The following is a 62520-nucleotide window of genomic DNA, read 5'->3' on the forward strand; positions in this document are numbered from 1 at the left end:
TGCTTGTAATTCCAGGAGCTGACACTAGGTGGTGCGTGATCCTTGATGTGAAGGGGGAGGGTGTCATTTGGGGCTGGGTTTTGCCCCCTTGGATTACGATACATTTACTGACATAATCATACCAGGAGAAGGGCTTGAATGCCCTTCTCACACTGTCACTGCACAATCAGGTGGTGGTCTTCAGTCTGCCCAGAGGTGTCTTCTTCATTTCCTCCTCTCCTGAAACTTCTGGCAGCTGCAACACTGGCCCTCATTCCAAGGCCCGGAGTTGGCTCTGCCTGCCCGCCCAGACTTCAGAGCTACATCAAAAAGCTTCGCTTGCTGGCAGCGTCCCAGGGAGAGGCCCTCTTGGCTCCTGTGCAGACTTAATTAGCTCTTGAGCTGCTCCCCTGTCAATCTGGCCTTCTCTGCTCCTCCCTCCCCGCTGGCATTCAAGGGGGGAGAATCTCATTTCTTCTCCCAGGGGCCCGTTCCTTGCAAGTCGCTTTAGCTTCCTTTCCTCTCTGTGATCAGGAAAGCAGGATGGAGGTAGCAAGGCGGTAACTGTAGAAGCTGACTGACACTTCTTCCTGAAGTTAAGGAACAGCAGCTTTGGAAATAAAGCTCCATCTCTCATTCTCCCTGCTGTCTTTGAGCCTGACCTCTGGGTACCAGTTACTTTGCATAAAATCACTCAGTCCTTTCAGACAGCCAACCCAGTGACTTCCATCCAGCTTTCTTATAGGAACCTAGGTTGTTTGGGCTCCCCTCCACTCTCTCTTTAACAGTTTGAAAACACATCTGAAATCCACACTTGTGGATGTCGCACATAGCTCGGCGTGGGTAAAAACACAAAAGTTTTGGAACAACACACTTAAGGCTTCCCTGGTGGCTCAGACAATAAAGAATTGGGAGACCTGGGTTCAATCCCTGGGTCAGGAAGATCCCCTGGAGAAAGGAATGGCTACCCACTCCAGTACTCTTGACTGGAGAATCCCGAGGAGCCTGGCTCCAGGAGCCAGAGGAGTCCATGGGGTCACAAAGAGCCGGACACAACTGAGCAACTAACACTTTCGCTTTTCCCTTTCACAGTGACTGCTTCTGGGGAGGGGACTATGTGTTTGAGCTAGTCTGTGTTCCCTCGTGAAATCTCCCATGACAGGGAGACTTGGGGGTTCTTCAGCTGATTCAGCACAGTCTTACTTCACTCCATCAGACCCTAAAAAAATAGAAACAGAAGGAAGAGGATGCCCCTTAATCCACAGTCTCACTCCCAGCCCAGGTCCCCTGCCACCCTTCTCTTAGGCTTATGGGAGCTTGGAGGCACAGAGTGTGGTTCTTCCAGATGAGAAACTCAGATAGGGACCGAGGTGAGAGGTCACTGGGAAACTGCTGGGTGCGGTCAAAGTAAATTCCTCACTGGCACCTGTGAGAGGAATAGCCTGGGTGGAGGCAGGGAGCCTGTGCAACCTCTGGACTCCTCGAAACCTTTCACAACAGTCTTTGCCAGGTTCTCTCCCTGCCCCCAGCTCTTCCCAAGTGCATGCAGCCTCTGTCTTGGTCAAATTCCCAGGGATCTTGCCCAGCTTCCTGCCAATCCCCTCTTTACATCTGCCTCTCTTCTCTTCTTCCTCAAACCTCCTTCAAAGTCTGTGAGGAATCCTTCCTGTCTCCAAAAAGGCAAGTCTTTTCACTGTAGACTGCAATGGCCCATCAGACTGGATCCTTAGTCAAGGAAAGATCCGATCTCTGGACCATAGGTCTTCTCAGAAGGCAGAGATAAGGAGCCAAAGCAAAAAAGCATTAAAGTTTCATCTTACAGTGATCTGGCCATTGATAAACTGGTGATTGAAACCTCTTCATGTTTAAATACAAAGTGCCATTGTTCAGTCGCTAAGTCGTGTCCAACTCTTGGAGACCCCATGGACTGCAGCACATCAGGCCTCCCTATCCCTCACTATCTCTCAGAGTTTGTCCAAGTTCATATCCCATTGAGTCAATGATGCCATCCAACCATCTCATCCTCTGCTGCCCTCTTCTCCTTTTGCCTTCAACCTTTCCCAGCATCAGGGTCTTTTCCCATGTACTTAACAGAAGTACTTAATGTATTTAAACAGAAGTATGTATGAATACAGAGAAGGCAATGGCAACCCACTCCAGTACTCTTGCCTGGAAAATCCCATGGACGGAGGAGCCTGGTAGGCTGCAGTCCATGGGGTCGCGAAGAGTTGGACATGACTGAGCGACTTCACTTTCACCTTTCACTTTCATGCACTGGAGAGGGAAATGGCAACCCACTCCAGTGTTCTTGCCTGGAGGACCCCAGGGACAGGGGAGCCTGGTGGGCTGCCGTCTATTGGGTCGCACAGAGTCAGACATGACTGAAGTGACTTAGCAGCAGCACATATGAATAAAATAGAAGACAGCCCAGTGTGCTGAAGTCCATGGGGGTCACCAAGAGTCGGACACAACTTAGTGATGGAACAACCAAAAAGTCAATGTTCACTATGCCTTTTGTTCCAGCCGCAGCGGGCATCTCTCTGCAGCAGGCTCTGCAGCTCCACCTCCAGGACTTGGCATGCACTTTCCCCTCTGCCTGAAGCACACTTCCCTTCACTGCCTCTTCACTTTTCTGACCCCTGTCTTTTTACAGGGATCCCTTTGGGCATCTTGGCATGTCTTCCTCCTGTAGAAGCATCATACTCCAACAGAGTTATTTCTTAGCCTGTGCCAAACTTTCATTCAACTCATGAATGAGGTGTGGTAAGTCATTCCAACAAGGTCTCCAGTTCATCCATGCCCCCCCATATCTGTACTTCCCACCCTGCCACATACCAGTGACACGATAGCAAAGGAAATACTAGCAGAGACTGGAAAGTATGTGCCTAGCAGTGCTTGCCCTCACTTGCTGCTTGTGGAATCCAGCAACTACTGTATGAAAAGCTGGGGTTACTCTGCTGGGTGATTGGAGACACAGTTACGGTTGTCCCTCTTGCTCCGGTCAGCAGCCGGCCAATCACCTGTCAGGGAAGCAAGGACGTTTTGGATCACTCAGGGGCCGGGTCCCACTCCCATAGTGTAGTGGTTATTACGTCTGCCTCATGCTCAGGGTAGGCCAACATTGTAGGGTGTTTTGCCAGATAACTGCAAGCCCGTAATCACGTCCAGTAGAGACCACTCATCTAACCCAGATCAGAAGAACCGCCCAGCCAATATGCAGAATGAGATAAATGGCTCTTGTTTGAAGCCATTCAGTTTGCAGTTTTGTTGAAGCTACCTGATACATGAGGGGATTAACAGAAAGAAAAATAGCTGGTTCACTGAAAGATATGAGAGATTGGGATTTATATAGTCAGTGGGAAAAAAAAAACTGCTGAAAGAAAAGTACCAATTCACTTTTTGCAATTCAGTGTAAAACTGGTTAATATTCAACCGGGCAATAAAAACATCACCCATTATCTTCCATCAGAGACTCAGAGATGATAGTGTTTAGGAAATGAAAGAAAAATTTACCATCAAAGATGTCAGGGAGAGAGACTTCAGAAGGGCTGACTTGCCAAATATAAAACATAATGAGCCCTTAAAGAAAAAAAAAAAAAAAACACCTCTGTAAAATCACCAAGGTTATCAAGTTTAAATTAGCCTTTTCATGATGAAAAACATCAGCTTTCTCTGATCATTATCATAATCCCAAAGGTCATGGCATATCTTCAGATATCAGGATAGCAAAAAAAAATAAAGGGTAAATGGAAATTGTTACGGAGGAGTTGCAGGTTTATGGGAAATAGACAAGGTTTTATGGTATAGGCAACCAGAGGCAGGCAAGGTGATCCTGTTTTTTTCATTTTAATTTTCTTCCTAGCTGTGGTATATAAACAGCTTGATCACACTGGAATTAGAAAGTATAAGTGATTTTTATTTCCACAGTTGTGACTTCCCTGGTGGCTCAGATGGTAAATACTCCGCCTGCAATGAGCGAGACCTTGGTTCAGTCCCTGGGTTGGGAAGATCCCTTGGAGGAGGAAATGGCGACCTTCTCCAGTATTCTTGCCTGGAGAATCCCTAATCCAGAGGAACCTGGCTACAGTCCATGGGGTTGCAAAGAGTTGGGCATGACTGAGTGACTAAGCACAGCACTTATTTACTGGTCAGAAAAAAAAAAAAATTGTGTATCTGTTTTATAAAAGGTAACTTCTAATTTTATGCACGAGTTCTAATCAAGAATTTGTCAAAAATACATTCTCTTAGAGGGTCAGATGACTCTCCAATGGACTTTCTGGAGAATGCTCCAATGCTAAACAATCTGCCTGCAATGCTGGAGATGTGGGTTCAATCTGTGGGTTGGGAAGATCCCCGGGAGAAGGAAATGGCAACCCACTCCAGTATTCTTGCCTGGGAAATCCCATGGACAGAGGAGCCTGGGGGGCGTAGAATCCATGGGGTCGCAAAGAGTCAGACACGACTGAGGGACTAACACATACCAGCATCACTTTACATTCCAAGTCATGGATAATTTCCCCAAACACGTGAGTCCCTGATGCCCAAGTCCAGGTCAGAGGCCCCTCCTTGTGTTGTCAGAGCACCTGGACCCACTTATCACAGTCCGCTGTCATACTGTAAGATGAACTTGGGAAGGCTCCTCTAGACTCTGGCCTTCTTGAGGGTGGGGACTTTCCCAAAGTCTAGCACAGGGCCTTGTTTAAAGCTTGTTGAATGAATGGGTCAGTAGATCATTTCCTCAGAGACCCAAGGACAGAGTTCCCCACACTTGGCGGCGCCAGAATTTCCAGGGGTGCTTTGCTCAGCAGCTCCCCAGATAATGCCCATCAAGTGATGGGCTGGAGCCACCTGGTCCTGCCTGGTGAGCGCTGACTCTTGTGGGCACATTTCCTCAGGACTCTGGTTCAGTGACATCACATTAGTGGTTTGAGACTGGGCATGGCCGGAGCATTTACACCATGGAATTGGCAAAGGCTGCCAGTGAGGGTCGGAGAAGGCAATGGCACCCCACTCCAGTACTCTTGCCTGGAAAATCCCATGGATGGGGGAGCCAGGTAGGCTGCAGTCCATGGGGTCGCTAAGAGTCGGACATGACTGAGCGACTTCACTTTCACCTTTCACTTTCATGCATTGGAGAAGGAAATGGCAACCCACTCCAGTGTTCTTGCCTGGAGAACCCCAGGGACGGGGGAGCCTGGTGGGCTGCTGTCTATGGGGTCTCACAGAGTCGGACATGACTGAAGTGACTTAGCAGCAGCAGCAGCAGCCAGTGAGGGTTTTGGTTCATGAGATCCAGCTTTCCAGCATGTCACTGACCTTCCTCCTCTCTCGTCCAAGGACTAATGTTTGAGAATCATTGACCTAGGATAGGGTCAGCCAACCACAGCAAGTGGGCTAAATCCAGCCAGCTGTCTGCTTTTGTGCTGCCCATGGCTGGGACAGTTTCTACACCTTTAGAGGGTTGTCAGAGGAGGAGGAGAATAAGAGAAATAGGAGGAGAGGAAGGGGAGGAAGGGGTGGGGGTGGGAAGGGGAAATGAGATTCCCTGCAAAGCCTAAAATGTTTCATATCTGGCCTTTTATGGAAAAAGCTTGCTGACCCCTGACCTAGAGAAGCTTCTTAGCCTTGACCGCACATTAAAATCACCTTGGAGACTTTTCATACGTTTTAGTACTTGGACTCCATAACGTCCAAGCTGGGATCTGGGCGTCTGTGTATTTTCACAGCTCCCCAGGGGACTCACATTTTTCTGTCTGGAGTCCCAGGTTTCCTGGCTATTTCCCCACCTTGCCTCTGTTGCCATTTCCAACCTTGTCCCAGCTACCCTGAGTGTTCCCTGTCCTGGAGGGAGGGTCTCTTTAGGGTTGCCTTGGATCTGAAAGGCATTTCTTTTGCCTGGAAACAAGTGATGGGGGTGGGGCTGGGAGTGGGCAAGGCTTCCAGGTGAGCACAGCTGAAGACTGGGGATGTGAGGAGGGTGCTGATAGCCGAGCTGTTCTTCACTCACCTTCTTACTCCCACTCCAAATCCTGGAGCTCGCCAAACACATTGGGCAGAAATATTATTCCTCGGTTGGGGTAAACTGGGTAGGGGAGAAGTTGTTAATCTTCTATATCTGAGTCAGGGATTTGACTTGCCCTCTCACGCTCACTGAGCATTCTTGAGAAGGAAGGGGATGCAGGATTCTGGAAGCTGCACCCCTCACCTGCCGCCCAGGTGTCTGCTTGCTTTGAGGTGTGACTTCAAAGGAGTGAGGTGGGTGATTGTTAATCAACAAACCGGCTCCAATAGTACATCTCTGGGGCCTCAGGTAGAACACATCATCCCAGAAGACTGCCGTTACCCAAGCAATTGGGTAACTTTCTTGGGAGTTACTTCCAGAGCCTGCAGAAAGTTCTTCTGAGTTTATTCTGTGTTGGTGATTTTCTTTGGAGGAGAGCTTACTTTTTAGGAATCACTAAAATCCAATTGGAATAAAATGGATTGATACAATTTGAGGTTAAAAAATAATCCAATAATTTGTACAAAAGAAAGAAATTGAAAGTACCAATAGATGGCCTAGCTTCATGGTTGAGAACATAGGTCTTTATCATTTGGGTTCAAAGCCAGCCTCTACCACAGCCACTGCTAGCCCTGCAAACTTGATCAGGTTGCTTAAACTTTGTGCCTTACTTTTTCTCATCTGTAAAATGGGATCCTACCTCACCGAGTTGTTGTGAGGATTAAATTATACGTTAATACATAGAAAGGGCTCAAATCTTCATTGTTAGTGTTGGAGTCCTTGTGCAGTCCATACTGGCTTTGGAGGCTATTAAAAAAATTCTAGAAATGGCTTTGGACTATGGCAGTGGCGTGATAGTATCAAGTCTACAGCCTCCCAACTTGGCCCTTTCAAACAATGTATTTGGGTGTATGTATGGGGCTTCCCTGGAGTCTCAGAGGGTAAAGAATCTGCCTGCAATGCAGGAGACCTGGGTTCAATTCCCTGAATCAGGAGGACCCCCGGAGGAGGAAATGGCAGCCCATTCCAGTATTGGAGCCTGAAGAACTCCATGGACAAAGGAGCCTGGTGGGCTATAGTCCATGGGGTTGAAAAGAGTCAGACGTGGTCGAACAACTAGCCCTTTCACTTTCACATTCATGGTTACTTTAAAGTGGGTTTCCAAACTTTCCCTTCTTCTGATCACCCAAGGAGGATGCTAGCCTAGCCCGTTTTCTCCCCACTGTCATTGCAGGTCCTCCCTTACTAGAAGGTTTCTTTTGAATTTTGTAACACCAGATGGGAAGCAAAGGGAGGGAAGGGAGGTCTGAGGGCAGTTGTTTAGTCACTAAGTCAAGTATGACTCTTGCAATCCTATGGACTTTAGCCCACCAGGTTCCTCTGTCCATGGGATTTCCCAGGCAAGAATATTGAATCGCGTTGTCATTTCCTCCTCCAGGGATCTTCCCAGTCCAGGGACTGAACCCACATCTCCTGCATTGGTAGGTGGATTCTTTACCACTGAACCACCAGAGGGTAGAAGACCCTGGGGGCAATAGCCTGCTCCATTATTTCCGTCTGGGAAGAGCTTAGGGGTGCCAGAATGATTGGAAATGAGGAAAATGAAACTATACTCGACATTGGACATGTCTACTGCCAATGTTAAAGACTGACGGGAAGCTCACTTCCCCTGATCCCCCTTGGCACCTGCAGGGGGAAGTTTGGAGTACAGTTCTATGACTTTTAACCCATGAATAGGTTTGTTAGCCACCACCACAATCAGGGGGGTTTCCAAGTGGCTCAGTGGTAAAGGGGCTTCCCTAGCAGCGGCGGCTGCGCAGGCGCAGGAGGGCCTAGAGGAGCTATCCCCCGTGGAAGGTGAGGAACAGCGGCGGTAAGGAGATACCCTTAGTCCAAGGTAAGGAGCAATGGCTGTGCTTTGCTGGAGCAGCCGTGAAGAATACCCCACGCCCAAGGTAAGAGAAACCCAAGTAAGATGGTAGGTGTTGTAAGAGGGCATCAGAGGGCAGACACACTGAAACCATACTCACAGAAAACTAGTCAATCTAATCACACTAGGACCACAGCCTTGTCTAACTCAATGAAACCAAGTCATGCCTGCGGGGCAACCCAAGACGGGCGGGTCATGGTGGAGAGGCCTGACAGAATGTGGTCCACTGGAGAAGGGAATGGCAAACCACTTCAGTATTCTTGCCTTGAGAACCCCATGAACAGTATGAAAAGGCAAAATGATAGGATACCAAAAGAGGAACTACCCAGGTCAGTAGGTGCCCAATATGCTACTGGAGATCAGTGGAGAAATAACTCCAGAAAGAATCAAGGGATGGAACCAAAGCAAGAACAATACCCAGTTGTGGATGTGACTGGTGATAGAAGCAAGGTTCGATGCTGTAAAGAGCAATATTGCATAGGAACCTGGAATGTCAGGTCCATGAATCAAGGCAAATTGGAAGTGGTCAAACAAGAGATGGCAAGGGTCAACGTCGACATTCTAGGAATCAGCAAACTAAAATGGACTGGAATGGGTGAATTTAACTCAGATGACCATTATATCTACTACTGTGGGCAGGAATCCCTCAGAAGAAATGGAGTAGCCATCATGGTCAACAAAAGAGTCCGAAATGCAGTACTTGGATGCAATCTCAAAAACGACAGAATGATCTCTGTTCGTCTCCAAGGCAAACCATTCAATATCACAGTAATCCAAGTCTATGCCCCCACCAGTAACGCTGAAGAAGCTGAAGTTGAATGGTTTTATGAAGACCTACAAGACCTTTTAGAACCAACACCCAAAAAATATGTCCTTTTCATTATAGGGGACTGGAATGCAAAAGCACGAAGTCAGAAACACCTGGAGTAACAGGAAAATTTGGCCTTGGAATGCAGAATGAAGCAGGGCAAAGACTAATAGAGTTTTGCCAAGAAAATTCACTGGTCATAGCAAACACCTTCTTCCAACAACACAAGAGAAGACTTTACACATGGACATCACCAGATGGTCAACACTGAAATCAGATTGATTATATTCTATGCAGCCAAAGATGGAGAAGCTCTATACAGTCAGCAAAAATAAGACCAGGAGCTGACTGTGGCTCAGATCATAAACTTCTTATTGCCAACTTCAGACTTAAATTGAAGAAAGTAGGGAAAACCGCTAGACCATTCAGGTATGACCTAAATCAAATCCTTTATGATTATACAGTGGAAGTGAGAAATAGATTTAAGGGCCTAGATCTGATAGATAGAGTGCCTGATGAACTATGGAATGAGGTTCGTGACATTGTACAGGAGACAGGGATCAAGACCATCTCCATGGAAAAGAAATGCAAAAAAGCAAAATGGCTGTCTGGGGAGGCCTTACAAATAGCTGTGAGAAGAAGAGAAGCGAAAAGCAAAGGAGAAAAGAAAAGATATAAGCATCTGAATGCAGAGTTCCAAAGAATAGCAAGAAGAGATAAGAAAGCCTTCTTCAGTGATCAATGCAAAGAAATAGAGGAAAACAACAGAATGCGAAAGACTAGAGATCTCTTCAAGAAAATTAGAGATACCAAGGGAACATTTCATGCAAAGATGGGCTCGATAAAGGATGGAAATGGTATGGACCTAACAGAAGTAGAAGATATTAAGAAGAGGTGGCAAGAATACACAGAAGAACTGTACAAAAAAGATTTTCATGACCCAGATAATCATGATGATGTGATCACTAATCTAGAGCCAGACATCCTGGAATGTGAAGTCAAGTGGGCCTTAGAAGCATCACTATGAACAAAGCTAGTGGAGGTGATGGAATTCCAGTTGAGCTGTTTCAAACCCTGAAAGATGATGCTGTGAAAGTGCTGCACTCAATATGCCAGCACATTTGGAAAACTCAGCAGTGGCCACAGGACTGGGAAAGGTCAGTTTTCATTCCAATTCCAAAGAAAGGCAATGCAAAAGAATGCTCAAACTACCGCACAATTGCACTCATCTCACATGCTAGTAAGGTAATGCTCAAAATTCTCCAAGCCAGGCTTCAGCAATATGTGAACCGTGAACTCCCTGGTGTTCAAGCTGGTTTTCGAAAAGGCAGAGAAACCAGAGATCAAATTGCCAACATCTGCTGGATCATGGAAAAAGCAAGAGAGTTCCAGAAAAACATCTATTTCTGCTTTCTTGACTATGCCAAAGCCTTTGACTGTGTGAATCACAATAAACTGTGGAAAATTCTGAAAGAGATGGGAATACCAGACCACCTGACCTGCCTCTTGAGAAACCTGTATGCAGGTCAGGAAGCAACAGTTAGAACTGGACATGGAACAACAGACTGGTTCCAAATAGGAAAAGGAGTGCATCAAGGCTGTATATTGTCACCCTGCTTATTTAACTCCTATGCAGAGTACATCATGAGAAACGCTGGACTGGAAGAAACACAAGCTGGAATCAAGATTGCCGGGAGAAATATCAATAACCTCAGATGTGCAGATGACACCACCCTTATGGCAGAAAGTGAAGAGGAGCTAAAGAGCCTCTTGATGAAAGTGAAAGAGGAGAGTGAAAAAGTTGGCTTAAAGCTCAACATTCAGAAAACGAAGATCATGGCATCTGGGCCCATCGCTGCATGGGAAATAGATGGGGAAACAGTGGAAACAGTGTCAGACTTTATTTTGGGGGGCTCCAGAATCACTGCAGATGGTGACTGCAGCCATGAAATTAAAAGACGCTTACTCCTTGGAAGGCTAGTTATGACCAACCTAGATAGTATAATCAAAAGCAGAGACATTACTTTGCCGACTAAGGTCCATCTAGTCAAGGCTATGGTTTTTCCTGTGGTCATGTATGGATGTGAGAGTTGGACTGTGAAGAAGGCTGAGTGCCGAAGAATCGATGCTTTTGAACTGTGGTGTTGGAGAAGACTCTTGAGAGTCCCTTGGACTGCAAGGAGATCCAACCAGTCCATTCTGAAGGAGATTAACCCTGGGATTTCTTTGGAAGGAATGATGCTAAAGCTGAAACTCCAGTACTTTGGCCACCTCATGAGAAGAGTTGACTCATTGGAAAAGACTCTGATGCTGGGAGGGATTGGGGGCAGGAGGAGAAGGGTCGACCAAGGATGAGATGGCACCACGGACTCGATGGACGTGAGTCTGATTGAACTCCAGGAGATGGTGATGAACAGGGAGGCCTGGCGTGCTGCGATTCATGGGGTCACAAAGAGTTGGACACGACTGAGCGACTGAACTGAGTGGCTCAGATGGTAAAGAATCTGCCTGCAATGCAGGAGACTCAGGTTCAATCCCTGGTTTGGGAAGATCGCCTAGAGAAGGCAATGGCAACCCATTCCAGAATTCTTGCCTGGAAAATTTGGGGTTGCAAAGAATTGGACATGACTGAGCGACTAACACTTTGCCTTCCCTTCAATGGTAAAGAATCTGCCTGCCAAAGCAGTAGATGCAGGAGACATGGGTTCAGTCCCTGGGTTGAGAAGATCCCCTGGAGGAGGAAATGGCAAATCACTTCAGTATTCTTGCCTGGATAATCCCATGGACAGAGGAGCCTGGTAGTCTGTGGGGTCAAGAAGAATCCAACACAACTGAGCTCGCAAGCAGCAACAACAACAATCAGGATACAGAGCAGTTCTATCACCCGAAACCCTCCCTTGAAATTCCTTTGAAATCACACCCTCACCTCAGCCCTAACCCTGATAAGTACCTATCTCTTCTCCATCACATTGGGTTTGTCTTTTCATGCTTATCTACAATCACATAGCCTGTAACCTTTGAGAATGGCCTTTTTCACTCATCACAGTGCCTCTAAGATTTAGCCAGGTTGTATCTGAAACATGTTTCTTTTTTTACTGAGTAGTATTTCACTGTATAGCTGTACCATAGTTTGCTTATTGAATCACTCCTTAAAGGACATTTGAGTGGTTACCAGTTTGGGACGATTATGAGTAGAGCTGTTATAAATATTTGTGGTTTTGTGCGAACATAACTTTCCATTTTTTAGGGTAAATACTCAGGAGTAGGTTTCACGGGTCATCTGAAATGTGTGTGTTTAACTATATAAGAGGTTGTCAAATGTGGAAAACAACTTATGGTTACCAAAGGGGAAAGGGAGTGGGGAGGATAAATTAGGATTATGGGATTAACATATAGACATTACTATATATAAAATGGGTTCCCCCGGTGGCTTAACAGTAGAGAATCCGCCTGCAATGCAGGAGATGAGGGAGATTCAGGTTTGATCCCTGGGTCAAGAAGATCCCCTGAGAAGGAAATGGCAACCACTCCAGTTTTTTTTCTTTTTTGCCTGAAAAATCCCATGGACAGAGGAGCCTGGTGGGATACAGTCCAAATGGTTGCAAAGAGTCAGATGCAACTGAGTAAGCACATAGTAATAAGTGTGTAGTAATGTCTTGAAGTGGATTTAACTTACACTTTCCTCAGGCCTATTGATGTTGAACATATTTACTATCACATGGCGAACGATGGTGAAGTGTCTGCTAACTCCTTGCCCGTTTTCAAATTGGGTTTGTCAACTATGAGTGCCATCTGCCTCCACAAGGATTAAATCAGATGTTGCTGCAGCTCTGAATTTTCATCACCCCTGACAGGAGTTCAGGGTGAAGAGCAGAAATGTGCTGGGGGAAAACTGGCAGAACAGGTCTTCAGATAGATATATTCAGGAGCCTATTTTGTGAGCTCAATTCTTGTACCTCCTCATATCTCGAAAAGCATTAAAAATCCTTCATGGTGACAACTTCTCCTCATGATTCACAGCAACCTTGTGCAAAAAATACGTGCTTGATTGCATGTACTCTCCCTTCCCCCAAATCACCTGTATACTGACCTTTCCCCCTTGCCTCTTTGGAGCAGTTTCTCAGAGCTGTCTGAAATGCTGTCTCCTAGGCTGCAGCCCTCATTTTATCCCAAATAAAACTTAACTTGGGACTCTCAAGTTGTGAATTTTTTTCAAGTTGACAGGTTGTTTTTTTGTTACTGAATTTTGAGAATTCTTTATATATTCTGGATGCAAATATTTTGTTGGATATGTGATTTGAGAATCTTTTTTTCCCAGTCTATAGCTTCTCTTTTCATTTGTTTAATAGTGTCTTAGGCAGAAGAAAGGATTATAATTTGATGAGGTCCAATTTATCAGTTTTTAAGAATAGATCATTGTTTTGGTGCCATGTCTAAGGATTTTTTGTCTAACCGGTGTTTATTCCTGGGATAAACACCACTTAGCTGTGGTATATTGTTCTTCTGTATTGCTGAAATCAATTTGCTTACATTTTATTGGGGATATTTTCATCTATTCCCATGTCACCCAGGCCTCCCTGTGTGTAGTCTGGGCCTTCAGAGATATGTCAAAGCAGCTGGTTTTATTTTTTAAAAAACAACTCACCTGATGTTTGCCCTCAGAAGCTTTCCCTTCCTGGTAGTTCTCAAGGCTGGCTACACGTTAGAGTCGTCTGGATACCTTAGAATGTGTGTGAACATGCCGCCCTCTCCCCCGCCCCCCATCAGAGGTTGATTCAATTGGTCTAGGAGGTGATATATACGTAGATCAGTTCAGTTCAGTTCAGTCGCTCAGTCGTGTCCAACTCTTTGTGACCTCATGAATTGCAGCATGCCAGGCCTCCCTGTCCATCAATAGGTAGGTAGATAAAACCACCAAGAATTGTTCAAGTAAGAATTATTTTGGCGGCAGAGAATGCGAACATGCAAACGGAGATAAAAGCACCCAGTAACTGAAATGTCCGTACCCCCCATGTCTGCTTCAGAGTATTTTGTCCTCTCACGGCCATACAAAGAAATTCCCCACACAGCTTTCTATCAGCATCATTTTCAAACATACACAATATAGAGATAACCCAGTTCTGATGATTATCAGCATTTCATCCATCTTGTTTCATCTTTTCTGCCCCATCCAGTTTTTTGTGTTGAATAATTTTTTTAAAAAATCCCCAATATCATGTTATTTTTTGCTGACTTAAAAAAAAAATCCTTCCCAAGTGATTTTAATGTCAGCTGAGATTTGAAATGCATGCAGCAAAGCCTCTTAAAGTCATGGGCAAATGTTTAAGCCATTTAGGAGACCAAATCCTTGACAGTGCGTCGTAATCAAATAAAAGCCTCAGAATCCAGCTGACACGAGTGTAATGCATGTGCAGTTTCTCATGCGCCGAGTAATCCCGCATTAAGGGTAAGCAGCTCGTGTAAGAAGGTAATTAACACCATTCAGCTAAAATGAATTTTTGTAAAATTTTCTCCCTGCCTTTGTTCTCCAAAATCTGTAAACAATATTAATGCAGTTTAATTTTCATGACATACTCATAATCACAAAAACACACCACTCGACAGACCTTTCTCCCCAAAAGCCAGTGCACAGGGTCCCTGAACCTGCCTGGGACCCAGAGGTCTTGGTCCTTTCTGTTTAAACCCCTCCTGTCCTTTTCTGGTAAGCGGCCTGAGGTGACTCCTAAAAATGGTGCGCTATTCACTTGACCCAGAAAACCCCACAAAATCATGCAAATCAAGAGGTTCAAATCTTCGTGTACACTTTAAGAACACTCGTGAAACAGCCCAGGCCATAAAGGGTATGCATATCCGAAAAGCCACCAAGTATCTGAAGGACGTCACGTTAAAGAAGCAGTGTGTGCCGTTCCGCCGCTACAACGGTGGAGTTGGCAGGTGTGCACAGGCCAAACAGTGGGGCTGGACTCAGGGTCGATGGCCCAAAAAGAGTGCTGAATTTTTACTACACATGCTCAAAAATGCAGAGAGTAATGCTGAACTTAAGGGCTTAGATGTAGATTCTCTGGTCATTGAGCACATCCAAGTGAACAAAGCCCCCAAGATGCGACGCAGGACTTACAGAGCTCACGGTCGGATCAACCCCTACATGAGCTCTCCCTGCCACATTGAGATGATCCTTACTGAAAAAGAACAGATTGTTCCTAAACCAGAAGAGGAGGTTGCACAGAAGAAAAAGATATCCCAGAAGAAACTGAAGAAACAAAAACTTACGGCCCGGGAATAAATGCCGCAAAAAATAAATGCAAATGTAAAATTGAAAAAAAAAAAAAAATAAACCCCTCCTGTCTCCCGTAGACTCCATACTGCCATGACCTAATGTTGTAGGTAAGATACCTCCAGTGGCTTCCAATTTACCCAATTCGAAATCATTTGCAATACAACAGTCGGCTGTAAACACATGACCTTAGATTGACTCTGCTCTCAGTGGGAAAACAGCTAATAAACAATGGAAAAACAAATGGTCTTTTGATGGGAAAAAAGAGAAAGAAGAATTATTTAGAATGTTTATCATTCATTCCTTCTGTGAGTGCTTGCTGAGTATCTGTGCTGTGCTTAGTCGCTCAGTAGTGTCTGACTCTTTGTTAACCCATGGACTGTAGCCCTCCAGGCTCCTCTATCCATGAGGATTCTCCAGGCAAGAATACTGGAGTGGGTTGCCATGCCCTCCTCCAGGGGATCTTCCCGACCTAGGGATTGAACCTAGGTCTCCCACATTGCAGGCGGATTCTTCCGTTTGAGCCACCAGGGAAGCCCAAGATTGCTGGAGTGGGTACTACTGGGGTCTACTGAGTACCATATGCCAAATATTGTTCTAGGTGTTTGGAATATATCAAAGAGACAAAGATCCCTGCTATCAGGGTGCTTACCAAAGGAATTGTATTGCGCCTCCCCAGAAAGAGCCCCGACAGTCTGCCTTGCCCACCCATCAGCTTTGTTACTCCTGTAGTCAGTTGTTGCCAGCACATCCCTGTCGCAGCCTTCTTGTTTCAGGAGGCTGGCACCATAGCATCTATACCATCCCTACCATAGATACCATAGTATCTATAGCAAGGGGAGGTGGGCAAGATGGGGAAGTGGTATATTTCTCAGAACACCCCAAGCTGGACTTGGGATGGACTGACACTTTGGGCAGAGAGGATGAAGAAACTAGTATCAAAAGCACAGACAAACCCAAGTGATCAGTTATCTGATGGTGGGCCAAGAAGAAGGACTTGGGATGAAGTTGGTGGGTGTTGTACGTATCTGTAAATTGCAGGAGAGCATTGTGATCAATTGACAATATCTGCTGTGGACTCTGGAATGGGGAGTAAAGGAGGTAATTACTCTCTTAATTCCTGTGCTAAAAATTTGAAATCCCTCTCTCCTTAACTCCCTTCCCTCCTGCCCTGCCTCCAATGATCCGTTTTCTGTTCCTGTGGCTTAGTTTTCTTGCGTTTTGTACAGAGGAAATCATACAAAATGTGCTTTTTTATAAGTTCATCAGGTTTCTTTCATTCCGTGTTATAATCTGGAGATTCATCCTCATCGCTAGCTGTATCAATAATTCATTCTTCCTGAGTCGTACTATTCTGTTGTACGATATGCAACAATTTGTATCTCTGTTGACCTGCTGAAAGATTGATGACTATTCCAGTTTTGGCTATTATAAATAAAGCTGATAGTCATCTGCGCACAAGTCTTTGTACAGATGAAGATTTTCCTTTTCCTTGAGTAAATATCTAGGACTAGAATGACTGGATTACATGATAGGGGGTTGTTTTACTTAAGAAGCAGCCAACTGTTTTCCAAAGTGGTTGGACCATTTCACATTCCTGTCAGCAATGCGCGAGACTCGCAGTCCCTCTATATCCCGGCCAATGATTGGTGAGGTCGGTCTTTTAAATGCTAGTTATGTGCACAGGGATATTTAAATCAGTATTTTAAAAGCAAAGTTTAGGTTACTAACCTGAGACTTTCTTTTCTAATACAAGAATTTAAAACTATAAATTCCCTTTGAGCTCTGCTTGAGCTGTATCTCACAAATTTTAAGTTGTATGTGCTTTTTATTCAATTCAAAAATGTTCTGATTTTCCCTTTGAGTTATGGACTCTATAAGTGTGTTCCTTAGTTTCCAAATATTTGGAAGATTTTCTAGATATCTTTATGTAAATGGTTTCTAATTTAATCCTATCGTGGTGAGAAACATATGCTTTGTATAATTTCAGTCATTTAAAATTTATTGACACTTGTCTTATGGCCCAGAATGTGGTTTGTCTTGGTGAATGTACCATTGTTGTTGGTGGGTTGTTCTATAAATGCCAGTTGGTCAAGTTGGTTGGTAATGTTCCAGTAATGTATCTCCCTGCTGATTTTTTCTCTGTACATTTTTTTAATCAACTATTATGGGTGTTGAGATTTGCAACTATCACTGTGGAGTCATCTATTTCTCTTTGCAGTTCTATCAGTGTTTATCTACTACATGTTGAAACTTTATTATCAGGTACATATGTGTTTAGGATTGCTATGTTATGAATCCATCCATTTATCACTATGAAATGACCTTCTTTATCTTTGGCCATATTCTTTGCTCTAAAATCTATTCTGTCTGACATTCTGTGGCCACTCCAATCTTCTTTTGAATAGTGTTAACATGGAATATCTTTTCCAACCTTTTTGCTCTTAACAATTTGTTTCCTTATATTTAAAGTACATTTCTTTTAGGTGGCATATTTTGGTCTTTTTTTTTTAAAATAAAATCTGACAATCTCTGCCTTGGGGGTGATTCAACCACTTATGTTTAATTTAATTGTTGATATGGTAAAGTTTATCATCTTATGATTTGTTTTCTGTTTGACCCATCTGCTATTTGTTTTCTTCAGCTTTATTTTTTCTGTCTTCTTTTCAGAAAATTGAATAACTTTATTATCCACTTACCTTTTCTTTGCTGGTTCATTAGCTACAGTTAGTTCAGTCACTCAGTCATTTCTGAGTCTGCGACCCCATGGACTGCAGCATGCCAGCCTTCCCTGTCCATCACCAACTCCCAGAGCCTGATCAAACTCATGTCCATTGAGTCAGTGATGCCATCAAACCATCTCATCCTCTGCCATCCCTTTCTCCTCCTGCCCCCAATCCCTCCCAGCATCAGTGTCTTTTCCAGCTATTAGCTGTAAAGTCTGTTATAAAAATCTATTTTCAAGTAGTACCTACCACTTCATGTATAGTATGATTATACTTTAATTTGTCTCCTCCTGGCCTTTATACAATTTTTGTCATGTATTTTACAAGTAGGTAAAGTAAATAATTTTATCATATTGAGTTTTGCTTGTAGATTTGTTATGCAAGATCAGAGTAACATTTAATCTAGAACTAATGCTCTCCACTACTGAGGCAAAAGCCTTCTGAGTACTCTGCTTAATGCATGACTTATGTGAGTTTTCAAAGTGGTTTGTGGGTCCAGGCTCTGTCAGTTGCTGGCGGCATGGCCTTGGCTGAGTCACTTAGCATCCTGGACCTTAGCTTGCTCACCTCTGCCCTGAGATGCTTCAGTTGACCAGTGTCCCAGGCAATGAGGGGCAGGCCCATCCAGCCCAAGGCAGTAGGACAGCCTTAGTCATCAGAGGGGAAGAGAGATTCATCACCTGCCTTCATCTCCAGGCTCCCATGAATTCGTGTCCGAACAGGGGCTCTATAGGCAGAAACGGGAGAAGTTATTTCTTTACCACCTAGAAACGCAACTGGGCTCAGAGAGGACCTGACCAAGGGGATTAGGGGGTTATTCCACAACTCGGCCACAGCTGTCCCCTCAGCCTGGCGTCCTGTAGGGGCTCCAGTGTGTTTAACGGTGGAGACTGAAGATGACGCCAGTATTTGCAGGAGGAGGAGGGTCTGGGGTCTGCCACGGGGGGTGGGCAGGAGGGAGCAGAGACAGTAGCCACTGGCCAAAAGCCTCCCTGGATTAGGGCTGGCTTGTTCATGAATCTGTGAGATGCCCTTTGGAGAAACCCAGAAACAGGGGTGGGGTGGGGTGAAGTTCCTGCAGGGGGCAAAGTCCTGAGTGACTGAAGCAGGAGCCTGCAGACTGTTGCTGATTGCCTCTCTGTTTCCTCCTCCTGCCTCTGTTCACTCTCGCAGCCAAGGGCTGGGATCTCTCATTTCATCTCTTCTTCCCTAGGTCCCTAGGGGTTCACGGTGGTTGTAATGGATTGTTTTAAATGTTTCAAAAACTCTAATGGAAACCATAATACATCTGTTTTCTGCTTTTTGCAGACCCAGTTATGGATGCATTTGATTAATAAATAATGGGGAAATGAATTAATTATTCCTTAATGATTAGTCTCTTCAGCAGACAGCCTATATCAAGACAATATGGGATAAATGGGAGAAAAATAATAAAGCAGGGTCTCAGTATTGAATTGGTCAGAAAGTAACATAGGATCAGAGGCTCTTTAGGGTTCTTTCCAGGCCCAAAACCCTTCTAGAAAAAGACTGCACAGTCTAGAACTGCCCAAGGCTGGTGGTACCAGTGGTCTGGAGGAGTGACTGAGGATAAAGGCATGTTACAGCTATTTCTTCCCAACTCTGCAAAATCAGGAGGTTATTAGGCTAAAAGGTGGTATGTATGAGAAGCACATCAGGACTGAGTCACCATACCCCAGGCAGAAATTTTAAAAAAAACAAACACTGAAACTCAAGATCAAGGTGATGTCTGCCTGCTTAAGTACTAGGTTGGCCAGAAAGTTTGTTCGGATTTTACTCTGCTATCTTATGGAAAACCTGAACGAACTGTTCGACCAACCCAATAGAGCTATTCAGCCCAGTGGTTCTCAAGCTGTAATGTGCATCGCAGTTACTAGGAAGACTTTTTATTTTTCCTTCTCTTCCTTTTTTAAAAAAATTTTATATTGGAGTATAGCTGATTAGGGCTTTCCTGGTGGCTCAGTGATAAAGAATCTACCTGCAATGGAGGGAGACTCAGGAAACTCAGGTTTTATCTCTGGGTCGGGAAGAGGCCCTGGAGGAGGAAATGGCAACCCACTCCAGTGTTCTTGCCTGGAAAAATCTCATGGACAGAGGAGCCTGGCAGGCTACAGTCCATGGGGTGGCAAAGAGTCGGACATGACTGAACGCACATAGCCAGTTAACGATGCTGGGATAGTTTCAGGCGAACAGCAAAGGGTGGGAAGACTTTTAAAAACAGACAAGCGCGCCCAACTCCCAGAGTTCCTGGTTGCAAAGTTCTGGGGCGGGATCAAGAATTTCCATGTAGAACATGGTCCCAGGCCAGGCTGCTGCTGCCGGTCCAGGAAGCACACGTGAGAAGCACTCCTATTTCCCACTTGCTCACACTCCCTAAGTGCCTTCTACCCTTTCCCTCTGGACTTTTCTCCTGCCTCTTCCCTCCTTTTTTTGTCCATTTGCTCCAGCAGCTTCCCCCTCTTGACTTTCTTCTGAACAACAAGAAACTTAATTGTCTGAAAAACTGAAATGCAGAAGAAGCAAGAAGAAAGCAAAACCACCCCTGGCTGGCAAGGGACATGAGTGGCAGCTGACTCAGGACAGCATGGATGGCCAGGATGTGAGGTCCCTCAGAGCTGACAGAGCCACCCAGGGCTGGTCCAGCCTGGCCAGGACTCCATGCGACAGTGGACGAGGCAGCAGTGGAGGAGATGGGGTCAGCTAGGGGGCAGCCTCCAAGCACAAGCTGGGCTTCAGAGCTCCTTCCCTTTAGAGGATCCAGGACTTGAGTGTGCACTGGAATCCCCAGGGCTTGCAGAGTCTGGCTGCAGGGCCCTGTCCCCGAGGCCTCTCAGTTCAGGTCTGGGATGGAATCCCCAGTGCAGGAAAACCGGGATGAGCTGGTCACCCAACCAGGGCTGGAGCTCTCACCCTTCTTAGAAATTCCCAGTGAGGCTGACCTGCTGGTCCCAGGACCACACCTTGAGAGCCCCCCTTCTTTGCTCCAGGCAACAGCAGAGGCTAGAATGGCTGCAGTAGCCTGGAGTCTTCAGAAGGGCGAAAGGAGAAGGGGGTGACTGAGGATGAGATGGTTGGATAGCATCACCAACTCAACGGACATGAATCTGAGCAAACTCTGGGAGAAGGTGGAGGACAGGGAGGCTGGCATGCTGTAGTCCACGGAGTCACAAAGAGTCAGACACAACTGAACGACTGAACAATAAACAACATTAGCATCTCCGTGTGTCACTTTTCTGCCAATATCATTGTGTTTACCAGGAACCAACACAAACCAGGTCTGTGCTGGACTTGCCCGAGTGACAGTGTATGGGCCTTGGTATCTTATACAGGTCTTTACCCCAAGCTTTGTCTAATCCTTCTTACAGCCCTTCTTCCCCGAGAACAAGCAGGGGTGTGGGGAAATGCAGGACACTGGGCATGCCTGTGTGAAGTAGTTGTTGCTGAACCACACTTGTCTGCCTGACTCTCTTTTCCCTTACTTAGTGTTAGTGTTAATTGCTCAGTCTTGTCTCTTTGTGACCCCATGGACTGTAGCCCACCATCCCCTGTCCATGGGATTCTCCAGGCAAGAATACTGCAGTAGGGTGTCATTTCCTCCTTTAGGGGATCTTTCCAACCCAGTGATCAAACCTGGGTCTCCTGCCTTACAGGCAGATTCTTTACCATCTGAGCCATCAGGGCTTTACCCAGAAAGTTCTTTGGTCCTTCACCTAAATACATTTTGGAACCGGCCTCCACCTTGCGAGGCTCAGCTTCTGATCTACCTCCTCCACGACACTGTAATTTTACTGAGAGATGAGTTGACTCAGAGGGGCTTTGAGGCTACTGATTGGGGGTGGGCTGCCGAGCTGAGATGGACCAACCCTGCCCCTAGTCATTTGCCATCTGCCCTGGCTTTGTGGGTCCCTATGGGTCCTGTCTGCAGTAAAGTGTGGAAACAAGGTTATGTGAAGTGTAGACTTGATTATTAGTGGCAGTCTTGACTGTAAAAATCTTTACAGGTGACCAGTCCTACAGTCCTGGAGTCATTAGGCATCTGAGGAGGTGACCTAAACTTCATAGCTCTGTTTTGACTTCTACAAAAGGGGAAATGATACTCTGTGAGGTGTTTACATTCAAGAGGTTGTGAGTCTCAGAAAGCCAGCACTGAATGACACCTGGCCCTGTGACTGTGATGTCATTATTGTTATAATATTATCCCCTAACAAGCCGGGATCACCTGTAAGGTCACTCATTGTGTAAGTGGCAGAGTGGACTGAGTCAGGTCACTGAGAAAGACCAGTTGTCTCTCAAGGGAAGAGATAGGAAGAGGGGCCATGAGGGCAGTAGGAGGTGTCCCATGCCCAGCCGACTGGGAGGATGAGCCCCGATCAGACCTGGCCCAGCTCTGTGTGGCCCTGTCTGGTGGAAATGCAGCCCCTCCTGTCCTCCTTGCTCTCCCCCTGCTTGCCCTGGGTGGTGAGTGCTCACGGGCTCATGGCCCTGCCATCTGCAGTGACACAGAGCAGCGTGGAAGCCCAGTCAGGGTCACCTTCCTGGTGCGCAGCTCAGCCAGGGTGAAGCGGAGACATGCTGGTTCATGACTCACCTGCAGCGTGAGGTGCTCGCCTGCCCTGGCTGCTGCCCAGCTTGCTCCACCCGCCTGGTGCTCCGCAAGGCTCGGGAGAGTCTGTCAGCAGCTTAAGGTGGGGTGGGGAGGGTGGTCAGAGAGGGCTCGACAGGCAGCCTGCAGACCTGGGCCCCAGTCCTGGCTCTGCCGCTCTTCAGCTGCTTGAACTTGGGAAACTCAGGTCACCTGAAGGCTTCAGAGTCCCCTTCTCTAAATGGACAGAGTTATTCAAGGTCCTCACTCTTCAAAGTGTCTTAAGGACACTTTAAATGCAGCAGTGATACCGCCTGGTACCTATAAGAAATGGAAGCCCTCCCTGAGTTGGAGTCTTCTTTCAGTGAGACCCCCGGGGGATCTGCATCCCACTGGCAGGGTGCTGCTCCCATCATCTCTGGGATGGAGTGTGGTGCTTGTGGCCTCTACTTCTGTGCCATCAGGGATCCCTGAGATACTGTCCTGCCCTGGCAGATGCTCGGTTGCAGACCAAGCCTTGCCCCATGGGAACACCCCGACATTGCACACATATTGCCTAAGTGTGCCTTCTCAGTTCTGGCTCTTAACCCAGGTGCGTGCATGTGTGCTAAGTCGCTTCAGTCGTGTCCGACTCTTTGTGACTTTATGGACTGTAGCCCGCCAGGCTCCTCTGTCCATGGGATCTCCCAGGCAAGAATATTGGAGTGGATTGCTATGCCTTTCTCCAGGGTATCTTCCTGACCCAGGGATCGAACCTGGGTTCTCCTACCACTGCAGACAGATTGTTTACCTTCTGGGCCACCATCTGAGGGGAAGCCCTCAGGTTCCCAAGTCCAGCCTAATTCTGAGAAGCCAGGCTGGTGGCCAAGCACAGAGCTTCCAGAAGCTTCCATGGTGTTAGGATAACCCATGTACTGTCTCCACCCACCCCGTTCTGTGCGTTTCTTCCTAAGAGGTGCTGAGCTGAATATATGATTCCAGGATTTGCGCAGAGGCAGGTGAAACAAATAAGAAGAAGTTGCCCTAAAGCTGGGAGTTTGGGTATCGTTATGGAACCACATAGACTCAGAAGCAGGTTGTGTGTGTATGTGTGCATGCTAAGTTGCTTCAGTCATGTCTGACTCTTTGCGATCCTATGGATTGTAGCCATCCAGGCTCCTCTGTCCGTGGGCAAGAATTTTGGAGTGGGTTGCCACGGCCTCCTCCAGGGCATCTTCCCGACCCAGAGATCAAACCCATGTCTTTTATGTCTCCTGTATTGGCAGGCAGGTTCTTTACCACTAGTGCCTCCCAGAAAGCCCCAGAAAGAGTTAATGTCGAGTTGAAGCAAAAGGCCAGTTGAATCTTTTATTTAGGTAACTACCTCATACCACAAAAGATATGAGGCAGCATCTAAGAAACACATACACAGTTAGGGTGAGAAATAAATAAAAAGTACAAAATTAGACCATGGAAAATATAAATTAGTGATGATGAGCTTGTGAAGGTTGACCGTCCCCCCGTCCCGCCCCCCCCCCCGAATCCAGGTACTCCAGTTGGGTTGCACTGAATTAGATGCAGCTGAATCAAGATTAAAATAGAATACTGCTCTTAAAATCAAGAAATGAGTGACTCAAGGACAGTGCAGCGGAGCCCAGCTTGCTTGTCAGGAAAACCCCAGAGGGTTTCATTTGACCGAAAGCTTGATGCGAGCCCCCCCAACATGGTCCAGCTGTGCAAGTCGGGGGCAGCATTGGTGGTTCCCGGTGTCCAGAGCCAAGGAAGGGGGCCCCTGCCCTCAGCACTGGCTCTGCATTTGCCTTGTCAGCTGGCAAGTTGAAATATACACCCATGTGCTGACTGGACGAGCTGGACGACATGGAAGGATGAGTGAGGTAGACCATCCAGGGGCTCACACAGTCTGTCTGAAGAGCCGAAGGAGCAGCAATGCCAAATGATGTGTGCTCGAAGAACTCTCATTTGGACTTCTATACTTGGTTCCAATATATATATATGTATTTTTAAGGGACATTAATGAGAGGAGCCTTGGAGGACGGGACTTCTCATTGACTGCCCAAGCCCACAGTGGAGTTATTGCCATAAAACCCCACTATGCAAATGTTAGGGGCTCTCCAGACCCTCACAGACAGTTAGGGCACCAGCGGCAGTCAGCCAGTGGCCAGGGGCAGGGGTTTGGGTGTCTTGATGGAGCCTGGCCCTCATAGCCATCTCTGGACATCCTGGCAGGTGTTTTAAAAGCCCCTGGCTCCTGTGGGTCCTGTTACAGGAGGTGCTGCAGAGACAGGGCATCTGTTTGGTGCTTCTCCATCAGATGGCACCTGGGCTGAATAAATGTAGACGAAATAGGTCAGTCTGAGACTTGAACCTGTCAACTCAAGCCTGGAGAGGGTGAAACAAGCATGGTTCTCAGAGTCTGCTGGACTCGGGTGTGAATTCTAATGCTGGCTCTTGACAGTTTCAGAGCTAGTCCTGAAACTACCTTGAGACTTAGTTTCCTCACCTGTAAAATGGGGATCTGAACCCCAAACCCACAGAGTTGTAAGCATCAAATGAAGTCTTGAAAGTAAGTGACGAGCCCAGTGAACACTGACCCACCTTCCTTTCCTCCACCATCCCACCTGCTTCAGTCTCGTCCACAGTCCTGTCTTCAGCCCCTGCCTCCAACTCCATGTATGAGCCCCTTTCTGAGTGTAAATTCTGCACATTCTAGGCCTGTTGGGCAGTTCTGCTGATCAGTATCCCCTGCACCCCCAGCTCTGCTTTTGCAGAGGAAAAGGCCCGATTCTGAGCAAGCCTGCACCTTCCCCTGACCTCTCCTGATTCCACGGTGGGAGTGTTTTCTGAAGCCTGTGACACGACCACTCCCCCTGCCCCTTGAGGGAGACTGGGATGTCTCCTGGGCATCTGTTGTCCACCCACATGGTCTCTGTCCCTCTCCCCTCCTCCCTGCAGCCATCACTTTGGTTCAGTTTCTTGTTATTGCCCCTGCTTTCAAATGCCCCCGCCCCCGCCCCTGCAGTCTCCATGCCTCTCCTCCCCAGCCCCTGCTGCAAGTGACACCAGGTCTCTCTTCCTCAGTCAGAGCCTAGCCGAGTCACCCTCCAGACCACGGAGTCATCGAAAGTCCCTCCTTGCTTTCCAAGTGCCAGGTTCCTCATCTGGCTTTCAACGTCCTCCAAGCTCAGCAGTGAGGAGCCCGAGCCCTGGTCGCCGGCGTCTGTGTACGCTTTCTGGGCCATCTTTCCATTCTTCCCTTCCTTTCCCTCTGGGCCTCCCCAGGTGCCGGCTCTGCCCGGCAAGCTCTTATCTGTTGCTTGGGACCCAGAAGCTGAAGCTACACGTCACCCCCTTTCTCCCCCAGCCCTCTTCCTCATCTGGGCTTTCAGGCCCCTGTGAGACCGTGCTCCTTCCGCATACATTTTCGAGGCCCTGTGTACTTGCTTGCTTTCTCCTAGGCTAACAAACAGTTCCTCCAGGACTTGGAGAGAGTTTAGCTCTTCCTGCAGCCCCAGAGCACGCACCGCGCAGGTAGGCAGGCCTTTCCAGCCGGCTCTGCTCTGAACCAACCTCGCAGCCTCACTGGCCCCTCCAAGGCAGAGAGGAGAGCCTGTGAGCAGGAAGAAGTGCTCTTCCCAGGGCTCGGGGCTGGGCGCCTTTCCACACCTTTCAGCATTGGTTGCTGGGGGAGGAAGTGCCTGTTGCTGTGGGGGTGTCTTTCTGGCATGTGCATGGCAGGTGTGAGGGCCTGTTTGTGTGTGAACAGGGCAGATGGGATGCGGAAGCCTTGTGACTGTGAGGTTTTTATGTGTGTGTGTGAATGTGTGTGTGCAGCGGGTGAGGGACATGTGACATGCGTGCGTGCGTGGGATGTTGATGTGTATGGAAGGTGTAGGTAAGGAATGTGGGTGTGTGTGGGTGTGTGGGGAGAGTGTATCGGGGATAGACTGTGTGCGAGTTGGCTGCGTGTGATGGGAGAGGTTGGTGTGCACGTAGTGTGTGTGTGCCTGTGGGCATGTTTATGAGGGGACGCGGAGGGGGTGTACATTGGGAAAGTGTGCAGAGGGCTGGGATGTGAGTACATGTGTGTGGTGTGTGTATGTGCATTTTGGGGGGAGTGTAAACTCACCCCCTCTTGTGAAAGGACGCGTCCTCCCCTGCCTTTATCCACAAAAGATGCCCAACCAGGAGAGCGTGGAGCAAGCAAAGCTTTGGAAAATAGAGCGACTGAATTATTAAACCGCTTGGTACGTTGTTGAGGGATTAAAAATGAGCTGCTCATCCCAAAATTCCTGGAATGTCTTGGAGGTTTTAGAGGCCAGGTGGCCCTGCCCCATCCTGACTGCTGCTTGGGGGCGACCTGCTTGCTGGTCTCTGGGTGGGTGGGGTGGGGGTGTCCTAGCAACCACCCCACCAAGCCTCTGGGGCATGCAGTCTTCCCTTTGCTCCACTTGTAGGGCTGCGGAACTGGCTGAGCCAGTTATCAACTGACCATAAATCGTGAATATGGTCGGAGAGAGCTTCAGGGACACAGGTCACAGAAAGGAAGTGGGTGGGTCGAGGCGTTGCAGAAATATCTTTTAGCATCGAAACTTGGGTTCAAATTCATGAAGTCTTATGTGAAAGTCTGGTATGAACCTTCATACTGGAAACCCCGCGGCTCTGGTGTGTGTGTGGTGGGACAGTGGGCTGTGGGCATTCTGCCTGCCGCTGCTGCCCCAGCCCCCAGAAGCCTCTGCAGAAAACAATCCGAAACCTCTCCTGGGGACCAAACCTTCTACTCCAAGAGGGACTTAGGATGACTTGCCCGAGGTCAGTCAGGGGCTGCTCACCGTGGACGGTGGGTCCTGGCCGGCTGTAACCTGTCACTCTGGGCAGCCCCAGATACCATCAGGGATGTGGGTCCAAGCTGAGCTGGATGGAAGGGCCAACTGACTCTCGGGTCCTGTAGAACTCAGAGTTTGGGGACTGAACCGATGAAGGAGATATTTGCTTGATTGTGATCAGTAAGACCACAGCGGACCCACAACTTTTGACGTCCCTTTGAGCCCAGACAGAAGTCTGGAGTTCTGGGGTGACCCTCACTCATATCCACTTGGGAATCTTAACACCATATGCTGCTGCTTGAGGAACTGGTCAGGAAGGCTTCAGGGATGTCTGTCCCTGAGGAAGGTCCCACCCCGCTGTAATGGGCTGGCTACCCTCATCAGGACACTGGTTTATTTGAGGGCCCCTTGTTTCATCAGCTGTCACTTGTATGGTGCTCTACGCACATGAACTTAATCTCTGCAGCACCCTTATGAGGGTGGGGATATCATTAGCATCATCTCTGAAATAGAGGCTATTATTAGCACCCTCTCCATTTTCCAGATTTGGAAACTAGGTCACGGAGTCATAACTAGTTTATAATTAGTCTATAACTTGCCCCGGGTCTTGCAGCTAGTAAGAAACAAGACTGGATTCAAACTAGACAGTCTGAGTCTTGACCCGTGGTCTTCATCACTGGCGTATTGAACTACTTTCAATCCAATGAAGGGAGGATGTCCAGGACAAGGAGACTGAACCGGGGACCGCTTGTAGTTTAGGCAAGCGACTGAACTCCCCAGAAGGGCTTGCATGGGTCACCATCATTGTCATCCGTGCCTTTGGCCAAGGTGGCCTTTTGGAAACAGATCAAATTATGTCGAGTGCCTACCCCTTTCTACATCTCTTTAATGACTCCTTCTTGTTCTTAAAATCACGACCAAAAGGATTTTAGGCCCTGCCTGGTCTGGCCTCCCTCTGCCGCAGGGCCCTGAACCTCCCTTGCACTTGCCGCCTGTCCTTCAGTCACTCCGCTGTCTTCTCTTTCCTGCTCCCCCAGGATCTTTGCTCAAGCCCCCTCCTCCCTCTGTAAGACTCCACCTTCTGGGTCAGTTTCTCTGCTGAACATTCCCAAGGAGCAATATCCCTTTTCTTCCTAATCCTCACCAGACTATTATTGTATTGATGCCTTGTTGGTGAGGCTGACTCATGTCTATCTCTCACCTGATGGGAATTCCCTGAGGATAAAGAGCTAGTGTGTTTTACTCTTCACAGCATCCCCAGCTCCTTGCACATTGCCTGACGCATCCTTGTGTTGCAACAAGGGCAGGCCATTATCCCCAGTTTACAGATGGAATTGTAAATAGGGAATACTGAGGCGTGATGCCTCCTGAGCAAACAGGTGGTGCTGCTTCGAGCAGGGCCCAGGTGCTCTGACTTCTCATCTCTGTCCTTTCACCTGCCGAAAACAGTTCAGTCTCCCCTTCTGAAACCTCTCCAAACTACTGTTCCCTCTCCCCCTTCCAAGAGTCAGGTGGAATCCCCCAGAAAAGACACAGTTAATATTGCCTCCTTCCAACCCGAAGATGACCTTTGCTTTCCCATGCAGCTATCAAAAGAGAGTGCCCAGCTGTGCCTAGGGGCAGGGTCCAGCCCACCTGGAGGAGGGGATGATGACCAAACTGACCAGGACCCCAACTTCAGTCCTCTGGGGAGATCCGCCCGCTTCTAGTTCAGGGTTGTGGGGGCCGGACCAGCTCTGTCTTTTGCATTTCATGTTCATGCGAAACACCTTGCAATTATCTGCCTCCTGGTTACACACGGTCAACCCAGTGCTGGCCCAGCTGGGATGAAATGGTCAGTCACGGTCCCTCGGCTTCCCCGTCTCTCAGCCTGGCTGGGGGTGGACAGGTGGGGCGCGGGCTGCCTGGGAGCGGGGGGTGGGGGCACCACTGAGAGAGGAGGCAGGTGCGTTGAGAGGGGACATGAAGGGGGCAGGTCCTGACCCCTTCTGCATGTCCCATCTGGGCAGATGCAGGAGGAAGGAAATGAGAAGGGCCATTCTGGAAGGTTCTGCTCCGCTTCCTCCTGCAGCAGGTAGCCCACAAGGTGAAGGCATAAATGGCCATCAGGGAACTTTCCATCCTCTTGCAGCACTCAAAGTTCTCCCCAGCAGCATTCTCCTGAACAGAGAGCCCGGGTGGGCTCCTCGCTCCAAGTTCTAAGCTGAAGGGATAACTTCCTGTTCTGCACGGCAGGACCCCTGTGGTGGATCTGAAGCAATAGTGTCTGTGGAGACCCCCTTTCCAGTTTCCATGGGAAAAGGGGTCCCCAGGGAGGGAAGCACCTGCTGGTGGAACCTAGGTGGACAGAGTCCCTAGCCAGGGAGTAGTCCTCGGGCCACCTGCCCCTTTAGTCTCCCCCCCGCCCCCCTTTTCGGTCCAGCCTCCCACCAGCCCTGCATGCCGGTCAGGGGCACTCACCTGGTCCCTGGCTGGGCAGAATAGCCCTGTGCTCCTCCACCTGCCAGGAAGCCCATGTCCCTCCTCCTCTGCCCACGGCCAGACTACAAGTCCAGTTTCTCAAGAGGCACCTCCACATTGAGGGTGTACCAGGCAATCCAGAAGAGCAGGCTGAAAGCCAGGATCAGGGACCCCGTGTAGATCAAGAAGTCCCAGAAGTCAAGGGAGGCAAAGATGCCCACAAGCAGAAGGACCAGGCCTACGACGTCGAGCAGGAGGGCCAGGCCGAAGAAGAAAGCACAGCGTCCAAGGCGGCACGTTCCCCGCAGCTTCCCGAGGAGCATCGCCGGGAAGGCAGAGGCGGGAGGGGCCCAGCTGTGCTCCCCAGGCCGGCCTGCATGGGCAGGGGGTGGTGCTGCCAGCCGCTCCCTTTTCTCCCCGCCGGGCATGAGCAAGCAAGAGAGAGAGAGAGAGCTGCCCTTTCTGGAGCCACACGGAAGTACAGGTGGACGTCCCTTTATGAGCGCGCAGCCAGTGGGGCAAGATATTTCTTAACTGTTTCATAGCTCAGGTGTGACCCTGATGGAAGCAGCCTGACATCACCACTGGTACCGCCTGACATTGTCGTCCCCTGGGGGCCAAACAAATGGCGTGGCAGGGGAGGGGTCTGGAGGAGGGGCTGTGCTGGCCCCCGGCCTCTCCAGTCCTGGGCGGGTCCTCCCAGGCTCCTGAGATGTGCGGTCAGCTGGGGGCTTTCCCCCACCCCCATCCTGCCTTCTGCCCTACTCTTCTGGGCGGGGACGGGAGGCTTCATGTAAAATTTAGAGAAGAGGGTTTGTCCATGCAAATAGACCTTGAAATTGTGCTGTAAGAAGCAGTCCATGTCAGCAGCAGGAAAAGCCTGTGCGTCTTGCAGATTCTCCACTCTGAAGCCCCCAGGCCCGAGCTGCCTGGAGTTGGGCTGTGCCCGCTGGCCTGAAGGCAGATCTTGGGGAGGGGTGGCGATGGAAAGGACGGGGAGGACGGGGCAGGGACACCAAGGAGGGAGGGGACATGTGGCCTCAGTCTGGGTGGGCTGGGTGTGGACCAGAAGGCAACCAGGCCAAATGTTTACCTGGTTCTCTGGCAGTGTGACTTTCGAGACTGACTGACTCCCCGTCTGCTTTCTGTGTCAGGGACGCTGCACGTGATCCTGAGGGCTTATGTGTGAAACAGGGGTGTCTTATCACCCAGCCCCTCCCAGGGTGTGGTAGAGAAGTGAATGTCAGCTGAGAAACACGCTGTACTGAAATCGTTTCTACTTTTTCTTTGGCCTTCTCCTGTGGATGAAAATGGCTTCCTAGGTGGCTCTGGGAAGATAAAGAATCTGCCTGCAATGCGGGAGATTCAAGAGACACAGGTTCGATCTCTGGGCTGGGAAGATCCCCTTGAGGAGGGCATGGCGATCCCCTCCAATGTTCCTGCCTAGAGAATCCCACGGACAGAGGAACCTGGTGGGCTACAGTCCACGGGGTCACAAAGAGTCGGACACAATTGAAGTGACTGTGCACAGGCACGCATGTGAATGAAAATAAACATAGGGGGGTTCAAATGTAGTTTCCTACGAGTAAGCTAAGCAGGATGAGTGAGGAACTTTCAGGTAAAAAGCATCGCGGAGGGAGAGAGTGTTTTAAGCTATAGATTTTAGGATCTGAAACACAAGACTTGTCCAAAGCCAGGGAGCCAGTCCGGAGCATCAGCATCTTGAGAAATCGCTAAAGCCAAGCCCCCACCCCGTATCCACACTGTCTCCCCAGTCTGTCCGCAGAAGGGATTAGGTACCTACACAAGGACACTTCCCAGGGCAGGAGAAGCCTCGGCTCTTCCCATCTGTTGTCCTCAGCTTTGACTAGAGAGAGTCTCTTGGGAAGAACAGTTGAGGGACAACTCTGCCCTCTTTAGGGGCAGGGGGAGGGCCTCTAGGATGGGGGGTGGGCAGCACCAGGCTGGTGGGTCCCTGCTTGCCTCTCCACAGGTTCCCAGGCTCCTGGGCAGCATCCGGTGTACGTGTGTGTGAACAACAACCTTAGTGTAAAAATTTCTGGATGCCAGGAGGTCTCTGAGCCCTGGGCCACCCAAATGGTTGGGCACTATTCTTCTGTCTGACATGTGGGGTCAAAGGGAAGCTGGTGTGGGGAGGGTGGGGCTGGGGGTTGAGGAAGAGTAAATTAGGAGCTTGGGTTAACAGAATCACACTGGTGTTCAGTGTTAGTTGCTCAGCTGTGTCTGACTCTGTAACTCCAGGGACTGAAACCCACCAGGCTCCTTGGTCCAGTGAATATTCAGGCTTGATTTCCTTTAGGATTGACTGGTTTGATCTCCTTGCTGTCCAAGGAATTCTCAAGAGTCTTCTCCAGCAACCACTGTTCAAAAGCATCAATTCTTTGTTTGAGTGATAAAAGGTGATGGAAAAAATTACAAAAATGAGGAAATGCAAGACAGCAGGCATCTGTTACGCTTTCTGAACCATGAGCTTGGTTTGTAGGGTGCAGCTAGATGCCCGAACCCCAGCTAGTGACTTCGAGGCCTGGTCCCTTAGGGCCCTCTCCCACCCCTCCACTTCTGGGAATCCTTGGGGCTGCAGGCGCCCTGACAGCTCAGAGAGATCTCTGTTTCTGCTCTCACCACACAGCTCTGCCTCTTCTTGGCAATGGGGACCTAGCCACTCCCTTGGCAAAGTCACCACGGTCTGTCATGCCTGTGACGTCACACCTCTTCATGACCTGGATCCTACAGGTCAGGCAGAGACAGAGACAGGGACAGGCCAGCCAGGTGCTGAGCTGACCCAGAGCCACAGTTCCAGGCCTGACTCTGAATGACAAAGGCTCAGTCACTGCCCGAGTGGCAGGGCTCAGATGCTGAGCAGGTCTGGCCACACGAGCCTGTGCCACTCGTCAGCTGTGTAACCTTGGAAAAGTCACTTGCCTTCTCTGGGCCTCGATTTCCTCGTTGTAAGATAATCCCTTATTTCACAGGATTACTGTGAAGATTAAGTGAGTTCATAGGTGTAAAGTGCTTGGAACCTGCACGCTGGGACACAGACAAGTGTTACCGTATGGTTGTCCCTGGTGTCTTTCATTACATCCTTTCTGCCACAGTGCTTCTATAGGGAAAACCCCAGGTTGGGAAGGACCTGCCACTGGCTCTCTTGCACCATCATCCTCTCCCCTTTATCAGTCTTGGCTTCACCTGGGATAGCTCCCTGTCCCCCGTTCTCCTGCCCCCACACCCCACCCCGCTAGGTCCATGCTGAGCCCTCCCTCCAGCCTTTTCATGATTTCTTTACTCATGGTTGTTCTGGATCTGCGTTGCTGTCTAGCTGCAGTGAGCAGGGGCTACTTTCTAGCGGTGGTGCTATGGCTTCTCACTGCGGTGCCGTCTCTTGTTGCTGAGCGTGGCCTCTAGGGTTCTCGGCTCAGTAGTTGTGGTGCTTGGGCTGAGTTGCCCCGGGGAACATGGAATCTTCCTGGACCAGGGACTGAACATGTGTCCCCTGGGTGGGCAGGCAAATTTTTAGCCACTCGACCATCAGGGAAGAACCTGCCTCCATTTGTGATGGCTACAGATTCATCCCTGATGAAACCACTGGCCTCATGAAATGCCTTCCCAGTCCTGAGTCTCTCATCCCTACTGCAGCTGCTCTTTATCCTCATCAGTTTCAAATTTCTCCACTTGCCCTACTCTTCAGTTCAGTTCAGTTCAGTCGCTCAGTTGTGTCTGACTCTTTGCGACCTCATGGACTACAGCACGCCAGGCTTCCCTGTCCATCACCAATTTGCAGAGCCTATTCAAACTCATGTCCATCGAGTCAGTGATGCCATCCAACCATCTCATCCTCTGTCGTCCCCTTCTCCTCCCACCTTCACTCTTTCCCAGCATCAGGGTCTTTCCCAATGAGTCAGTTATTTGCATCAGGAGGCCAAAGGATTGGAATTTCAGCTTCAACATCAGTCCTTCCAATGAATATTCAGGACTGATTTCCTTTAGGATGGACTGGTTGGATCTCCTTGCAGTCCAAGGGACTCTCAAGAGTCTTCTCCAACACCACAGTTCAAAAGCATCAATTCTTTGGCACTCAGCTTTCTTTGTAGTCCAACTCTCACATCCGTACATGACTGCTGGAAAAACCATAGCTTTGACTAGACAGACCTTTGCTGGCAGAGTAGTGTCTCTGCTTTTCAATATGCTATCTAGGTTGGTCATAGCTTTTCTTCCAAGGAGCAAGTGTCTTTTAATTTCATGGCTGCAGTCACCATCTGCAGTGATTTTGGAGCCCCCTCAAAAGTATCTCACTGTCGCCATTGTTTCCCCATCTATTTGCCGTGAAGTGATGGGACCAGATGCCATGATCCTACTTTTCTGAATGTTGAAAAGTTTAAGCCAACTTTTTCACTCTCCTCTTTCACATTCATCAAGAGGCTCTTCAGTTCTGCCATAAAGGTGGTATAATCCGCATATCTAAGATTATTGATATTTCTTCCAGCAATCTTGATTCCAGCTTATGACTCATCCAGCCTGTCATTTTGCATGATGTACTCTGCATATAAGTTAAATACGCAGGGTGACAATATACAGCCTTGACACATTCCTTTCCCAATTTGGAACCAGTCTGTTGTTCCATGTCCAGTTCTAACTGTTGCTTCTTGACCTGCATACAGATTTCTCAGGAGACAAGTCAGGTGGTCTGGTATTCTCATCTCTTTCAGAATTTTCCACAGTTTGTTGTGATCCACACAGTCAAAGGCTTTGGCATAGTCAAGAAAGCAGAAATAGATGTTTTTCTGGAACTCTCCTGCTTTTTCGATGATCCAATGGATGTTGTCAATTTGATCTCTGGTTCCTCTGCCTTTTCTAAATCCAGCTTGCACATCTGGGAGTTCACATTTCACATACTGTTGAAGCCTGGATTGGAGAATTTTGAGCATGACTTTGCTAGTGTGTGAGATGAGTGCAATTGTGTGGTAGTTTGAACATTCTTTGACATTGCCTTTCTTTAGGATTGGAATGAAAACTGACCTTTTCCAGTCCTATGGCCACTGTTGAGTTTTCCAGATTTGCTGGCCTATTAAGTGCAGCAATTTCATAGCATCATCTTTTAGGATTTGAAATAGCTCAACTGGAATTCCATCACCTCCACTAGCTTTGTTCGTAGTGATGCTTCCTAAGGCCCACTTGACTTTGCATTCCAGGATGTCCGGCTCTAGGTGAGTGATCACACCAATGTGGTTATCTTGTCATGAAGATCTTTTTTGTATAGTTCTGTGTATTCTTGCCACCTCTTCTTAATATCTTCTACTTCTATTGGGTCCATACCATTTCTGTCCTTTATTGTGTTCATCTTTGCATGAAGTGTTCCCTTGGTATCTCTAATTTTCTTGAAGATATCTCTAGTCTTTCTAATGTTTTCCTCTGTTTCTTTGCATTGATCGCTGAGGAAGGTTTTCTTATCTCTCCTTGCTATTCTTTGGAACTCTGCATTCAAATGGGTATATCTTTCCCTTTCTCCTTTGCCTTTACCTCTCTTCTTTCCTCAGCTATTCGTAAGGCCTTGTCAGACAACCATTTTGCCTTTTTGCATTTCTTTTTCTTGGGGATGGTCTTGATCTCTGCCTCCTGTACAATGTCACAAACCTCTGTCCATAGTTCTTCAGGCACTCTGTCTATCAGATCTAGGCACTTAAATCTATTTCTCACTTCCACTGTATAATCATAAGGGATTTGATTTAGGTCATACCTGAATGGTCTAGTGGTTTTCCCTACTTTCTTTAATTTAAGTCTGAATTTGCTAATAAGGAGTTCATCATCTGAGCCACAGTCAGCTCCTGGTCTTATTTTTGCTGACTGTATAGAGCTTCTCCATCATTGGCTGCAAAAAATATAATCAATCTGATTTCAGTATTGACCATCTGGTGATGTTCCTGTGTAGAGTCTTCCCTTGTGTTGTTGGAAGAGAGTGTTTGCTATGACCAGTGTGTTCTCTTGGCAAAACTCTATTCACTTTTGCCCTGCTTCATTCTGTACTCGAAGGGCAAATTTGCCTGTTACTCCAGGTGGCTCTTGACTTCCTACTTTTGCATTCCAGTCTCCTATAATGAAGAGGACATCTTTTTGGGTGTTAGTTCTAGAAGGTCTTGTAGGTCTTCACAGAACCATTCAATTTCAGCTTCTTCAGCACTACTGGTCGGGGCATAGGCTTGGATTACTGTGATAGTGAATGGTTCAACAGTACGTGAACTGTGAACTTTCAGATGTTCAAGCTGGTTTTAGAAAAGGGAAAGGAACTAGAGATCAAATTGCCAACACCTTTTGGATTATTGAAAACAACAGAGTTCCAGAAAAACATCTATTTCTTCTTTATTGATTATGCCAAAGCCTTTGACTGTATGGATCACCACAAACTGTGGGAAATTCTGAAAAGGATGGGAATACCAGACCACCTGACTTGCCTCCTGCAAAATCTGTATGCAGGTCAAGAAGCAATAGTTAGAACTGGACATGGAACAACAGACTGGTTCCAAATTGGGAAAGGAATACATCAAGGCTGTATATTGTCACCTTGCTTATTTAACTTATATGCAGAGTACAGCATGAGGAATGCTGGGCTGGATGAAGCACAAGCTGGAATCAAGATTGCTGGGAGAAATATCAATAACCTTAGATATGCAGAAAGTGAAGAGGAACTGAAGAGCCTCTTGATGAAAGTGAAAGTGGAGAGTGAAAAAGTTGGCTTAAAGCTCAACATTCAGAAAACTAAGATAATGGCATCTGGTCCTGTCACTTAATGGGAAATAGATTGGGAAACAGTGGAAACAGTGTCAGACTTTATTTTTGGGGGCTCCAAAATCACTGCAGATGGTGACTGCAGTCATGAAATTAAAAGATGGTTACTCCTTGGAAGAAAAGTTATGACCAACCTAGAGAACATATTAAAAGCAGAGACATTACTTTGCCAACAAAGATCTGTCTAGTCAAAGCTATGTTTTTTCCAGTAGTCATGTATGGATGTGAGAGTTGGACTATAAAGAAAGCAGAGTGCCAAAGAATTAATGGTTTTGAACTGTGGTATTGGTGAAGACTCTTGAGAGTCCCTTGGACTGCAAGGAGATCCAACCAGTCCATCCTAAAGGAAATAAGTCCTGAATATTCATTAGAAGAACTGGTGCTGAAGCTGAAGCTCCAATACTTTGGCCACCTGATGCGAGGAACTGACTCCCTGGAAAAGATTCTGATGCTGGGAAAGATTGAAGGTGGGAAGAGAAGGGGATGACAGAGGATGAGATGGTTGGATGGCATCACCAATGTGATGACATGAATTTGAGCAAACTCCGGGAGTTGGTAATGGACAAAGGGAGGCCTGGTGTGCTGTAGTCCATGGATTCACAAACAGTTGGACACAACTGAGCGACTGAACTGAACTCAGTAGTTTGCCTTGGAAATGAACAGAGATCATTCTGTCGTTTTTGAGATTGCATCCAAGTACTGCATTTTGGATTCATTTGTTGACTATGAGGGCTACTCTATTTCTTTTAAGGGATCCTTGCCCACTCAAGTAGATATAATGGTTATCTGAGTTAAATTCACCCATCCCAGTCTCTTTTAGTTCACTGATTCCTAAAATGTTGATGTTCACTCTTGCCATCTCCTGTTTGACCACTTCCAATTTGCCTTGGTTCACGGACGTAATGTTCCAATTCCTCTGCAATATTACTCTTTACAGCATTGGACTTACTTCCATCACCCGTCACATCCACAACTGGGTATTGTTTTCGCTTTGGCTCTGTTTCTGCTCTCGTCCAATAGCATATTGGGCACCTACTCTTATGTTTGTGTGTGTGTGTGTGTGTGTGTGTGTGTGTGTGTGCTCAGTCATGTCTGACTCTTTGCAACCCCATGGACTGTAGCCCGCCAGGCTCCTCTGTCCATGAAATTCTCCAGGCAAGAATACTGGAGTGGGTTGACATTTCCTTCTCCAGGGGATCTTCCCGACCCAGGTATTGAACCTGAGTCTACTGCACTGAAGTCAGATTCTTCACCGTCTGGGCCACCAGGGAAGGCTAGTTCCTTTCTTAATCCCATTTAATTAAAAATTATTTTAAATGTGTAGTGTGATGTGGACCATTTTTTAAAAAGTCTTTATTGAACTTGATACAGTATTGCTTCTGTTTCATGTTCTGGTTTTTTGACCTCAAGGCATAAGGGATCTTTATCTCCCCAGCCAGCGGTAGAACCCATACCCCCTGCATGGGAAGGTGAAGGCTTAACCACTGGGCGACCAGGGAAGTCCCTAAAGAATTATTTTTTGAAGTTATTTAATGGTGGTGAAATATGCACGGCATGAAGTTATCATTTTAACTATTGGTACCTGCACAGTTCGGTGGCATTGTTGTGCAACCGTCACCGCCATCCCTCTCCAGAACCTTTTCTTCTTCTTCAAATCAAACTCTGTCCCCGTGAAACAATTACTCCTCATTCCACTCTCCCCAGACCCTGGCAGCTGCCGCTCTGCTTTCCCAGGCTGAGGGAGGTCCCTGATCCCCAGAGACAGGGGGACAGGAAGTCTGGCCCCGTTGTGGTCTTTCTGCTCTGGCTTTCCCCTCCTGTGTCTCTCTCCTTAGAGACGTAGTGAATCCTGGAAGGATTTGGAGGAAAGATACACTGCACTGATTTGGAGCTTACTTGTGAAAGTCTTTGTTCTAAATATATCAGTTCCAGGTCTCATGAAGTCCTGGAAGAAAAGAACGTAGAGGCTTAGAGGAAGAAAAGAACTCTATCACACAGGTTTGTCACCTGTGTGTAAACAGGAATTTTATTTGGCTGCAAGTAATGGACCCAAAATAGTGGCTTAAATGAGATATTATTTGTATTTCCTGTAAGACATGGTTCTAGGCAGTCCAGTCTCTTCCCCTGGACCACTGATTCATTCGGGAAGGTTCTTTTTCCATCTCTCAAGAGCAGGCTTGTGGGGAGGGAAGCAGGAGCTTCTGTTCTGTCTGCTCTGTCAGCATCTCAGAGTGGGGTCATCAGCTCCCATGGGGTCCCCGAGGAACCAGGCGTGAAACCCACACAGTCCCATTTCTCCCAGATAGCACATTGCTGGGAAGGGTGTGTGGTGATGGGGTGGGTGGGGGGTGCATTTTAGAGGATTGAATTAATGGATGAGTCTGCAATTCCTGATGGAACAGAATGAAAACACAGCGGACACTGGCAGACAGGATACAATTTAACATCCCATCAGTTTTTTTTAGCACTTAGATTAAATGGACTTCTCCCAAACAGAACAGAAATGGGTGGGATAATACAATCCAGTAACCAGACGCACAGACACATCCATGGCATGGAAGGAGGCATGGCGGGGATTTTTTTGCCAGAAACGTGGCATCTGACCAGGCACATGCATTCCTCAGACTTCTGTGTGGCAACGGTCTTTGGCAGAAGCCCCTCAGCCTGCCCCAGGTGTGCTTCTTGGTCCACAGTTATATGGAGAAGCCCAGCAGAGGAGGGAGGTGAACAATGAGAAACCAGCTTAAGGAGCAGGGAACGTGGGCGAGACTGTGGGAGCCTTCAAGGTCAGCCCAGACCTTGGATACCTTCTAGAGTCTTGTGGTCCTCAATCTGCCCTCCACCAAGGCAACATGTGGTAGCAGCATCACCTGGCCCCCGTTCCACGGCAATGCTCAGATGACAAGCTTGTGCGGGGAGGAAATGAGACTTGGGACATGTGGATGACCATCGAACCAGCCAGGGGTCCTCCCTGCTTGCTCCCAGGTGGGAAAGCACAGAGGACTCTGAGAGTGACAGGGTGGGGCTGTTACGGAACCTGCTTTCATGTCAGAAACCATCTGTAAGCCACATGGGGCACTGGAGCCACAGTGAGTGACATAGTGACTGACGACACCCCGTGATGGGCCCTGACTGCCTGTGTGCAGGGGCCAGGTGACCGTGCTGTTTGAATGAGAAACATGGTCATTCTGGCTGAAACTCCCCGAACTCTGGCTCCTTGGGTGGGCAGGGCAGGGCGTGTCCCCATGTCACAGGTACCTGCCTCCACAGAATTTCCCATGATGCAGAGCGAACAAGGTGGTATCCTGACTCTGCATATGGAACCACGGCAATAAGGATGGAGACACCTGGAGGCCTGTTAGAGAGCGAGGTTGCCATAGTGATGCAGTCCCGGGCAGGGGCGGAGGCGGGGGCAGAAGGCTGAGGAGACACTCCCCTGGTGATCAGATGCTGTCCACTGGGCCACAGGCCTCTGGAAGCCTGGCTTCCTCACAGGTGCCCTCCTGGTCTGGCCACCTGCGTATGCTGCAGAAAGCCTCTGTTTGGGAGAGCACTTACCTCATGGGTGATTTCTGTGTGGTTAGCCCTGGGGAACCCCCACCCAGTCTCTGCCACAGACCCAGGAGGGCTTCGAGGAGAAGCTTCAGTAAGGCACTTGGGGAAGCAGGTGGCGGGGCGAGGAGCAGGCCAAGGGAGGGGCTCAGGTGACCATTCCAGATCAGGGAACTTGCTCCACGGTTTCCTAATCATTCCTGCTCCCCTCCCCCAGCTCTGCACACACTGTTCCCGCCAAATGCTTTCCCTTCCTGCCTGTGCCAGTTCTCCTCTTTCCTCTGGTTCTGTTGGTTCTGTTGGCTGCACAGCCTCCAGCTAGACCAGACTGCTCCCCCGCCTCCTGCCGCCACGTTCCTGCCCCCACCCTCACAGCCCCAGAAAGGACTCAGCACCAGGTATCCGGCCGCCTGTTGGCCTGGCCGTGTCTTTCTCTCCATGTGGAAGATGAATGCAGGGACCGGCTGTCTAGCTTGCTCCTTCTCAGGGCCTGGCCCCAAGCTGAGCCCTCGCTGAATGTCTGTGGGTGGGTGGGTGGGTAGGGGCTGGGAGAGCGGAAGTCAGGACTTTCTGAAGTAAAAGCCGTCTCTGGAAACCTCCAGACACTCAGCTGTGGAGTCGAATCTCTGGGTTGTGATTCTTGATGGGGATGAAGCAGAGCAAACGCTTACAGAAGCCCTTTGCACTGGCTCTCCATCCAGCTGTTCCAGAATCTGGGGTCGGGGGAGAAGGAAGTTAGGGCAACATGCGCTTGTTCTTGGCTAAGTGTCCAGTTCAGATGGAAGAGTAGTCACGGAGAAGGAGTTAGAAGGTCAAGGGGAGACTGTGATACCCCCTAGCACATGCCACCACCTCTGGTGTAAATACTGTATAACTGAAGGCTAAATTGCTTCTGCGACTAACTCCCAGAGCCGTTTCCAGGGGAGAATGTGCCTTCTTGGAAAGTGTTTCTTCCAAGTCAACCTTCACTTCTCGCTCTTTGGAATGTTTGGTACTTGTAACTTATATGATCTCTTGAAATGCAAGCTAGCAAGTCGCCCACAGAGAGAGCTCGGGTGGGTAAGCCCAATGATCAGGACTTCCCTCCTCTCTGCAAAGGGCCTCTGCTGGTCAGTCTGGGTTCTGGAAGGAAGCAAATGCAGAATCCAATTCAGGCACTCAGAAGTGTAAGCAGGAGGTTCTTCTCGGGGGGCAGTCCATCTCAAGGAGTTTCCCAGCATGCATAGCGCTTGGCAGAGCACATTCATTAGATGAGCGGTGCCTGGACGCGCAGGCTGAGGCGGCAGCCATGGAAGGTGACTGCTGCGGCCCCGATCTGGGGGGAAGCGCAGGACACAGCAGAGACTAAATGAGGTCATCCGGTGGTGCCTCCCAGCCACACAGAGGGCGCAGCCCTGAGCTTGCTTTTTCCCATGGGGCCCAGAAGAGGGTTTGCCTGCATCAGTTTTATGGCAGACTCCACCACCCAAGGGACCAGAGATGTTGGACTCTGGCCATCACACCTTCTCCTGGACAAGGTGTCGGGGTGGTGGGGTGGACAGAGGGCAAGGTTGCCATCAGCGGTTCAGGAAGAAGGACTTGAGGTTCTGGAAGAACACTGACTTCTGTCTCTGCCTCTGTTTCTTCTTAATGATGGGCACCCAGACCAGCCCACACACCAGCATCATGAGTCCCAGAGACAGGAAGGCAGGCCCCACCATCTTCAGGACCTTGAGGCTCATATCGCCCAGTTTCAGGGTGTAGGCCAAGCAGGTGATGACCACACCGAAGAGGAGGATGGCACCGCCCACAGACATGATAACGATGGGTTTGCGGTAGATTTCCCAGTTACTCCGGGGGGTGGCGGTCCAGACGGACTCACTTCTGGAGCTGATGCACAGGGAGCTGGCTGTCTGGCTGGGCAGAAGGTCCTTGGACTCGGGAGACTTCTCTTCGACCTCCAGGCCCTTGGGGAGGGCCTCCATGGTCACTGCTTCTCGAGCCTGGGCTCCTGGGACCGGCAACGGTTAGAAGCAAGGGCAAGGACTCTTCACACACCCTTCTGTTCTCAGCATCCGTCTCCAGCCCGGCTCTCAGTGCTGAAGTCAAAAGGAAAAGCAGATGAGATCTACGAAAATAAGAAGCTTTTTTTTTTTTCCCCATGTGAGAGATAAATGGGCTTCCCTGGTGGCTCAGACAGTAAAGAATCTCTCTGCAATGCAGGAGACCTGGATTCAATCCCTGGGTCGGGAAGATCCTCTGGAGAAGGAAATGGCAACCCACTCCAGTATTCCTGCCTGGAGAGTTCCATGGACAGAGGAGCCTGGAGGGCTACAGTCCGTGGGGTCGCAAAGACTCAGACCCGATTGAGTGACTATCACTTTAACCAACTTCTTATTATTTAATCAGGGAACAATGATGTCCCTTAAAAGAACAAACAAAAGCTATAATTTACGAAATGTCATCTCATTTTCAGACTCAACCGCTTTCCAGCTGTGTGATCTGGAGTGTGTTATGGCATCCCTTCCAGTCCCCACTCCTGGGGCCTCACATTCTTCTTCTCCCTTTGTGTCTCCTGTTGGGGCACCGCAGGCCCCTCTCAAATAGCATTTACTAATATCCCTTTTTGTGAGCAGGATGGGAGAGATTTCAGTACACAACAGTAAATTTACTGGGAAGGTGAGCTGTGTTGGATGAGGACTGAAGGCCCTGAGGGGCTGGGCTGGGAGGATTCAGTGGAAGGAAGGCCTGGGGTGGGGGCCTCCTGGACTATCCATGGTTTTGCATGTTGGCTCAGCCCCAGGGGAGCAATTTGAGAAGGGAGATGGAGGTCCTTTCCCCTTGGAGGCCTCTTCTGGGTGTCAGGAGGCAGATGTAGTGCGTGGAGATGTATCAATGTCTGTTGCACAGAACTAGGGAAGGTCAGGCTTCAGGAGGAACACCGGCCTTGGGGCTCCAGAGCATGAGGAGGAGATAATAAACCCCACACCTGTCCATGCAGGACTCCAAACTTGAGCAAGAGAAGCTAGATGCTATCTTCCATTTACAGAAGACTCGAAAACGTGTAAGACGATCAGTGCCACATAGTGGTTACCTTCAGTTGGGGTGGTGACCGGAAGGGGGACTAGACGGAAACTTCTGGAGTGCCATCATGATCCAGCTCTCTCTCTGGCCATAGCCAGTTACATGGGCTGTTTACTGTGACATGACTACAATCATGTGCGTGTGATAAAGATCAGTAAAATGGCATGGACCTAGAGACGACCATACTAAGTGAGTAAGCCAGACAGAGAAAGAAAATGTCATGTTGTCTATATGCGGAATCTAAAAAAATGATAGAAATGAACTTAAATACAAAACAGACACTGACCCATAGACATAGAAAACAAACTTATGGTTACCAAAGGGAAAAGGGGGAGAGGGACAAATTTTTAAAAAGATCAGTAAAATATTTCAATAAGGAAAATAAAAAAATATAACTAAATACCGTATGTCCCTTTTTTGGATTCTGACTAGAAGAGACTAACCGGTACATTTTGGGATCATTTTAGGGAAATTTGGCTTTGGTTTAGATGTTAAATGCCACTGAGGATTTAAAATGTGTATTTGGGGGCTTCCCTGGCAGTCCAGTGGTTAGGACTTTCACTGCTGTGGGCCTGGGTTCGATCCCTGGTTGGGGAACTAAGATCCCACAAGTCCTGCGGTGTGTCTAAAAAAAATTTTTGTATTCAGTATAATGATGATACTGTGGACACAGAAGAAAGCGTCTTAATGAGTATAGAGTTATATCTTGAAACCACATACAGGGATGAACTGTCTCAATGGCATGATATACATGAAAACATGAACCTCCAGATCAGATATGACATAATGTTAAAGGTTATAGAGTCTTTTTATGGAAGATGGATGTATGGAAGTTGGCTATCTTACTATCTTACCTAAGTTGTTTATCCTACTATAAACATGTTTGCAAATGTCTGTAACAGATGAGACACTGAATATACAAATGGACAACAGCCAGACATGTCTAAAGGCAGAACTCTGACCCATAACTTGCAGCAACCAGCCTGAGAAACCAGCCTGAGAAACCACCAGCCCAGGAAGCCAACCCTCTCTCTGGAAGTCAGGCTTCAAGGAAGTCACACCACTATTCCTAGTAACTAGCCCCACAAGCCTAACAGACAACTACTTTTGACAAATACACCAAAACTATTCCATGGGGGAAAGGGAAGTCATTGCAACCAGCGGTGTTGGAATAACTGAATATTCATATGGAAAAAAGTGAAACTTGTCCCCCCTCAGAACATCAACAAAAAATGAATTTGCGATGGATCATGGGCAAAACCTGAACATAAAAGTGAAAACCGTAAAGCTCTTAGGAGAAAAAAGTAGGAGGATATCTTTGTGACCTGGTAGTTGGCAAATTTCTTAGGACAGAGATGGCAATAACCAAGGAAGAAAAAAAAACCCCAATAAATTAGATTTCATCATAATTTAAAACTCATGCTCATTGAAAGCTACCAGAAGAAAATGAATAGGCAAGCTATGGACTGGGAGAAAATTTTAGCAAAATATGTATTGTCAAAAGATTTGCATCTGGAATATGTAAAGAACTACCACATGGGATTAATCTCAACACTAACAGCACAATTTGAAAAATGGGCAAAAGATTTGAAGAGATCCATTACAGAGGAAGACAGATGAAGAATAAATCCATGGGAAAAAAAAACACCTTGAGATTGACATGCAAATTAAATGAAAGATGAAATGCAAATTAAAACTACAAGGAGATACATTCACTCACTAGAATGGCTAAACTTTAAACATCTCACAACACAAATGCTGGTGAGAGTAGAGAACAACCAGAGCTCTCGTGGACTGCTGGTGGGAGTGTAAAATTGGACAGCCACTTTGGAACCAGGTCAAATAGTTTCTTGCAAAGGGAAACATCCACCTTCCCTTTGAGCTAGCAATTCCACTCCAGGATAAATGGAAACCTATGTGCACCAAGACTTGTTTAAGAATATTCATCACAGCTTTGTTCATAGTTGCTCTAATCCAGAAAACAACCCCAATATCCACGAACAGGAGAGAAGAGGAACACACGTTGTATTTTCACAAATATACAAAATACTATTCAACAATAAAAAGGAACCAACTTTGGGTACACACACAACTTGAATGAGTCCCATAGATGTGGTGGTTGAAAGAAGTCAGATATGGATGAGCACATATAATATATGTTTCCACTTATACGATCTTCTAGAACTTTCTAAGGAAAAATCTAGGGTGACAGATCTCAAAACAGTGGTTGTAAGGGTGGGGAGGAAATAACTGGGACTTTCTGGGGCCAGTGGAAATGCTCCATCTCTTTATGTCAGTGTGGGTTACATAGAGGATCCATTTGTCAATGTGATACACTAAGATTTGTGCATTGCAATGTGTATAAATTATATCCGGTGAAAAAGAACCGTAAAAGTCATAGTAAGAATAATCGAGTGGGTCAGTCTGGGGAGCAGGTGAAAGTGTAGTTAAACCAAGAACAGCAGAGTGTTGATAATGGTTGAAGTCCTATGATGGAAATCGGGATCCAGGGTAGAGGTGTGGGCAGGAAGCACGTTACCCCAGAAAAGGAAAGTGGGAGTGTGGGCAGGGGCAAAGTAACCCCAGAATAGGAGAGAGAAGGAAATCTATGAGGTGAGAGTGTCACCTGGCTTTTACAGGAACCCTCTGTGCTGATTCTGAGAAAGAGAAGATCCCTGAGAGAAAGAGAAGGTACATCTTTGAGAGACTGGGATTTGGGGACAGAAGATGGATGTGGAGATGGGAGTGGAGATGGAGGTGGAGATGGAGATGGGAGTGGAGGTGGAGGTGGAGATGGAGGTGGAGGTGGAGATGGAGGTGGAGATGGAGGTGGAGATGGAGGTGGAGATGGAGATGGAGGTGGAGGTGGAGGTGGAGGTGGAGGTGGAGATGGTGGTGGAGATGGACATGGAGATGGGAGTGGAGATGAAGGTGGAGATGGAGATGGGAGTGGAGATGGAGGTGGAGATGGGTGTGGAGATGGAGATGGGGGTGGAGATGGAGATTGGAGTGGAGATGGAGGTGGAGATGGAGATGGGAGTGGAGATGGAGGTGGGAGTGGAGATGGAGGTGGAGATGATAACAGAGATGGAGACAGAGATGAGAGAGGACGATGGAGGCAGAGATGAGAGAGGACGATGGAGGCAGAGGTGGAGTTGAGAGATAGGGGGAGAGAAAGAACAAGCATTTTACTGTTTTCACCTCATCCCTGGAAAGATATGTTCAGACGGTAAAGCATCTGCCTATAGTGTGGGAGACCTGAGTTCGATCCCTGGGTCAGGAAGATCCTCTGGAAAAGGAAATGGCAACCCACTCCAGTATTCTTGCCTGGAAAATCCCATGGACGGAGGAGCCTGGCGAGCTACAGTCCATGGGGCCGCAAAGAGTCAGACACGACTGAGCGACTTCACTTTTACTTTCTTGAAGGCAAACTCTTTCACAGAGCCAGGAGGCCTTGGACAGAGCAAAGACAGGGTTTGGTTGGCAGAATTAGTGTCCAGAAGGGACTGTCTCTAATCTTGTTAGAGCACGTCTCCTTATCTGTGGCATATTTGTAATGGGCCAGGTATTTGGAGACCCTGCCTACGAATATCTCTTCAGTGTTTGCCCTTGACCGTGTGTTCCCCAGGTTGCTCCACAGTGCTCCAAACTCTAGACATGGAGCCACAGACACACGTCCCTCTCCGAAGAGGAGCTCTGGGCGTCCTCATTTCCTGGCTCAGCAGCATCTCTGATGAACAAGGTGAAGTGACATCTCAAAATGAGAGGAGAGAGAAGCAGGAGCTTTCTGGCTCTTTCTCACGCACTCATAGGTTCATTCACCAATGCGCGGTTGGGTGGGTTGCATGGATCTTGCAACCTGGTGAGCAACACCGAGTGTCCAGGATAGTAAGGACCATATAGTTTTCCTTCTGGTAGATTCTCGAGTGTCAGAAATGCACCACTTAACGGATGGCAGTTAAAAGTGAAATAAGCAGGTCACTGCCCTGGAGGTGACCAGAGGCGTGTCTGTTCTTACAGGGCTGGACATTCTCCAGTCGCTCCCTGAGTCCTTGCAGGGCCGGGCCTGGAGCTTCCTTGGCTTCCTGTGCCTTCCAGCAGGTAGCTCAGCACCTGGCTGGGGCTTGGGGATCACCAGTCACGTGGTAAATGACTCACTAAGCAGCGGAACTGCGATGGGAAGATTGAGCATCTTCAATCTTCTAGTTAGGGACTAGCTAACCTGGGGGCAGGAGAGGCAGCTGTGAGGAGCAGGGGGACCCCCCTGACTGCCCTCCTCCCTCCCTGGTCTCTGATGGACAGACCTCTCGTCAAGACTGGGTTCTTTCTGCTGGCTGGCCTTCCTGAAGTCTGCAGGGTGCCCCAGTGGCTTCTCCAAACAGAAGCAGCACCTGGTGCATCAGGGGAGTGTCGACACTTCATACAATAACAATAACTGTCATTTCTACGACTCTTACTAGGGGCTGAGGACCAGGCTCAGTGCTTTTTCGGCAGTGCGTCATTTCCCTCTCCTGACAAGTCACTGAGATTGGGACAATTATTATCCCATTTTGCAGGTGAGGAAACTGAGGATCAGAAAGGTTAGGTGATTTGCCCAAAGTTACTTAGCAGGTACATAAAGAACCAGACTAGAAATGGGAGTCGTGGAGCCTGTTTGGCTGCAGAGCCTGGGTTCGAGTCTATCCTGCTCCCCGTTGGGAAGGTTTTGAGCTTTTGCTTTTCTTTTTAAACTAGGGGAGTGGTGAGTGAAGAGCGCAATGGGGGCATGGGCCATGAACAGAATTGCAGGGTGGCTGCTTCGGGTGAGGCACTAGGCCGACACTGCTGGGTGAAACTGCTGAGGATGTGCGGGCTGGAGCCTGGGGCCTTGAGTTGCAAGTAGCAGAGCAAGAAGAGGCCTGTGGCAGTGGCCACAAGCACCCCCTCCCCGCCACTGCCATCATCCCAGTAGAGCACAAAATGCCTAGCACCTGCCACTTTCTTCACCTGCAGCATCTCTTATTAGCTCCATGAGGTTATTGTCGTTCAGTCGCTAAGTCATGCCCGACTCTTTTGTGACCCCATGGACTGCAGCATACCAGACTCCCCTGTCCATGGGATTTCACAAGCAAGAATACTGGAAAGTGAAAGTGAGCGTGTTAGTCACAGTCTTGTCCGACTCTTTTTGACCCCATGGACTGTAGCCCAACAAGCTCCTCTGTTCATGGAACTCTCCAGGCAAAAATATTGGAGTGGGTTGCCACTTCCTTCTCCAGAGGATCTTCCCGACCCAGGGATTGAACTCAAGTCTCCTGCATTGGCAGGTGGGTTCTTTACCACTGAGTCACCAGGGAAGCCCCAGCTCTATGAGGGTGGTACTGTTATTATCATTCCCATTTTACAGATGAGGAAACTGAGGCTCAGAGCTGCCTAAACCCAAGTCATGGTCTTTATATTCTACTGTGTTTGCTCAAGAAAGAAGCCTGCCCTTCCCCTTCATTTAACACTGTCAATATTAATAGATTGCCTGCTTTGGCCAATAAAATATCAAAATGCCCAGTTAAATTTGCATTTCAGATAAGCAACGGATGCTTTTACTTATAAAAATGTTCCAAAGGTGACCTGGGACATCCTTACACAGAAATGCATTTGTTGTTTGTGAGAAATTCAAAAGTAGCTGGCATCCTTGTTAGTATATCTGCAGCCCTGATATGATAGGAGGCCCCATTGTGCTTGGGGCTGGAGTTATCAGTCCTTTCTCAAGCTTCTCATCCCTGAGAGGAGCTGGACTATTCTGGGAATTGCAGGGACTGAGAGCAGGGGAGACAGGGCTCACGTCTCCCAGCCAGGAGGTGGCCCAGAGGGAAGGGTCCTTTTGTGGGACAAGAGGGGAGGGCAGGTTGTGAAACACAAGTGACAGAGATAAGAGGATTCCTGAGAAAGACCCAAGTGTGAGTTTCTGTATGGAACTCCCGAGACATGGAGGGTCTAGCCTCTCTCACCGGGGTCATCGCAGCACCCCCACCCAACGTCACTGCTGGCTGCTGGCCATCCCCCAACCAGACATTCTGTTGGTAACTCTGCCCCCCATGAGGTGAGTGCTGCCCCTAGTGCTTGAGCTGATAAGGTTTCTGAATCAGCTGCTGCCGTCCCCGGGGCAGGGCCACCCGTCTGTCACCTGCTCCCAGGGCTTCTAGGAAGGGAAGTTCTCCAGCTCCATCTAGACAGGGCCACTCACCTCACTCTTCACTCCATGCAGCCGGAGCCCGGGCCCTGCCCAATAACAAGGTGGAAAAACAGCTCAGGTGGTAACGTCTGCTTTTCCCTGGGTGTGTGGTCCCCAAGGCACACATCTCCCATGCACATTTTGTCCGTGTTTATATGGGCCAGCCTGCGTTCCCCTTCCCGACACGGAGTCTGCCCAGCCCTTGCCTGCACCTGCCCTGGGCACCTGCCACACCTTCAACTGGGAGGGATGGACTGGCAGACACTGAGGTCTGATGGGGGTGCCTAGGTCTAGTTCTGGGGTCCCTCTGTGGCCTCTGGGACCCGAGGACGCCTAGCACTTCGAGTTTGGCTCTTCTGTGTCAGCTCGGGAGGGTGGCCCCCACCCACAGCTGTGGAGGGTTAAGGCTGGCTGCCCTACTACAGGGAAGAGGCGGCCGCCTGCACCCAGCTTCTCCTTCTCCAGGTGCAGCACGGGGCAGGGCAGCCCACCCCATCACCTCTCCCCCCGGGTGCAGCCAGCCCGCCTCCCCTTAAGCCGGCTGTGCGCATCTGCCTCCCACCTCCGGCTCACAGACTCAAGGCGCTCTAAAGCAAAGTTAAAACTGGCTCCTTCCTCCAGGGAACTGGAAGGAGGGGCAGAGGGCCAGTGGCCTCCTTACTTACTGTGCTCAATGCCTCCTGGGGAAGATGGGGGAGTCCTGGGGATCACACACAACTGGCGCCAGGAGGAAGCGGGCAGTGAGTTCCTGCTCAAGTCCTGCACCTCAGCCCCGGGAAGAAGCCTCGCTGGCCCCTCCAGGAGCCGCGTGTAGCGAATCCCAGTGCAGAGCTGGCTTCAGCGGGGTGAGCTCACCAGGATGTGGGCTAATGGGTTAACCCTTGGTAGGCCGCCGGCAGAGGCTCTTGTGATAGGGCTTTGGCTCAGCTCTGCTCAGCTTCTAGTAGATGAATCTGCTGAAAAATTAATGAAGCTTCTTTGCAGTTGGTCTTCAGGTTTCGGGGAGATTTGGATGAGGCTGGTGTGTGGGCAGAGCCACTCCTCCCAACCCCAGGCTCGGAAATCTGGAGATGTGGATCCCTGGGTCAGTGGAGTGTGTGGCTCTGACGGTGGTGGCTGCCAAAAAGTGGATCACTCAGAGTCTGCACTAGCTCGGTCCAGGGCAGGTCTTGGCCATGGGACCTAGGAGGCCTGTTTGTTCTGGATGTGGGAGAAAGCAAGTGTAGACTTTTTTAACATCCTCGGTTCCAAGAGAGCAGGGGTACCTCTGGGAGCACCCCGAGGGCTATGTGTGGGCATCTTATGTGACCTGAGGCCAGGAACCCACAGCTGAAGGTCAGAGGGGCACAGAGGGCCCTTCTCCACCCCCGCCCACACCCCCTCCCCCGGGCCCAGACGTCTCTGAACTGGGGGAAAAACAGCACGCTCACCTTCGCTTCTCCCCCCTTTCCTGACTGCACCCCTGTGCTTTTCGTGTTACGTATGGTGATAAGAAGCCAGTGAGGAATGTCACTGCAGTGGAGGGGCAGGGTCTCCATCTCTCTTAGCAGTTACCACATTGTGCTGTCAGAAGCCAGGTGTGAGGTGATGAAGAATGAATGCGAGTCTGCACCCTGAAGCCAACAAGAAAACCAGGCTGACCCTCCGTCCTCACACCAGCTCCAGGAGGATAAGCCTCTCTTCTCACTGGTTGGGAGCCCCAGAGTGAGGCTGCAGAGGTCCCTGCTACGGGAACAGGGATGGGTGAGGACTCCCTGGGTGGCCTATAGAGGAGGCTCTCCTAGGAGGGACCTGGGACGCCGACCAGGCAGGGGTGGGAATCTGGTGAGATGCAGTTTCCAGCGGGGGAAGGCTCTGCAGAGGTGGATGTGGGATGAGGGCCTGAGAAGCAGAGGGCTGGAGGGCAGGCCGTCCACCGAGCCGCTGGATGGGCTTGAGCTGAGGGGGCTTTTCCTCTGGCCTCCTTTGGAAGCTGAGCATTCTCTGTCCAAGGGGACCTGGACTTGGAGGCTTTTGAGAATGTTGCTTGCTCTGCTCTAGCTGCCTCTGCAGTCCTACAGTTGGTTTGTCAAGCCCAGTGGCCGGGCTGGTGGAGAAACCCCGGGGTGACTTCCTTTGCAAGGCAAATAATCAGATCATTTATTTTCCCCTGGTTCAGATTTCTATGCTTTCCTCCACCCTCTGCAGGGTGTGGCAGGCTGTGGAGTAACAGCCTTCAGAAAGACAAACCCTTATTTAGCATTTCCTCTGTGTCAGGCACCAGTCTAAGTACTTTCTGTGTACAGCAATTCACTGATTCCCCCACAGAATCTGATCGGGATGTGAGGTGTATTGCTATCCTTATATTTGGCTTTGCACAAATTACTTAACTTCTCTGAGCCTTAATTTTTTCATTTGTTGAGTGGATGTGATCATTGCTACCTTAGATAGCTTTTGTAAGGCTTGTATAAGAAAATGCACACAGAAAGGGCTTGATGAATATATGTATAGCTTCCCTGTAGCTCAGATGGTAGAGAATCTGCCTGTAGTGCAGGAGACCTTGGTTTGATCCCTGGGTTGGGAAGATCCCCTGGAGAAGGAAATGGCAACCCACTCCAGTATTCTCGCCTGGAGGATCCTAAGCACAGAGGAGCGTGGTGGGCTACAGTCCACGGGGTTGCAAAGGGTTGGACAGACTGAGTGACTAACACTATTACATACTGTATATGAATACATAATTCACATATTGTGCTCGGCCACTTCTCTCTGCGACCCGGTGCACCACGGCCCGCCAGGCTCCTCTGTCCATGGAATTCTCCAGGCAAGAATGCTGGAGTGGGTTGCCATTTCCTTCTCCAGTGACGAAGTGTGAAGTAACTGAAGTGAAGTCGCTCAGTCGTGTCCGACTCTTTGCGACCCCATGGACTGTAGCCTACCGGGCTTCTCCATCCATGGAGTTTTCCAGGCAAGAGTACTGGAGTGGGGTGCCATTCCCTTCTCCAAATTCATATATTACATAATCATGATATGTAATACATGATATATGATTAATGTATCACATATTCGATATAATGTGTATATTATGTAGAGTGTCTATATGTATATAATATCAATGTATGTATGTACACATGTGTATGTGTTATATACACATATAACACACACACACATACATAAGCACATACACAAACTGGGGGGATCTGGGCCCAGGAACAAGTGTCCAGGTGCGAGCTGGGCTGTCTGCAGGCTCCTCCCTCACAGGACAGAGGAGGTATCACAGGCAGCTGTGGTATCGAGGGGGCAGAAAGCAGGCCCAGGCCCTGCCTGGAGGATATCTGTGTTCCCCCATTCCGCACCGTGTAGCTTACAGCTGCTCCAGCTCAGCTCTGCCCCCCTCAGCCAGCTAGCCCAGAAGTCCATGTGCCAGTGGCACAGGATGGCAGCCATCACCCACATGACAGGTGTGACAGGGTAGCCAGTGCTCATTCTTTTCCATCTGTCACCCTTCTGCAGGTTGTTTGTTTTGTTTTGTTTTTTGACTGCCCCATGAAGCTTGTGGGATCCCAGTTCCCCGACCAGGGACTGAACCTTGTCCACGGCCGTGGAAGCATCGAGTTCTAATCACTAGACCACCAGGGAACTACCCCTCTTTCTACATTTTCTTTTTAAGCGTTTTAAAAGAGCAAACCCAAGAGTTTTTTCCCTCTGTAAATCCTTGCAAGTGGAGATGTGTATGTCTAACGAGGACTTCTTCCTTGCTCTCTTCCTCTTTTTTAACCCAGTAACCACTGTGCCGTCATACGCTCACCTGAAATGCACGTGCTCTTTACTGTTAATAACCACCCCACACCCACAGATCCCCAGCTGCCTCAGAGGCGTCTGTTTATGGTCAGGTCTCCATGAAGAGGGTCCTCCCAAGGGCAGGCCTGACACCTAGTCGCTGTGTCTCCCAAGCTTCATCTCATCTGTAGCCGCCCTTGCCTCGGCTCACACCGTCTTGTTACTGAAGATTCCAGGGCGTGCGGCTTGGAGAACCTGCATTCCAGACCTGGCCGGCTGCTTCAGATGACTGGAGACTTCCTGTAAGAGATGTGGAAACTGGGAACCACGCTAACTTGCAGAGCTTAAATGGTGTCATCTCTCATTTCCCGCTTTTCTGCAAGGGCTGGGTCTGGACTTCTGCCTCTGCCCGGGATCCTAGGACAGGGCCTTGGCAAAGAGGTGCTGGTGGTCAGCGTGGAATAAACAGCCAAGAGAACATTCACAAGGCACCTTGCAATTTACAGAGGCCGTTTGCCATACTATATATATTGTATATGAAGACATAATTCACATAATTGCGTACGTGATACTGGGTCCTCAAAGCAGCCCCGTGACACAAGCAGGGCCACACTTTGTGTCTGCCTCTCAGTAGGTCACCTCGACGGGAGAAGCCTTGTCATCTTCCAGGGCGCTGAGAAATTATGCCAAGCAATTGCTTCGGTCAGGGAGTCCCAGGGAGAAGCCACCACCTTCCGCCTCCCCTCCTCAGCCCCCGCAGTGTTAATCTCTGTTTCCCTTCCTTTCCCATCAGAGGTGCCCTGGACAAGGAGCCGGAACTCTGGCCCTGAGTCTCTCCAGGTCTGACCCCTTGGTCCTCTTGACAAATTCAGTTAAGTCAAGTGTCTCCCTCACCAGTCTCTCTGGCTGATCAAGCCTCTTCCTCTCTAAGCCACATAGCGCCCAGAGCTAGGTTCTTATAGCTGTTTCCTCCGGCACTTCCATCTTTTGCTTTTCTCTACTTGTGTCTTGAGACCCTTTTTTTTCCCTTGTCTATCTGTTTGTCTTCCTCCTGGGCTGCTTCTGTTTCTCCCACATGACAGTTCTCAAGATGCCTGATTTCTCTGGGAGACACTCAGGAGACACTGCCCCTTTCTTTCCTAGTGCATATCAACTGAGCAGGTGGTTTGCAGCTGGGTTGGGTCCTGCATGAGGAATCGGATTGCCCTGTAGGCAACGGGAGTTTTACCAAGTGGTGGCTGGTGGGGTAGAGAAGCAGGGACGTGAAGGAGGAAGAGACTGGTGGCATTTTTGAGAACACGAGAGTGGAGCGGGGCAGGAAAGAACATCTTCTGGGGATGCGGTTCCCAGGGTCATCAATACCTGCCAAGACCTGCCCTCCTCATCCGGTGATCTGAGATCCCTGAAGGAGCAGACCAGAAGGTGGCCAGCCCCCGGCAGGGTGTGGTCAGCGGGCAGGAATCGCCTGCTCCTGGGGCGCCGCTGCCATCTAGTGGTGAGATTCGGGTAGTGTTGCTCTCTGAAGTTCAATCAGTCCATGCCCAGCAATAGGTCTCTGGCATGCTATTTAACACTGGACTTGATCTGGTCCCATTACTTCATGGCAAATAGATGGGGAAACAGTGGAAACAATGATAGACTTTATTTTCTTGGACTCCAAAGTCACTGCAGATGGTGACTGCAGCCATGAAATTGAAAGACGCTTGCTCCTGGGAAGAAAAGTTATGACAAACCTAGACAGCATATTAAAAAGCAGAGACGTTACTTTGCCAACAAAGGTCCATCTAGTCAAGGCTATGGTTTTTCCAATAGTCATGTATGGATGTGAGAGTTGGACAATAAAGAAAGCTGAGTGCCGAAGAATTGATGCTTTTGAACTGTGGTGTTGGAGAAGACTCTTGAGAGTCCCTTGGACTGCCAGAAGATCCAACCAGTCCTTCCTAAAGGAAATAAGTCCTGAATATTCATTGGAAGAACTGATGCTGAAGCTGAAACTCCAATACTTTGGCCACCTGATGAGAAGAGCTGACTCATTTGAAAAAACCCTGATGCTGGGAAAGATTGAAGGTAGGAGGAGAAGGGGACAGAGGATGACAGGGTTGGATGGCATCGACTCAATGGACATGAGTTTGAGTAAACTCTGGGAGTTGGCAATGGACAGGGAGGCCTGGCATGCTGCATTCCATGGGGTCACAAAGAGTCGGACATAACTGATCAACTGAACTAAACTGAACTGACTTTGGAAAAGTCACCCGGTCACAATGTTTGCCAATAAATACCCCAAATAGTCTCCGCAGTTTCAAAATCTGAAAGAATTATTATTTTCTAGCTTTTGAGTAATTTAGACGATTCATGTAGTCACCGTATCATCAATATTTACTGTCGGTCCATTTCATGCTAGCGCGTCCCTGGTGGCTCAGTTGGTAAAGAATCTGCCTGCAATGCAGGGGACCCCAGGTTTAATTCTGATGTCAAGAGGATCCCCTGGAGAAGGAAATGGCAACCCACTCCAATATTCTTGCCTGGGAGATCTCACGGACAGAGGAGCTTGGCAGGCCCCAGTTCCTGGGGTGACATTGAGTCTGACATGACTTAGCAACTAAACCACCATAACGAGCCAGGCATGTTTCAGGCTAGACAGTGGAAATAAAGAGGTGACCTCGATGAACTGTATGACTTATGTGGCAAATGAAAGCCAGCTACATCAACAATTACAATCTAGAAGGAAAAATGCTTCAATACAGATATGTCTGTGCTGTGCTTTGAGAATACAAAGGAGGGCTGACTAACAGATTGGCCTAGAGTGGTAGCTGCGAGGGAAAGGAGAGGATTCTTGAAGGAGATGATGGCTAAGGTGAGCCTTGAAGAGCATGTCGGAGCCAGAGAGGGTGATGGAGAAGTTGCAAGTGGTGAAGATGGAGGGAGTGGTGATGATCAGGAGACAGAGAAAACAGACCACGGGGACACGTTGTCAGTTTCTTCTTTAATGAATTCCTCAAACATTCAGTTGCGACTATATGGGCTAGTCTTGTGGCTCAGCTGGTAAATAATACGCCTGCAATGGGCAAGACCTGGGTTCGATCCCTGAGTTGGGAAGATCTCCTGGAGAAGGGAAAGGCAACCCACTCCAGTATTCTGGCCTGGATATTTCCATGGACTATACAGTCCATGGGGTCACAAAGAGTCGGACACGACCGAGCAGCCTTCACTTTCACTTCATAAGGGATTCAGTCTAGAGTGTGCGGAATGTGTTCTCACCAAGTATGGAGTTATTATTATTATTTTTAAGATTCAGAGTTTTTCTCTTTTTCATTATCTATCTGTTTATTTTTGGAGGCACTAGGGCTTTGTTGCTTTGCACAGGCTTTCTGTAGCTGCAGAGAGCGAGTGCGGCTCACTGCGGAGGCACACAGACTCGGTGGCTGTGGTCCGTGGCTCTGGAGTGCTGGCTCAGCAGTTGCCGCGCACGAGCTTTGTTGCTCCGAGGCACGTGGGATCTTCCAGCACCAGGGATCAAACCCATGTCCCCTGCATTGGCAGGTAGATTCCCATCCACTGTGCCACCAGGGAAACCCCTTGATTTATTATTATACGAATATTATAGAATTTTGGAGCTGGAAAGAATCCCAAAGAGTTTCTCTCTAATGTGTTTACCGGTTCTTCTGCTCGTGTTTACAAGGTGTCCGTTTTCTCCTGCTAAAACGGCAGCACCTTCCTGTGCTTCGGGCTGTTAGGCTGGGGCCTTGATGAGGTCCAGTGTGGACTATGTAATAGTCTGCCCAGGGGTCTCTCTGCCTGGGTTAGCTCCCTCGTCTGACTTCATTGCAGAAGGAAGGATCCGATGTATTTCTTCTTTCCATTCCTTTCCCTTCTCCCTTCCCTCCCTCTCTCCTTCCATTTATTCTTTTTTGTTTGTTTGTTTTGTTTTTAATCCAACAAATGGTGGTGACTACCTGCTATGTGCCAGGCTGGGCATTTTGCTATGGGAGGACAGAATCAATGGGACAGAGTACTTAGGACCTGGAGACACACAGGGACACCCTGGAGGCGGAGGTCAGCCGGCCATCCCATCCTCTGCGGTGATCTTTGTAATCACTTCCAGAGCACACCAGACTTTTTGTGGCATTAGTTACTGGAGGCTCTGGGTGCTTCATTTGGCTTGAGAACCCCTCTCCTGACAGTCAGAATAGCAACTAAGGAAAGTGCGGGGAGTGTATTAATCCATTTAAGTAATGGGGTCACTTGTTCTGCTGATAATCTCACCCGGGACTTCGAGGAGGACTGCAGCAATGGATTACAGCCCCCCAAGGATGGACATTTCCTCTTTAGCCCATAAAGTACCCATCAGGTCCTGCAAAGCCAGTAGCTGGTTTTAAGTGACCTTATCTTGTCCTTTCCACTAATTTCTCTGTGAACCTGTTTGACTCAAGCCAGCCTCCCTGGTGGCAGGGGAGGGGGGAGGGGATCCTCAAAATGGATTATGCAATGTCAGCCAGTGTTTGTAGGATGCTGGACCCCTGTCCTGAGAACAATGACACTGCAAAGCTATGACGTCCTGCTTTGTTCCTGCTAACCTTACGAAGTGCAGAGCTCTGGTGTCTGACCTCTGCCTTCACCAAGATGACTTTCACACACTGTCTCTTTCCATCCAGCCCAGATAGGTAGACACGCATCGTGGATCCTGCCACGTGAATGCAGGGCTAGCCCTTCCCAAGTCAGGGCTCTGTGAAATTTACAGGTGCCTGCAGGCATAATTAAAGTTTTTTTTTTTTTCTTTTTAAAAACACAGAAAGAAAATTTTTCATCAAATCTTTGCTAAAAAGGTAACATTAAATCATTGATTCTACTAAAATATGACTCAACACTTACATCATTACATATAAATTATGTTCAATGTGGATAGAGTTTGATTTGTTTAATATGATGTAAGACTGGATGTCCCCAAACATGAAGGTAGCTACCACCTTTGAAAATCCCTACACGACCTTGAGAGCTCCTTGCAATTCAGGTAAGATTTTTCTAGAATCCTAAGGAGATTCAAAGTCCTCCCTATGGTTTCTGCTATTTGCTGAGTTTCTGCTGCAGGCATGCCTTATAATCACATGGTTGCCCCAGCTCCAGGAACTGCCAAATTAATGCTAGACTGTGATCTCTCTGGGCTTCCCGGGAGGCTCAGTGGTTAAGAACCCACCTGCCAAGTAGGAGACCTGGGTTCATTCCCTGAGTTGGGAAGATCCCCTGGAGAAGGAAATGGCAGCCCACTCCAGTATTCTTGCCTGAGAAATCTCATGGACAGAGGAGCCTGGTGGGCTATAGTTCTTGGGGTTGCAAAGAGTTGGACACAACCAAAATGACTTAGCACACACACGTGAATAGGTTACAAAGTGATTACTCCTGGGATCCTGTAAATTAAAGTTAATGTTTGAGGCCCCCTCGGAAATGTTTTCCAAATCTCTGGGTACTCAACTGGTTGTCAGTTTGGTTCTGACACGTATAATGACCCCCCGACTCCCTCCTCAGGTTCCATGATTTGTTAGCCCGGGTCACAGAACTCACAGCAGTAGTTGACTTCCGTTTCCTGTCTACCGTGAAGGATACATTGTAGGCAGAGCTGGATGCACTAGATACCACCGGTGAGGTAGGAGGATGTGTGTGTGTGTGTGTGTGTGTGGTGGAGGGGCAGAGTTTCAATGCTCTCACCAGCCCACACCACCCCCCCAACCCAGCTCCTCCATGGGACCCTGAACCTCTCTGAGCCTCTTCAGTTTAAGCTTTTCCTGGGTGTTCCGTTTCATAGCGTTAAAACTGCTGGCATTCCTCCCCTTGAATGAGCAAAGTATAATAGCCCACAGGGAAGAATGAGGGGTGAACGTACATCTGTTAGCCCATCTTTCACTTACATCTGGGCAGGAGGCCCTGTCCTGGCCCCCATGCTTAAGAGTAGGGCTCAGCAAATCTTTTCTGTAAATATTTTAGGCTTTGTGGGTCCTAATGTCATTGTCACAACTACTCAAGTCTACTGTTTCAGTGGGAAAGCAGCCTCAGACAATATGTAAATGAATGCGTGTGGTTGTGTCTCCATCAAACTTTATTTACAAACATGGGCAGTGGGCCCCTGGATTGTAGTTGGCCACCAGACCCAGTGGGGCTAAATTTGCATACTCAGTTTCTTCAGTTATTTAAGCTAATACACTCCTTTTTCTCCCTTAAGCCCATTTATGAGATGAGTTTCTGTCTTGATCCCAATAAACTGTGGAAAATTCTGAAAGAGATGGGAATACAGACCACCTGACCTGCCTCTTGAGAAATCTGTATGCAGGTCAGGAAGCAACAGTTAGAACTGGACATGGAACAACAGACTGGTTCCAGATAGGAAAAGGAGTGCGTCAAGGCTGTATATTGTCACCCTGCTTATTTAACTTATATGCAGAGTACATCATGAGAAATGCTGGACTGGAAGAAACACAAGCTGGAATCAAGACTTCCGGGAGAAATATCAATAACCTCAGATATGCAGATGACACCACCCTTATGGCAGAAAGTGAAGAGGAGCTAAAAAGCCTCTTGATGAAAGTGAAAGAGGAGAGCGAAAAAGTTGGCCTAAAGCTCAACATTCAGAAAAATAAGATCATGGCATCCGGTCCCATCACTTCATGGGAAATAGATGGGGAAGCAGTGGAAACAGTGTCAGACTTTATTTTTTGGGGCTCCAAAATCACTGCAGATGGTGACTGCAGCCATGAAATTAAAAGATGCTTACTCCTTGGAAGAAAAGTTATGACCAACCTAGATAGTATATTCAAAAGCAGAGACATTACTTTGCCGACTAAGGTCCGTCTAGTCAAGGCTATGGTTTTTCCAGTGGTCATGTATGGATGTGAGAGTTGGACTGTAAAGAAGGCTGAGTGCCGAAGAATTGATGTGTTTGAACTGTACTGTGGTGTTGGAGCAGACTCTTGAGAGTACCTTGGACTGCAAGAAGATCCAACCAGTCCATTCTGAAGATCAATCCTGGGATTTCTTTGGAAGGAATGATGCTAACGCTGAAGCTCCAGTACTTTGGCCACCTCATGAGAAGAGTTGACTCATTGGAAAAGACTCTGATGCTGGGAGGGATTGGGGGCAGGAGGAGAAGGGGACGACCAAGGATGAGATGGCTGGATGGCATCACGGACTCGATGGACGTGAGTCTGAGTGAACTCCGGGAGATAGTGATGGACAGGGAGGCCTGGTGAGCTGCGATTCATGGGGTCACAAAGAGTCGGACACGACTGAGTGACTGAACTGAACAGAACTGAACTGAACCAGAAACAGTCCTTTGTTGTTCAGTCGCTCAGTCATATCTGACTCTTCGTGACCCCATGGACTGCAGCACGCCAGCCTTCCCTGTCCTTCACTGTCTCCTGGAGTTTGCTCAAACTTGTGTCTGTTGAATCGACGATGCCATTCAACCGTCTCATCCTCTATCATCTTCTTCTCCTGCTGCTCAGAAACAGTCCTTACTGACAATGTAACAGTGAGGAGGAGGATAAGGAAGAAGGGCTGCTTCAAGTCCTTGCTTCTCAAACCTTCCTGCGATAAGAATCGCCTGGAGAGGACATTGACCCGAACACCGCTGGGCTCACCCGCACCCGTGCTAGTTCAGCAGATCTGCAGGGGGACCCAGAATTTGCATTTTTAACAAACCCCCAGGCGGTGCTGATGCTGCCGGTCCCTGGACCACATGTAGAAAAAGCTGTCCTGGATCAGTGGCCCTCAGGTCTCAGAGAACCTCAGAGGATTCAGCATTGGAATCACCGGAGGGCTTGTGAAAACACAGGCTCTGCTCAGAGTTGGTGATTCAGTTGCTCTGGGGTGGGGCTAGACAGTTCACTTCCTAACAAGCCCCCAGGTGATGTTGCTGCTGGACCCGACTTTGAGGAATGATTCTGGAGAACCTTTGCATGGCCCTCTTCCAGCTTGCCCCTCCCCCAAAGCAAAGATGTCTATGGTGTCAAGGACTCATCCTCTCTGCTCCTAGATCAAACTCTGGGCACTTGAGATCCCAGAATTTTTGTCCAGGCAGCCTTGAGCCAGCTTCCAGAACCTGCATGGGGTCATTTCGTGTGAAATGGGAAAGAGAATGAATTGAGGTGGAGGTATTGGTTAGGTTGGCGGGGGGTACGGGGTGGGGATTGTTCCAAAAGCTGCAGGAGGCCCTTGCAACTCAGGATGGAGCCAAGGTGGGGAAGAATGGGAGGGTGAGACCCCCACCCCCAACCCCTGCCCAAACCGTCCTTCCCTAAAGGAGCAGGTGGAATGGCTTCCTCCATTTGGGGCCACCCTGATTGGGAACAGGGCTCATGAGTCATGGTCTCTGGCGTCGGACACACTTAAGTTTGATCCTTGATTCTGATACTTATTTACTTAGTGACCTTGGGCAAATTACTTAACCTCTCTGAGCCTTGTCTGTAAATCTGTACAATCCATGAATGTGCCGAACATCTACTGTATCACTGTTTGGGGCTTCCCAGGGGACTCTGGTAAAGAATCCTCCTGCCAGTGCAGGAGACACATGTTCGATCCCCTGGAGGAGGAAATGGCAACCCACTCCAGTATACTTGCTTGGAAAGGTCCATGGACAGAGGAGCCTGTCGGGCTACAGTCCATGGGGTCACAGAGTCGGACCCGACTGAGCAACTAACACTTTCACTTTCGCTTGACAAATGCGGTAAGGTTTTTGAAGCACTGAGCATAGGCCTTGGCACATGATAAATGTTGGCCATTACTATTCTTGTTGGTATCAATGACTGTTTCTTTCAGTCCTCGGCGGGGACACGTTATTTGTGACTGTCCTTTCCGTGCATCCTCAGAGCGCTGGTGGCGTCAGTACCTTGTGAGCAGGGACACAGGTCTTCTGTGGCTGCTTCCCACTTTCTGCACTCACAGCCTTGAGTCTCAGTCTTGAAGAACACACGTAAAGGATATTAGAACCCAGAAGATAACATGTCTTTTTATAAATAGCCAATCAAAACTAGTAATTTTATAGGGAAGGAGTGCTCATCTTGTTTTTTGCTGCTGTAATTAACAGGTTCATGGAACTATCTGTAGTCCAGCCAATGACATTTATTGAAAGCGATGACCCATAGTTATTTGATCCTTGCTCCTATTTTCCATATGAGCCACCAAGGCTTTAGTTATGTTTTTGTTGCTTTTGTGACTACCTACGACGCACCGGTGACGTACGAGTGCTTCAGCAGTCTGCGATGGCGGTGCTCGAGGTGCGTGGCCATTTGTGAATGCGTGTGTGTGTACCCTGGGTCTAACTTCCGGCAGTGGCACTAAGACTATGACTTGCTGTTTATTTGCACCAGGTTGTATCGTTGAGAATAGTGATGTGGGTAGAGCTTTCTCCAGTCACAGAGATGTCCTCTGTGTATGTGTCCGTTACCCATCCATTATCCACCGGTCCACTAAGCAGGGCTTCCCTGGCTGCTCCGTGGTAAAGAATCGCCTGAAGTGTTGGAGACCTGAATTCCATCCCTGACTCAGGAAGATCCCCTGGA

The 62520-nt window shown here is 48.6% G+C and overlaps 3 protein-coding genes across 9 annotated transcripts; 1 reads left to right on the top strand and 2 right to left on the bottom strand.

Annotated features, from left to right (window-relative positions):
* Positions 1-14421: 14421 nt before the first annotated feature.
* LOC101114033 (large ribosomal subunit protein uL22) lies at positions 14422-15016 on the top strand. The gene has a single exon (XM_012185744.5). The coding sequence runs from the start codon at positions 14447-14449 to the stop codon at positions 14999-15001; it is 555 nt and encodes a 184-aa protein (XP_012041134.2). The 5' UTR covers positions 14422-14446; the 3' UTR covers positions 15002-15016.
* A 2992-nt stretch (positions 15017-18008) lies between these two features.
* TMEM238L (transmembrane protein 238 like) lies at positions 18009-29928 on the bottom strand. Of its 5 annotated transcripts, XM_060394830.1 has the most exons (3): positions 29602-29928; positions 27148-29392; positions 23652-24636 (listed from the first exon to the last, which is right to left on the bottom strand). In XM_060394830.1, exon 1 carries the CDS (start codon positions 29922-29924, stop codon positions 29685-29687), a length of 240 nt encoding a protein of 79 aa, XP_060250813.1. In that variant the 5' UTR covers positions 29925-29928; the 3' UTR covers positions 23652-24636; positions 27148-29392; positions 29602-29684. The 5 variants fall into 5 exon arrangements, with proteins under 5 accessions (XP_042111605.1, XP_060250813.1, XP_042111604.1 ...); XM_042255671.2 differs by lacking the exons at positions 23652-24636; positions 27148-29392 and adding an exon at positions 18009-18445; XM_042255670.1 differs by lacking the exon at positions 27148-29392.
* Positions 29929-38367: 8439 nt separating this feature from the next.
* PIRT (phosphoinositide interacting regulator of transient receptor potential channels) lies at positions 38368-50041 on the bottom strand. 3 transcript variants are annotated; one of them, XM_027975467.3, is made up of 2 exons: positions 49885-50041; positions 38368-42029 (listed from the first exon to the last, which is right to left on the bottom strand). In XM_027975467.3, the coding sequence occupies exon 2, from the start codon at positions 41913-41915 to the stop codon at positions 41508-41510; it is 408 nt and encodes a 135-aa protein (XP_027831268.1). In that variant the 5' UTR covers positions 41916-42029; positions 49885-50041; the 3' UTR covers positions 38368-41507. The 3 variants fall into 3 exon arrangements, with proteins under 3 accessions (XP_027831268.1, XP_042111606.1, XP_042111607.1); XM_042255672.2 differs by lacking the exon at positions 49885-50041 and adding an exon at positions 49232-49534; XM_042255673.2 differs by lacking the exon at positions 49885-50041 and adding an exon at positions 43025-43568.
* Positions 50042-62520: the final 12479 nt, after the last annotated feature.

Source organism: Ovis aries, chromosome 11 (assembly GCF_016772045.2).
Source record: "Ovis aries strain OAR_USU_Benz2616 breed Rambouillet chromosome 11, ARS-UI_Ramb_v3.0, whole genome shotgun sequence".
Taxonomy (NCBI): domain Eukaryota; kingdom Metazoa; phylum Chordata; class Mammalia; order Artiodactyla; family Bovidae; genus Ovis; species Ovis aries.

Coding starts and splice junctions, on each gene's coding strand:
- LOC101114033 (XM_012185744.5), top strand. CDS start 14,447: ATGGTGCGCTATTCACTTGACCCAGAAAACCCCACAAAATCATGCAAA.
- TMEM238L (XM_042255671.2), bottom strand. CDS start 29,924: ATGCTCCTCGGGAAGCTGCGGGGAACGTGCCGCCTTGGACGCTGTGCT.
- PIRT (XM_027975467.3), bottom strand. CDS start 41,915: ATGGAGGCCCTCCCCAAGGGCCTGGAGGTCGAAGAGAAGTCTCCCGAG.